This window comes from Theobroma cacao, chromosome 4 (assembly GCF_053813885.1).
Source record: "Theobroma cacao isolate CCN51 chromosome 4, ASM5381388v1, whole genome shotgun sequence".
NCBI lineage: Eukaryota > Viridiplantae > Streptophyta > Magnoliopsida > Malvales > Malvaceae > Theobroma > Theobroma cacao.
Window position 1 is genome coordinate 20,397,041 of NC_142642.1, and position 72,089 is coordinate 20,469,129.

Sequence of the window (72,089 nt, forward strand, 5' to 3'; positions counted from 1 at the left end):
CCATTAAATCCCCAATTCCCTCACCATATTCGGCCTAGGCATCCAGCAACAAGAAAAAAGGAAGAACAAAAGGAAAAACAAGAAAACCTAGGTGGAAATTCAAAGAAAAAGTGAAGAAATCAAGGAAACAAGCTAGGTAAGTTAAAATTTCTTTAATTCTCCTTGATACCTAGCTTACCCATGCTTTTGTTCTTGTTTTCCATGGTTGAATATTGAGTTATCATGATGAATTCAATTCTGAAAAATGGGTATGGAAGAGGAATTGTTGTTGGAATAATTTGATTTTAGACTATGTTAGTGTTTAGGGATAGTTAAGCATGGTTATGAACAAAAACACAAAAGAAATATTCAATTTCTCTAGGGTTCCTTGTTGGCCGAACCATGAGGGCTGAATATCAATGGGGGATTGTTTTTATTTCAAGGAAAATGGCATGAAAAATGATGAATTAAGGTGAAACGGTTATGTAGAAAAAAATCCGATGCTAGTGCATCAAATGACCAAATTTTTCTATAAGGAATTGTGAGGGTTCTAATGCTGAATTTGGCTTTATTTAAATGTATGTGGTAAATTAAGGTATTAGAGGAGAAATGAATTAATTTGGAGGTTATTTGGACACAATCGCCGATTAATCGGGTGATCGGTCCAATTTAATCGATACCGTGATTAAACGGTAATCGGACATATTTTTGCATTTACATATCAAGTATTAGTAATTTAAATTAATTTATATCAATTTAAAGACAATATAGTAGGGTGAATAATCAAAGCTCTAAAGTTCTACCACATCACTTTCGTCGGGCATTCTGTGAGACCCTGTCAAGCTCGATTAAAAAACGGTATTGTACTAAGTGGTACAACTAAATTAAATCGAGCCTTGAACTAGTTCAAATAGAAATTCTAAGAGGAATTTGAAAATTTTAAAACCAACAGAATGACTTAGAATAGTGATTTGGAGTTCAAGGTCCAGTTTGGAGTCCATCAGAAAATTGACCAATTAGGGACAAAACGGTCATTTTACCATTTGATGATAAAATTGAGATTTTTAGCCAAGATTTGATCACATTTGACCAAGAATAATTATATGAAATATAATTATGATTATTGGAGTATAAAATGATGTTTAGCAGTGAAAAATTGTGATTCTCGGTATTTATGGAGCACAAGGGCAAAATGGTAATTTTGCCACTAAAGGACTAAACAAAAATTTTTTTAAACAATTTTTTCCCCATTTGGTTAATATTGATCAATATTAGTGTTATTTTAGGTTGAAAAGTAGAAATAATGAGATTCCAGTACATTTCAGAGTAAAAGGGCAAAATAGTAATCTTTTCATCCCAGGGGCAAATCGGTAAATTTTTCACCCCAGCACTTGTCAAGACCAAGGGATTTTAATTGTGGTAGGATTGGATAAATACCAGAATATTTGTGGTGGAAAATTAAGAAGAAAAAGTTAAAAAGTTAAAAATTGGGCCAATAAGCATGTGACACATGGCATGCTTGATTATTTTATTATTTTCTATAGAAATCAGCCCATTAAATCCCCAATTCCCTCACCATATTCGGCCTAGGCATCCAGCAACAAGAAAAAAGGAAGAACAAAAGGAAAAACAAGAAAACCTAGGTGGAAATTCAAAGAAAAAGTGAAGAAATCAAGGAAACAAGCTAGGTAAGTTAAAATTTCTTTAATTCTCCTTGATACCTAGCTTACCCATGCTTTTGTTCTTGTTTTCCATGGTTGAATATTGAGTTATCATGATGAATTCAATTCTGAAAAATGGGTATGGAAGAGGAATTGTTGTTGGAATAATTTGATTTTAGACTATGTTAGTGTTTAGGGATAGTTAAGCATGGTTATGAACAAAAACACAAAAGAAATATTCAATTTCTCTAGGGTTCCTTGTTGGCCGAACCATGAGGGCTGAATATCAATGGGGGATTGTTTTTATTTCAAGGAAAATGGCATGAAAAATGATGAATTAAGGTGAAACGGTTATGTAGAAAAAAATCCGATGCTAGTGCACCAAATGACCAAATTTTTCTATAAGGAATTGTGAGGGTTCTAATGCTGAATTTGGCTTTATTTAAATGTATGTGGTAAATTAAGGTATTAGAGGAGAAATGAATTAATTTGGAGGTTATTTGGACACAATCGCCGATTAATCGGGTGATCGGTCCAATTTAATCGATACCGTGATTAAACGGTAATCGGACATATTTTTGCATTTACATATCAAGTATTAGTAATTTAAATTAATTTATATCAATTTAGAGACAATATAGTAAATTCCTCGACTTTGTTATTTGTCAAGGTGGTGAGACGTCTGAAAAAGGCAAAGGAATTGCGCTTGAGGACTATTAGTCTGAGTTCACCCGAAATCCGAAATTTCGACACCTGTGAGTGGACTGCCTATCAAAATTGTTTTGGGAATATGACTGTTTTGAACAAAGTGTTTGAATGATTTTATGCAAATTTTCATGAAAATGAATGCCTTGGGAATAAGCTTTTGAGAAAAGGTTTATGTTATGAAATGTGGTTATTATGGATTTCTATGTGGCTGCATTATGTTGATATACATATATGCTTGAATTTAATGTTGTGTAATTATGTTGGCTCGGTTATGTGCGAGTAGGGAGTGCGCATAAGCCGAGGATGACCCGGTTATGTGCGAGTAGGGAGTGCGCATAACCCGATGATGACCCGGTTATGTGCGAGTAGGGAGTGCGCATAACTTGGTGATGACCCAGCCATGTGCGAGTAGGGAGTGCGCATGAGCTGGTGATGATGATGATGAGCAGGTGATGATGATGATGGGTTGGTGAGATGATGATGATGGGTATATACGTATATACATATATACATATGTAAATATGTGTGATATAACAAATTGATGGACAATGATTTATGGTTGTAATGTACATGAAAGTTGACACATTGTACTTTGAGAATTTTCATGAATTTTAGGTTGACTTTATTAGTTTAGCAGGATGGCTTTTTGTTGAGTGAGGAAAAATGTTTCTCTTGTTGCTTTGTTTTCACTACAGCGAAATTCATGCTCGCTATAGCGAAAAACTCTCGGGTTTGGAGGGGTTTTAAATAGGAATGAACTAAATTGCATTATTTTGAAACAAGTGTTTCATGATTTTAAATTCTCCCTAATTGTTGCTTGTTCCCTTCCTTGTTCACTCACTAAGTATTGTACTCACGTTTTATAAAAATTCATGTTTTCAGATTAGGTGACTATTGGACCCTAGATCGAGGAGTCCCCGTAGTGCATCTCCTGGGTATGTGTCTGGCATTCGATAGTATTCCCTTTTATTGTAAATGTCTCCGCTGGAAGTCATGGGTCCTTTTGTATTATGAATACAATCTAACAATGTGAATATGTGTATGCAATGTAAATTGCTAAATACATGACTGGTATAGTGCATGTATATTATTATCGATAATGCCATTGTGTTTTGGCTATGTTCACACCCGAGAAAAGGTGTGTGTGTATGCATGATATGATAAATTTGTTAAGCAAAGGTAAATGGATAGGCTTGTTTGGGCTTAGTGAGCTATGCTCATTGAGCTCATGCGCCGGTCATTGCCCGGGAAATTGGGTCGTGACACATTCTTAACATAGAATCTTGGTTTATGCATCATATTGACTTCCAATCTTATAGAAAACTCGACAATGTCATAGTATATAGTTATGTGTATTACTCTTGTTGGATCAAAAAAATATCATCCTTTATTTTATGAAGAGAATTCAAATAAGCTATTAATTCTGGTCACACCTTAATCAAATCATCCTTAAATCATCAATTATGCATGTTTACTTAACCATCCGCAACTCCTCTACCTTTCTCCTTTATCAAACCTTCCAATATTCAAGCATCTATTCCACCATTGACTATGGGTCTAATTTGTCAACCAATTTCTGTTTCATTTTTCATTCTCCCATGCAAATTCCATTTAAGCATTTCACAATACGTAAAGATCAAATGCTCTTTATTCATTTAATCTATTTTTTTAATATCAAAGATTATTCAAATCTAGTAACCATTAGTCATCATATTCCTAAAAACAAACTCCAATACTTTCATGATCGAGTGCTCACTAGATAAATCTTAACTTATACCATGAAGCTTTTCAATAAGTCATGACATTCACATACCTCCTATGATCTTAGCCAATCCCTTTAATCAATAACTTAACTTCTCAAAGTTAAAATTGCTCAAAATTTTCCTTTAAGGTTCCTTTCCAAGTCTCATCTTGATTACTGATCATTTCTATATTTTCAATGTCGTAGCTAATTTATTCATCATCAATCACATACAACATATCTAACTTGAAATTCTTCAAATTTACTCCAAATGCTAAATCTTGTGACCTTATTAGTTTATCAGTCCGAAGATGAATTTTGACACTTACCTCTCCTTAAGTGTACTTTAAAATCAAGGAATCATTTACTAAGACCTTTCCGAAATCAACTTCTTTAGCCTTTTTACCTTAGAAAATTAAATCTATAATCCTTCATTTTGAATCATGGGCTTTATGCCAATCAAGGCAGATTTTACACCTTTAATTACACGAATTCAAATGCACACCTTTATGCATAAGCTATAAATTTTTACCCAAATCTCCATAAGTCAAAACCTTATATTGAAGCTATACCAGTACTCATACGTTCTATTCCATTAGCCTTTAAAGAATTAAATCTATGGCATACTTCTCTATTTGGGTACTTCATAACAGCCTAACAAATTCTAGTTCACGGTTAAGCTAGTTTATATGCCAAGCCTCTCAAGCTATATCAAAACACCAAGTTTTATCACGATATAATAGAATTTGATGAACTCATACCAAAAGTATAAACACTTACTTTCAAGCTAACAGCATTATAATCCACTTGTTCACTGCCAAAATTAGTGATAAATCATCTTAATCACTGTCTAGCGCTATAACTATTAATAGAATATTATCATCGAATCAAATTATAAAAAACCCCATATGAGTTTTTTTTTTTGTACCAATATGCAACATATATACCCATACATATATATTTTTCCAAAAATTTTAACTTCGGGTAACCTTAGGCATATTAAGCACAATAAACCATCTATAAAACCAAAATAACCAACAATCAAGTTTAGAATCATTTCTTCTCTTGGTTGGTTAGATCATGTTCATCATTTGTGGTGAATACATAAAGCTGATTTCAATATTCCATTCTCATACAAGAGTCAACCACTAATTGGCACCATCTCCAAACACCACGTGTTTTATAAGTCGATTTTCTTAGTCAAAATTCATATTGTAGTATTCCAACTTTAGGTCATGTCTCATTACCAAATCTTTACTCGTATACGAGTACTTGAATTCTCAAATCATCATCTCTTTTCTAAGTAGATCTCTGCCATTCCCGTAGTGTATTTCTATTCCTTCACTAGTAATAGTATCATTTAATCAACCCGTGTCACCCTCGTTCTCTAAACATTTGAAACACAATTCAACCTTTGCTTACCCTTACCAAGCACTTTACGTTAACAATTACTTAAAATAAATTGAAACTTGTGGGGAAACACATTTCACCATTTATGCCTTGCATCTACGAGCGTATCGAGACCACAACTTCATCAGATCTAGATATTGGCAAGGTAATCATTGCCTCAAACCAACATTTTCAGGCACCCTTATATTTGCAACATATATATATATATTTCCTTTTTTTTTTTTTTACTCATGTGACATATCTGTTACAAGTTCCAACTTAATTATACAGCCATTTGCTTTTTAAGCTTTAGTGTTTTCTCATTGTGAAAAATCTCTCGAATTTATCTCACCAGGGCGTTCACAAGGTGGATACATGTTTGTAATTTACAGTTCAATGTCTAAAGTAGTGAACACAGTCTCATCATTAAAGTTCTACCCTTATCTATCAATCATAGCTTCTTTGCACATTTACCTATACATTGTTGGGTTACTCACAAGCCACTCGTGGCCATCCAAATTTTGACCTCTTATAGCAAGTCAAGCTAATATATTCTCTTATGTTTTTCCCTACACTTCCAAAAAACTTAAACACTTCCTTTAATAGGGTTCCATTGAGAACTTAATCAATCAAAGGCTTATCTTCAAAGCCACTCATAACTTTAATCGTTCATTGTATGCCCAAAAACACTTTCGCTCACTGACCCCACTAGACATTATTTTAAAATCTCCCAAGGTGTTTGTGTCCTTAGTTCGGATCATACCATCTAACTTAGTATAATTGCATTAATTATCCTTAAGCTTTTTATGCTCAGCATATCAACATCCATATTTCCCCATCATTCATGTTATTGACCTTGTTAAGGTATATATGTGGCTTTTCAACCTTTCACAATACATTCCACATTTATGCCAGGGCATTCTCAATCTCATGCCAAGCCTATAGTCATGTAACCATAAATCAAGGTAAACTCCCCTATGGGATATCTCCTTCCATATGATGCATGGGGATCACAAGATGTACAACTCCAAGTGTATGCCTACATATTGATAACCTCCATATATTTTATGATCATGGAAACCACAATTTGCAAAACTAGCTTCCTATCACAAGTTTGCGATCGGAACATTAGTCTCCACATATCTCATTTTGGACATACTTCACTACTAACATTCATATACCTTTACCACAACATTCAGTGCAAATTGATTAAGCAATGATTTCCAAATTTACTCTTAGGTACACATATATAAAATTGTACGCCACTTAGTGTTAAGATCTTGACTTTACTCATCAATTCTTAACCAATTACATCCATAAGATAGACAATTCACTAAATTTTTATATCTTGTTTTTGCAGTCATAAGATCAAAATTTCTTAAGCTTAGGATGCAGAAGCTTCCTCTTAAAGCATATCCGAAAATCCACATGTTTTAAGTCCCTTACCTTTGGAGAAGTCACATTCAAGACTAATCATTTACATCATAGGTTGCATATTGAACCAAACATATTTTTAAATTAACCTTTAAAGTAATTCATATATCGATCTTCATATAGAACTCCATATGGCACTTAGACTAAATTTGTCATTTCCATGTCATTTAATTTCAAACTGCTAAATCCACATCTAGTCCTTAAATCCTTTGGCTCCACACTAAGCCTAGCAAAATTCAAGCTCATCCTTAGAGTAGATCATTTACTAGCCTTTTACTTCATGACCATACATCATTTATAATAATCAGTGATTTTCACCCTTGAGCTAATTCATATACCTTTAATTTTAAACCATAATAGTTCAAATTAACCCTTGAGATCTCATAGTCACTTAATTAGAATCAAAACCAGCTCCCTCTAACTTGCTTTACACATAGTCAACACTTATACGCTTACAAAATATTTCAAAAGCCCACACCATTTTTATAGGGGCATGATAAGCTCATTTAACATAGTGCACTTACCTTCTTGCACATAAACATCAGTTTACACCTTCCTTAATACTTAGATCTATAAACTCCAAGTAAATTACAACCATCACTACTCATTCCAGTCAAAGTGCGCCCCTTATTACCATTATCGTATGTGTTCCTTTATATTGACCTCAATAATGATCCAATGTCATCCAATTTCTTCCCATTGACAATTATGGGCTTCAATTATAACTCCATTGATGAATAAATCATTAGGGACCTATTAGTTTAGCTCCAACTTCCTCTATCTTTAATAGAAGGAATTTGTTATTACATTAGCCTTTCATTAGGAGCATTTGCTTAAAATTTTTCCAAGAACAGCTCGTGTCTCGGGTGGCATCTCAAACCCGAACAACGGCACCACTTATGACCTTTACATAATGTTAACAAGAGGGTAAGTTACTAGGAATAGGAGTTCATATAGCCTCTTGTCTATGACTTGTGCTGCAGTCACAAACCCGAGAGTTTCTCGCTGTAGCGAGAATGAATCTCGCTGCAGCGAGAATCAGAACATCAAGAAAAAGGTTCCCTTTTCCCTTAAAACAAAGCCATCATACTAAATAACAAAAACAACATGTAACACATGCAAACTCCCAAATTTCAACAAATCAAATGCTCACATTTTTGCATTTACAACCATATACCATATATGTATATATATATAGATATCAATCACCATATACACCCTCTCATCATCATCATCTCATATGCAACAGCTTATGCGCACTCCCACTTGCACATAGCCGGGTCAGCAATGGCTTATGTGCACTCCCACTCACACATAGTCGGGTCAGCAATGGCTTATGTGCACTCCTACTCGCACATAGCCAGGTCCACATCAACATACAAAGAAGCAACCAATGCATATCATGCATACTATCATATTTTGATAACACATAGCACATTGTATAGCACATTTCCATAATATAAAATCACTTCACCAAAGGCTTGTTCCCAAGGCACATTTTCAAAGTCAAGTTAGATAAAATCATTCACATTTCCCAAAACAAGTTTGAAATACAAGTCCACTCACCTGTATATTGTTGAGCCTTTCGCTAACTCTAATTCCCTTAATTGTCCAAATGGAATGATGAGGCTTCCTTGGAACCTACCATCACATTAATATCACCATTATGTTAATTCACATACTATAAACCCTAAAAGCTGTCTCTTAACTAGCTTTCAATTGTCACTTTAAATGGCTATCTAGGTTCACTATCTTAATCATTATAAAAGGAATAAACATACTCAACAATAAAACAGCTCATAATCTAAATTACTAGCCATTATTCATAGCTAAAAATCAAGTTTAGTTCATCACTCACCCTAGGGTTCCTTTGTAGTCAAATTTTCTTCCAATAGCTTCCACAGAAATGGGGTAATTCTCTCTTTCTCTCTCTAAAACACCCAACTAGTGAGAGATAATATGAAAATAAGATTTTTCAAGGGTTTTAAGGAAAGAGAGTGGAAGAATATAAGGGTTCTAGTCAAAAGGGCTCAAAGGTATGAAAACTATAACTAGAGAGAGAAAATTATGCAAGCTCCATATCAAGCTTCCATGGAGGTTGGAAGCAATGTGAAAGAGAAGAAGGAGGAAGAAGAAGAAGCTGCTGGAAAATGGGAGAAGAAGTTGCTAGAAGAAAGATATTTATAGCCAATCTTATCAATTCCCTTGAAATTACCAAATTGCCTCTCCACAAATTAGCTTATTCTCCTCCAATCTTATATGCAATCTTTTTGCTCTTTTGACATTGGGACAAGGTCCATAATGGTCTAGACATACTCGGGTTCATGAAAACTTAAAATTTTAACCCGATGTGAAAAATGACCATTTTGCCCCAATCGTGAAAATCATCAAAATTTTGGTTTCCTTTCCATTTTACCCTTAATATCATCATCCATTTATGCCTTAGGCCTACTTAGGCCATAATATTGTTTAAAAATCTTACTTTTATGGGCTTACTAAAGAAATGACGAAATTACCCCTAATTAGGGATATCGTTTATTCTACTAACGATGAGTCTATAAAGGTTAAGGTCTCACATATAAGCTATTTCCAAATCAAAATAATAGAAAAATAATTTTTGTCTCACAAGGGCATTTTGGTCATTTTTTCATACTAATCTCAAAACTAGTTAAAAATGTAGTATACGAGTGAAAAACACATATTTCACAATCAAAAATAAATTTAGATGTCTAAAACATTCATTTTAAATGAAACTATATCTATTTGAATATAATAAAAATATTCAATAAAATATTCTATTTTTTTATAAAACAATATTTATAGAGTTACCTGTAAATAATTTTTTTGTAGCGTAAAAGCTAAATAAATTCATACATACTGTAATACAGATAACCAAAATATAAAATTTAATTTACAATGACACGTGAGCCCTCGAATGACCAAAAGTATCAAAAGAAATGAACCTACAATATTTGGATGATGCAAGTCCAACTGTAGTCCTCGATGATACCAGCTATCTACAGTCTATCCTGAGCCTAAAATGGGTGGAAATGAGGGTGATGAGATTATAAAATCTCAATGAGTAAACAAACATCATTTAAATCAACTAAAGCCGAGTAAAAGGAGACAATCAAAATATCCCATCACATCACGTATTTCACAATTTGAAAATTCATCCAAACCCATGCAAACAGTTATTTTTCATTTAATTTCTCATTAAGGCTTATGACTTTCATAAACATTTGGCTCATGCCATCAAATAGTACTCGATGACACCTTGATCAGAGGCGTACACTCGAGCCCACCAAGGCTGTTAAAAATTCACATTTCGCATAAAACACATTTTTATTTCGTTTTGAAAACACAGTCGTTCCTTGGAATTAGCGGAGTTCATCATCATGAGGTGGTTCAGCGTGACGTGATCTCTAACCATACCTCAAGAGATACCCTACGTGCCTCTTCGATCGAGGTACATATATATAACTAGATTTCGTGCCTCTCTAATAAGTTGGTCCACAGAACTCGCCCACTGCAGCAAGCTAAACCCACCATACAATAAAATTTGCAATAGCATGACATGGCAATTATTTTATTTTACAGCCTCTCCAGGCAAATCAATAATTCATGCATTTTCAGTACATTTAGCAATTTAACCATTCATGCCAATATTACCATAAGCCAATCAATTAAAACCATAAATTTACAACATATCAAGTGGTCTCCAATTACTCTATTTTCAAAATCGTCATTTAATTTCAAGACAATTTATAAAATCATTTCGTTTAAACTCATTTTGTTTATAAACATAAAAATTTACCATTAAAGCTCATTTTCATAAATTTCACAAAAATTGAATAAAACATACTTTAGATAATTAAAATGATGGTAAGGTTACTCACTTCACAATAGCGGGATTTTTACATTGCTATTGATTCGTACTCGTATAATTATTCTTAGTTGTCAGTCACCTACGTCGTTCGGCATGCTCCCACAACAAACTTTCCTAGCAATAATTTAAATCTAATATACTTAGTGCATCAATTCCACTACTCTCCCTCATTCTATCATAAATCTGCATTATTTCTCCTCATTTCTTCCAATATTTTACCATTCAACTTAACACTCTCAACCGAATTATGCATTTAAATTCCTCCAACATCATTAATTCTTCACAACGAATCATTTAAAATTTCTTAACTTTATTTGATCATTATTCATAAATTTCACATTTTCTTCTTTACTTTAGTCCTATGGCACCTCCTAATAAAATATTCAAATGTTGTATTAAAGTAATTTAAATTTAATTCATATCACCAAATAACCAATGTATAATTAAATAAAATAAGCTAGCCTTCATATAGTTCAATTTTGCAATAAGCCATGGAGTAGAATAAAGAAATTTATCTAATTAGGCTAGGTTGGCCCAAGTCTCCACCTTCCTTTTCTTTTGGACTTTTCTTCCTTTGTTGTTTTTAGACCCTTTTTCATGAACTCTTCCCATCTCTTTATAATTGGGCCATGCCCATTTTCTTTCTTATTGGGCCATACCCATTTTTCTTTCTTATTGGGTCATGCCCATTTTTTTCTTTCTTGTTACTTTCTTTTCTTCCACCGTCCAGCAGCCCTTGCTTGTCTTTCTTTTTCTTTCTCACATGCACAAATCGTCTCAAATTTCTTCCTCTCTCTCCCTCTCACCATCGGCCACACTTTCTTGCTTTTCAACCTTCAATTTTCAGCAACTAAAGCTGCTCATATTGGCTTCAAAATCAGTAGCCAAGCTGCTTTGTTTCTCCTAAAAAAATCAGCAGCTAAGCTGCACTTTTTCCTTCAAAAATTAGTAGCCAAAACAACAACAATTAACCACCAAGACCACACATTTCAAGCTTCAAAATTAGCTACAAAAATCTGCACTTTTCAACCTCCAAAACCAATAGCAAAGCTGCATTTTCCAGCCCCCAAAATCAGCAAAAAAATAGCTCTTTTTCCTCTCTAAATGGTGGCAAAACTGGCCCCTCAACTTAGCTCTCTCACCTTTCTTTTCTTCCTCACCACTCGGCCTTCTCTTGTTTCTTTTTGTTCTCTTTGCTCACTCCTTCTTCTTGTTTCTTTTTCTTCTCTTAACTAACCGACTTCTCTCTTTCATCTTGTCTTCTTCACTTTACTTATTCACCCATATATATATATATATATATATATATTATTCTTTCCATTTTATTCCAACTTGGCCGGCCCCTCACATTTTTTCTTCCTTTCTTCATTTTGTTCCACATGGCTGGCCTCCCCCATCAAACAAATCAAAGAGTCTTTTGACTCTTTTTATTGACCACATGGGCGGCTGCCCATGTTGGTCTATCTTTATCTATCTATCTATATATATATATATATATATATATATATATATATATATATATATATATATATATATATATACTATTATTATTTTGCTATATGTTCATTTTATTTCTTCCATTAATTCCACTACATAATCCTTCAATCTTTATATTTAAAATTCGATCCTTTTAATACGTCTAAAATTTCAATTTTTATCTATCTTCCTTCCTCTGTACGTGTACTACCAAATTATCAAAATTACACTTCAATGCGGTATCACGATAATATTTAAATATTCACTTATCTGCGTTGGCTCGACTTAGCAAAACACGCGTATTTCACTTTCGTTGTTCATCTTAAAAAAATTTATTTGTATTTTTTCTCTCCCACTTGGATCAATCATATGATCCTTCTTCATGACTGATTTTGATTTCGACATCCGATTAAATATTAATATTTTAATATTATTTTATTAATAAAATATTATTTTATTCTAAAAATTTTATCTTGTCTCCTTAGTTGCCAAAGTTCCTTATTATACCTCAATTGACCTCCGAATCATCCTTTTATCTCACCAATTCTCCTCCGATAAAATATTATTATTTTATTATTATTTTCTCGCGTGCAAAATATTTTATCATAAACTATTCCTTTCATCTTTGATCACTTTTAAACATTTTAATTAACCTCAATTTGCATCCGATCAACTTTATTTATCACCATATCAAAGTATGGGGCATTTCACTTTTGACACTAAGACAAGATCCATAATAGTCTAGAAATACTCGGGTTCACGAAAACATAAAAATTTAGACCCGAGATGCAAAATGACCATTTTGCCCCTACCATGGAAATTATCATTATTTTTATCTTCTTCATTTATTTACCATCATAAACATCATTTATTCATTCCTTAGGCCTATTTAGACCTTAATAGCATAAAATAAAAATCCACTAGTAGAAGCTCACCAAGAGAAATTACGAAATTACCCTTGGTCTGCATTATCACTTCTACTTCTAATTATGTGTGTATGGAGATCGAGATTTCACAGGTTCACTTTTGAATTACCCATTTTAACTCGGTAATTAACCTCAATTGGCATCCGTAAACTTTATTAGCCACCGTATCAAAATATGAGATACTACAACCTTAGCATAGCAAATAAAGCCAAATATTCTTATGTGAGATGTTGAGGGTTTGCAACCAAACCAACATTCATAAGGGCTTTTCTGTACTAAAGTTCTTCTTTGAGTTAGGTTTAGAATGTAGTTAGTTGTGTTAACAGCTTCTACCTAAAAAGGTTTTTGGTAGGTTTTTCTAAAATAGAAGACATTTGGGCATCTTTATGAGAGTCCTATTCTTCCTTTTAGCAACCTCATTCTGTTGAGGGCTATAAGTGACAGTCAGCTAATGAATTATACCTAGCTTAGACAAAAATGCTTTAAATTCAATTGCTGTGAACTCTATCCCATTGTAGCTCTTAAAAGTCTTAATAGTTGATGTAGCTTGATTTTCAATAAGATTTCTAAACTTCACAAAGCTTCTAAGAGCTTCTGTCTTAAGTTTAAGAAAGTAAATCCAATAGAATCTAGTCAAATCATCAATAAAAAGAAGATAATGCTTACTACATCTATTTGAATGAGTCTTTATGAGGCCTCCCAAGTTTGTATGACCCAACTGAAGTTTTTTAGTTGCTCTCCATTTTTTTTCCTTTGAAAAAGGTAATCTGCACTGTTACCATACCGATAGGTACTGCACGCCATATCTGGCTTTGAAATCTTAGGTAAGCCTTCAACTACCTCTTTAGTAGCCATGTTTTGTAGATAGTTGTAATTTATATACCCCAACCTTTTGTGCCACAGTTCAAAATCATGTGCTGCATTGAAAAAAGCCTTCTGTTCTGTATGCTTCTAGTTAATAAGGTAGCACTTATTCCTCATCTCTACTGTCAATACTTCCTTGCCCTTAGGATCAAAGATAGTATAGTATTTATCCTTGAACACAAGGTCATTGTTGTAACACCCCTGATTTTTTTATATGGCTTCTACTTGAGGTTGGCCAAGTGAAGTGACGAGTAAATTTAAAATATGATGTATATGCTTGTGGAATATGAAATTGTGTTAAATATGTGGACTTATGCCTTATGATACTTAGGCAAAATTTATGAACACATTTAAGTAATCCAAAGGTTTGATGCTTGAATTGGAGTTTTGATATTATGTATGAGTATTTATGTAAAGATTTGAGGTATTTTGATTAATGGAAATGAAGTAGGTGCTTACAAGAATAAGTTGGAGACTTAAAACAAGCGAAAAAGTGCTTACTGGGCATGATTTTATCAATACATGTTCTACATCTATTGATAGATACAAAGATAGAAAGCTTGGGAAGATAAGCTGGATGAACATCTATCGGTACATTGCCTTAACTATCGATAGATGACTACCCGAGAATTTTATACAGCAAGGATGCCTTGAAACAATCAATAGATCCCGGAATCTATCAATAGATGGCAAAACGAGGAAAAACAGAAACAGGGCTAGGGCACAATCTATCAATAGATTCCTCGAATATATCAATAGATGAAGGTCAACGATAATGAAACTTAGCGACATCTATCGATAGATGATCAGTGTAAAATTGTAAAAAATAAAAAGGGGTTTTCAGGCCATTTTGCCCCATTTTCTTTCAAAACTCTTTCTCTTTCTTGAAAACCTGAAACTCTAACCTCCTAAACTAATTTTGAAGCCATTGGAGTGGGTTTGAGCTTGGGAAAATGATCTCGAGGTAAGATTAATCATTTTTATCGATTGATTTTCGATTTAATCGGTTAATAACCTTGTATCCAAATATTTTCGATTTGATCAAGCTCTCTCCCCTTGAGTTTATTGAAGATTTGGAGCCTAGATTTGGACAACCCAGCTTATAAGGTAAGCATTTAGCTAATTTGTTGGAAGATTGAGCTTATATATTGAATTTGGTTATTTTCGAAAAAGAACTAGGATATTTAAAATGCTAGGAAATAAACGTTTTTGTGATATTTTGCTGTGTTTATAGGGAGATTGAGCAACTGGGTATAATCGTGAGTTGAGGGACCATCGGAATTCAGCGCTAGGCAATGGCTACAAAGGAAAAACAAAGGACACCTGACTTAACAGCCATATAGAAACATCAAGACGACACACTAAAGTAGTGTTTAAATGGAAATAAAAAAAACGACATAGGTTAAAGTCATATTGCATAAAACAGTAAAATTAACTAAATAAAACGACACTCAAGCTTAGTGTATCATTAGCTGGAGTATGAAACGACACTCAAGCTTAGTGTATCATTAGCTGGAGTATGAAACGACATCATACTGTTCAATTTTCTTCTTCTTCTTCATGCTTCAACCTCTAAATCTTCCCGCCAAGCCTTCTTCTCCAATCTGCAGGTTTGTGATCATCTCTCAACATTCCTTTTTCTAAATATCCAACATAAGTAATTATTATTTAGAATATGGACTTGGAAATTTGAGTTTCCGGAAAGAGAAAATTGATGTTAATGCCAGATTCTGCTCCATCATAGAGGTGAACATTATTCTTACACTTACTGATATGATTCAGAATACAACGGATATCACATTGCGGACAGCATTCAACACAGCTGTAGTTCTTCTGCTTATTTCTTACTATCTAATTATCTATAAAAACTAGTAGTAAATTCTTGTGTTATCAGACAATGAGCTTTTCAGTCTGCTTTTCTCCAGTGGCACTCAATTCAATGGTATCATCAGCAGCTTTATACTTGTACCACTTAGCACAGACTAGGAAGTAAACAAAGTTAATGAACCCCAAAGCAGCAATCAAGTAATAGAAGTAATCCAATTTCCCTTTGTTTAGATCTTCAGGTAACCAGTCCCCAGCCTCAGTTCTTGACGTGATATGGTGCACTATGGAAACAAGAAAGCCACTTAGGTAACTAGACCCTGCAAGGCCAAGGAAGAAGAAAGAACCAGCAATGCTTCTCATATTTTCAGGGAATTGCTTATAGTAAAATTCAATCTGACCAATGCAATTGAAACCCTCACAAATTCCAGTGAGAAAAAGCTGCGGGACTAGCCACCAGCCAGACATAGATGATATAGCACCCCCTTTTGGTGCAATACCAAGTGTTGGCCTTGTAAGAGCCAAATTCCGTCTCTGCTTCTCAACTAAACCAGAGAGAAGCATTGTAATGAGTGAGAAAATAATCCCAATTCCCATTCTTTGAAGCAATGTGATTCCACCTTGTTTTCCAGTGAGTCTTCGAAGAGACGGAACCAACACGCGATCATATAGAGGAATCCATAATGTAAGGCTCAGCATTTGAAAGACTGTATAAGATGCTGCAGGCACCTTGAAGCCGCCACTGCCGAGCCTTCTATCAGATTGAAGTACTTGGAAAACTACATAGGTGTTTTGTTGGACCAATGAAGTTAGGAAGATAATGGATGATGCCCATACGGGGATAACTCTAGCCAAACACTTTACTTCTTCCACTTGCTGGATGCTGCAAAGTTTCCATGCGTTGGCTGCTGACCCATCAGAATTTATTTGGTCCTCGGGAGTTAAGATTGCGGACTTGTCAAGAAATCTGATCTCATCATCGTACAGTTAATATATTAAGTACTATTAGCAGGCTTTCTTGTTGGAACTTATTAATAAATCATATGCAACTCATTTAATTTCTTCATGAAACATAGATGATCGTTGTCTAGAACTAATTTATTAGCATGTCCGTCCAAACAAATTGAGTAGTTATTCACCTGAATTGATCTGTGTGGGGCAGCTTGGAGTTGATAGAATCGTCTGGCATATAGTTAAAAAGAGAGAGCTGTCTGGGCTCATCGTCAGGCAGCTGCAAATGACGCTTCTTTGTGGCAGCAACTAGAACTTGTGCCACTCTAGCAAGAGGGCTACCCTCAGGTTTCACTTTGACATAGATTCTTGAACCCATGAAAAATAATATACATGATAACACCATTAAGCCTGCAGGGATTCCTAGCCCAATGGCCCAACTCACACTTGATTGAACGTAGACAACTACAGTCACAGATACCAGCACACCAAATGTGAAGGTGAAGTAGTACCAATTGAAAAAACTGTTGATACCCTTTTGCCCGGATTCGGTCGCAGGATCAAACTGGTCTGCTCCAAAGGCCAAGTTACAAGGCCTGATGCCTCCAGCTCCAATAACTAGGAAGCCGAAACCGCTGACTAGGAAGGCTAACTGCCCGGTTGTCGGTCCAACACATGTGCCAATATCAGAAGTTGAACATTTTGGAGGGTGTAATTTGTAGATTGCTGCGGTCAGTGTTAAAACAGCCATTCCCTTGAAAGGAAAACCACAAAATGAGTCAAAACAAAGGCAATCTTAATTACTTTGATAATGATCTTACAGAGAAGGAAAATTATTTGAAGACTCCATTTTAATAGAAACCTTTCAAGGAAAACAGCGTAGTTAATGATAAAAAAGAAGCTCCATTGATAGTAGTCCGAAGAGAACCTGTCCAACACTTGATTCTTAACATTTGTTAAAGTTTTGTTTCTAAAAAACATTTGAAACGAAAGCAAAATCAAAGAAAAACCAAAGACTACATCACTTTTTCCATTATTTTAGCTGAATTTTTAGCTTGAAAACGAGCTGGTCCCTGGGGATGGAGAGATTGATCATGAGAGATGGTTTCCTGGCACTGCAAACTTTAACTGATCATGTATATATAAGTTTCTTGACCTGGTAATTAGGGCAAGTGTAATGAAAGTACCAAGAAAGAGGCTATGGAAGCAAAGGCCAACGTCTTGTAACGTCCAAAGTAAGTGTCAGAGAGGAAAGCACCAAGCAAAGGAGCCATGTTTGAGGTGCCCTGGAAGATATTAACAGTCGTTGCAGCCGTGATGCTCTTCATGTTGAACACAGTCGTGAGATACACCAGCAAGTTTGATATGGTGCCCAAGGTGCCAATCTTCTCGAAGGTCTCATTGCCTGCATGTTTCACAATATGTATTGAAGAGGGAAAAGAACGTTAGCTTGAATGAAACACGTATAATTTAATTTCATTTGGAATCTTACGTACCAATGATGAAGGGCATGGCTCTAATTCCTCTATATTTGATGGCCTCTGTCTTATGATCATCACATAATTTACTAGCTTTGTCCTCCTTGTTCTCCATCTGGATATTCAAAGGAAAGACAATATTGCTCAACTTTCTTTAACTTGCAGCTCCTATCCTTGGAGAAAATGTTCCAAAGAGCTCTAAATATATATAAGCAACGCATGCAAATTGATCTGTTTAAAAGGAAGTATCCCTGAATTATAATTAGCCCCCCATGCCAGTCCCCACTTAAGCAGAGACGCGCCTTCCTCTCATGCATGTGTAATTATTGCTTGCAAATGACTAAACTTTAATTGACAGTTCTTTTGAGAGCGAAAGTATGGTCCACTTTCTATGTGACATAAATGGAAGACTACCTCAATTCAAAGTCTAGAGCGTAGAGCGGCTAGGATTTCCAATTTGCCATAGCCGTAGTCTTTGCTAAAATTCTTTGCTCGCTTGCATGTGCATATGTGGTTGTACTTGGACAGGAGGAGTGGTTGCTATTTCTATTCTTTTCTGTTTGATGACTGGCATGTTTGTTAATTTGGTGCGTCAAGACAATACTGGGCTGAAACGCTAGAGGAGACTAAGCAATCACTTAGGCACACATGACTTGAGAAGCAGTACTCATGCCCAAATGTCATGGCTTGGGGAAGTTGCATGTAATTTATAAGAGCCACTCAATTTCGAAATTTCAAACTTCAAGCGAGACTTTGAGAGTAATCAAAATCAAATTTGTTCTTGCATTGCATGTTATGCATGTAAAGCATCGATCGTGCATGCTGTGCTTTTTTACTCTCTTTTTTTGTTTGTTTATTTTTTTTGTTTTTAATTATATATGAACTGAATTGACGTTTATGTGGTTGGTCCGTCATATTACAACTCAAATGAGACTTCTTTTGGTCAAAGAATTAATGCTGCTGATCTGTTACTTTTGGTTTTGCTTGGTAGAGAGAGAGGGCCAAAAAACAAAAGGCAGAAGAATTAGAAATGATCTTAGCCAATAATACTAGCTATGCCATATCGGAAAAAAGTTTCCTATAAGTTGTGTATCCTAAGCATTGAATCAAAATTTGCTTCCAAAAATAATGTCAAGAGTCCTTATATATGGTAGGGGCCTTCCAAAAAACAAAAGGAAGAGTTCTATAAAAGTATGGGGCGCCCTTCAATCTTTATGCAAGAAGCAATAATAGTCGGCACCCGATCTGATCTACTCTTTTTTCCTCATTGTAAATTGCAGGTTCTGGATTTAGTTTTGGGTCTACATGCAGATGAGTCATCTGTTGATACATGACTATTAAGTCCATAATTAAAGATTGGTTGGAAACTTGGGATTTCTGACATTCATGACATAATGCTGAGCTCTAATGAAAGATATAAAGCCTCTGAAATGACAACAAGACAATAAAATAAAGAAGAGATATGTAGTCACAAGATAGCCAAGCATGCATGTGGCTCTGACCTCTGTGAGCTTATGTTTAATCATAGAACTGAATTCTTGAAATTATCTTTTGTTGTAAAATAGAATCAGTTCTGGGGCTTTCCGTAATTACCTCTTTTCATATTGTGCAATTCTTTTCTCCTTCAGTTTGGGAATCATGTCTCAGACCAAAGTTTTCTTTGTTTTTTTGTCTTTATTAGAATCTATTATTTCATGTTCGTGTGGAGTAATAGGAATATCCAATCAAATGATACAAAATATATAGAGTTCCAATCAATTTAAGTTAAATAGGCAACTAAAACTCTTGTCTGCATCTCTCGATTAATAACAAGTATTGATCATTCATTTTGGCGTTCTTCAAGAAAACCAATCACTAGAGAAAGAAACGCGCAGAACTAACCCAGGCTGCTGGTATCATTTAATGCGAAGGAGGATATATATATGTTTCAAAGAATATCCAGGATGAAGGATGTCCATATTTTTACCAAAGGTTTTTAATTTAGTTCCTTTTGGATCACGACATTACAGGGTGCAAGAGTAGACCAAATTGGAGAAAGTATGTGGCTCATATTTGAAATGCGTTACCTCTTTTATGTATCATCACATCAAGTCACATTTTTGTATTAGATTCTTGAATTTAGCTATCACATCTTATTTTCGGGACATGATCGGTGCATGGACTTACACAACAAGAAAATTGGTTTTTTGCAACTAAAAAAATTCTGTTGAAAATTTTCAACTGATTTCCAATAGATATGAATCAGAAATTTAAATTATTTTTTTCGACGGATTTTCAACCGAAATTTTCCAACGGAATATTTTCGTTGAAAAATGTTTTAGCGCCAACAAAAATTTCCTCCCACCAAATTTTTCAACGGATTTTCAACAGAAAATTTTCCAATGAAACTTAATTGGAAAGTTGAGGAATCCAAAAAATTTGAAAGTTTGCCAAAGTTTCCAACGGAAATTTGTGTTAAAAAAATCTATTACCAACGGAAATTTTCCAATGAAATATTCCGTTGGAAAATTCCATTGGTAATAGATTTTTTAAATTTTTATTCTTCAAATATGTTAAACTTTTTATAAATTTTATTAATCCTTTATAAAAAATAGATATTAATAAGAGGAAATATATTAATATGTGAAGTTTATAATATTTAAAAGTTTAATTATGTTTTCTTATGCTAATTTTATACATTTTTGAAAACTTTATTGAATCATAAATTATAAATTAATAATTCCAAATTCATTAATTCTATAACATTAAAAATTGATAAAAAGAACATAATAAATTTTAAAATTAAAAAAAAACACATGATAAGATATAATAAGAAATTTTTAAAAAATACTAATACTTTATGTTTGTTTTAATATTAATTAATTAATATATATAAATTCAGAAGATAGATATATAATGAACTTATTAAATTAATATATTTAAAATATATTAATTTATTATATCTAAGTATACTCATTAGAATCATAACTATATTAGACTATATATATAAACCTGCATTATTAACAAAAAAAAACTTTTTCTATTAATATGAAATTAGAAGTTATATTCTTTAATTGATATAACTTTATAAGTTAATATATATGTATGTATATGAGATATTTAAATATCCTACATACATATATATTAATATGTTTTATATGTAAGCATATAGTAATTTTATTTATATGATTACAGTTATTAGTTTTATTAGTTATTATCATACTTTTTATAAAATTATATTGATAAGCAATTATACAAATTTTGTAATATATATCAAATTATATTACATAATATTTGTGTCATGAATAAATATATAATAAATTTAGTAATATACCATTATGTTTTGTACTGAGTAATTTTTAAACATTAATTTATTAATAAAATTGAAAATATTTAAATTTATGTTATTAGGGTGACTTGAAACTTTGCCCAAATGAAAAATAAGCAAAACTTCAACCAAGTCCACCACCCATCTAAACAGATTTGTTAACGCCTCAACTTAATTTCAAACAAATTTAACTGGCCATATAACTAAAATGGGAATCCCTAGCCATCGCGTCATTCACTTTCCCCAATTCTCTCAACCTCCCTTCCCCTGCTACTGCCGACAGTAAAGTTTCCTTGCTGTAGATCTCTGTGCGTTGCTCATTAACCCAAATCTCCTTTCTTGTGAGGAGACCAAAGGCTTGTTGCGCCTCTTCAAGCTACCTGGGTTCCCCTTGTTTTGCCGAGCGTAGAGTCCTGTTGCTGTCGATCTACGTGCGTTGCTCACTTTCCCTAAATCTCCCTTGTTGGGTCGAGAGCAGAGGGTTGTTGCTGCCAATCTCCATGCGTTGCTCAGTTTCTCAAAATCTTTGTACTTTGCATCCACCTCTTGTGCTGAGAGCTGAGCCTATTTGCTGCTAATCTTGGACCGGATCTTTGGTGAGTTCTTGCTGCACTTTTTCTGGGATTTTTTGTAGCACTTGAAACTTGGTAAATGCAATGGCTTGAGTGCTTAAGGCTGGTTCTGGAATTTTTGATTTGTACTGTTTTGGAAAATTTTTACACTGCAACATGTTTTCCAACGTATGATTCACACTTGGTTAACTATTGTTTCTTATGATTTTTTTCCTCAATTAACACCTCATAAATCTTTTTTTCTTTCAATTAAGTACCTTATGAATAACTTTTACTTTCAAAAGAATTAAACTGTTAATTTCACTAGCATTATCGAAATAGCCTCAATTCATAGGAACCTAAAAAAGCATGTGTAGGTTACTTTATGCAAGCCTTATCGAAACATCTGATTTTGTACCAGACTTACCTGCACTATACTACCAACTGGATAGTTTTTGTATACTTTTAACATGAAATAAATTTTGGCTTTGCTTTTTAAATAAAATTAAAACATCAATTCAAAATTAATTTAGATGTTTATATATAAAGTTATTTTTTTGTTATTTTATTAAATAAATTAAACAACTTATCCCTTTATTGAAACTTAGATAATCAATTTTTTCATTGGAGAATTCAAGTTGCAAGATGCTGACAGGAACCAATGCTAGAACATGTCTCTGATGAACTCGATCAAAACAGTGATTGGCATTTGTCTTGCATGCTTCAAGCATGAGTTAACACATTCCGCAATGTTGGATGTCATTGTTGGCTCTATTAGTTTTTGATGATAATAAAACATTTTCATTTATGTGTGTCTAATACCTTTACTTGAGTGTGCAGGAAAGTAATTTGTGAAATTAATTTATCGACTCTTCAAAGAGTATTTTGGAAAAAAAAAAGGGATAAAATCAACAAGATGTAACTAAATAATAAAGAGGAAGCTTATTGGTGAAACAACGAAGAACATTGGTTGACTAAATTTTAAATTGGAGAAATGACGAGCTCAAGAGTTAGAGAAACAGAATCAATTTAGTTAACCAAGTTAGTCGACTAAGTGCTCTCTATCAGAATCTGCAAACCAGAAACAGAATCAACTTAGTCAACCAAGTTAGTCGACTAAGAGCTATCTGTTTGCCATTTGAATCAGAGCACTACAAGACAAATTAACGGTTAGAACTCATCCTCAACTGTTTCCAACATATATAAACTGTCAAACTGCCATCAGAGTTGCATCTCCAAGTATAAAAGGGTCTTCCAACAATAAGAAAGAAGTTTTTTGAAGCCTTGAATGAGTTTTGAGCTATAAAAAGAAGAAAAATCAGAAAAGCTTCACTGCACTTGTCTGCACTTAAACGCTTACTCTTTGCATTTGTATTTAGCACTCAATCTTGTACCAATCTAATCAAGAAGTGATCATAGATACTTTCTTTTACTACTTCTCTTGTATTCTTAGAGTGAAGGAGTTATTCTAAGGGGTTGTTCAAGCTTGGGATAGCTTGATTGTTAAAGGTTGTGGTTGAGTTTTGGAAAATCACATTGGGTTTTAGTTGAGCTCATGAAAAACTACTATAAAAGGTTTTTGGCTGAGCCTGGTAAAAGTCATTATAAAGCTTGGTGAAAGCTTGTGAATTTCACCGGTCCATAATGGATTTATGGGAAAATCCTTAGTTGGATAATCAAGGTAGTGGATGTAGGTCTTGGATCGAACCATTATAAATTGTTGTGCATTGTATACTTTGTTTTTATTTTCTTATTTTGGAAATTTGTTTCCAATCTTGTCAAGAGCCGATTTGTGCTATTCACCCCCCCTTTGGCACATATTATAGAGACCAACAATTGGTATCAAAGTTAGTTCCTTGTTTTTAAGGCTTAACAACCTTTGGGAGGATCCAAATGGCTCAACAAAAAATCATAGTTGTTGAGGGACAATCAACAAACAGACCACCTTTGTTTGATGGCTCTAATTACCTCTATTGGAGCACTAGAATGTCAATTTATATTAGGGCTATAAATTATGAAATGTGGGATGTCATAACTGATGGACCCTTTATGCCCTCAACCGTGAATGTAGTTATAAATGAGTTGATGCCCAAGCTAAGGTTTGAATGGACTGAGGCTGAAACTAAGAAAGTTCAAATAAATTTTAAGGCCATCAACACATTACATTGTGCCTTAACCCCCACTGAATTTAACAAAGTTTCAAGTTGTACAATAGCTAAACAAGTGTGGGAGAAACTTAGGATAATCCATGAAGGGACTTCCCAAGTCAAAGAGTCCCAAATTGCTTTCTTAACACATAGTTATGAAATGTTCAAAATGAAGCATGGTGAAGACATCACCAGCATGTTTTTCTTACTCATGAGCTGGAGCTTAAGGAAGAAGAAAAAGAAGACTGAATGGAAGCAAAGGAAAAGAAAAAGAGTATTGCATTTAAAGCCAGCATTCTTGAAGAAGAGCTAGAAGAGCTTTCCTATGATGATGATGAAGAATTAGCTCTAGTTGCAAGGAAATTCAGAAAGCTAATGAGCAGAAGAAATCAAAGGGTAACTAGAAGAGGTTTCAAGAAAGACCAAGATGCTTCATGGAAAATAAGGAACAAAAATGACTCTAACAAAAAGGAAGAGATGATCTACTACGAATGCAAGAAACCTGGTCACTTCAAGTCCGAGTGTCCATTGTTAAAAGATGAAACCCCTTAGAAAAATAAGAAATCCAAGAAAGCAATGGTGGTTGCTGCATGGTCGGACAATGACACATCAAGCTCTGAAACTGATGATGAAAAATCTGAGGAAAGAGCAAACATCTGTTTAATGGCACAAGAGGATGAAACAGAGGTACCCTCATCCCCCTACATTAATTCTTATGATGATTTACAAGATGAGTATGAGTGTTTTTATGATGAATTTGAAAAGCTTTTTTCAAAATATAAATCATTAAAGAAAAAGGCTACATTTTTTGAAAATGATTTGGAGCAAATCAAACAAGAGTTTACTTCTGTTCTTGAGCAAAGAAATATTTTACAAATTGAGTTAGAACACTCAAAAACAGACTTTGAGGTTTTAAAACTAGAGCTGGAAAACAAGTCTAAAGCTTTGCAAATAACTCTTGATGAAAATACAGCTTTTAAATATTTAAAAAATGAATCCTCAAAAAGAGATGTATATCGGGATAAAAATTTAGCTAAAGCATTACCTAGATGTTATATGTAAAACCCGACTCTATAAACACATGTCATGACATACATGCACTGAGTAGCATGTTATTACGCTAGGAAAGTTCCTAAGAATAAATGAAATTCGGTATTGTACCTAACGATACACTTGAGTTGATTTAACCTCGAACTAGTTCAAATAGGAATCGTAGGATGAAATTTAATATTTTATAGTCAAGGAATGACTAAAAATGATTGTTCGGAGTTCGAGGGTTCATTAGGGGTAAAATTGAAAATTTTGATGTTTAGGGGTAAAATCATTTTGCCACTTAAGATAATAATTTGATAATGGAGTGAAATTTTTGACCAAGATTAACTATTTGGAGTATAATTTAATGATAGGAAGTAAAAAAGTTTAATTCTGGTGATTTTTGGAGTGTAGGGGTAAAATTGTAATTTTACCACTTGCGGACAAAATTTGAGATTTTGAGAGAATTTAGATCAAATTTGACAATTGGAGAATGGTATGAGTATAAAAGATGAAAAATATGTCTGGGTAATTTTTCAGTTTTTTGAGTAAAAATATAATTTTTCACTTTTACGAGGGCAAAAGTGTAAATTTCAAAAATTACTCCACCGAGACTTTGGATAAGTCTGAGAATTTTATCTAAGCTATGGATATATGAGACAAGTGTATGGTGAAAATTTGAAAACAAATGGATGAAATTTTAAAAATGGGCCAATGAGAAAGTGACACGTGGTATTTTTTTAATAATATAATATTATTTTAATGAAAAATTAGCCCATTTAAACCCCATTTTAAGTGTTGGCTGGCCATAAGGGAGAACAAGAGAGAAAATAGAGGAAAGGAAGAAAAAAAGAAAAACCAAAGAGAAACAAGAAAATTCAAAGGGAAATTCGTATTTTTTGCCAGTTTACGCGTTTAACGGTAAGATTTGTCGACTTTAGCTTGATTCCTACCTTTTTTATGCTTTTGTTTCCATTTAGCATGCTTGAGGAGAGAGATCTAAAGGTGACATCAAGGGCTGTACGAAATTCTAAGGATGAGATTTTGAAATTTTTAAGTTTTGATTTTTAGTTAAATTGGTAGTTTCAGTTAGTTAAATGTGTTTAAAAATTAAATTGGGCAAGAAAGCATTAAATTTTCACAATACCCACCCTTGGCCGAATCTGCAATGAGGTACAATAATGATGATCTGATTTTTATTCTAAGAAAAATGAAGAGAAAATGATGAAAAATGGTTAAATGTGATAGAAAAATAAAGTAAAAAATTTATCGAGTTAATGTCCCATTTTTGGCTGAATTTTTCAAGGAGGACAGTGAACTGATTTTGGTGATTTTAGAAGGTTATTGGCTGATATTTAATGGTTAGAAATGTTGGAGAGAGAATGGAATGATTTAGAGGTAAAATGTAACGCGTTAGCAATTTATTGGGTAAAGTGCCAAAAATAGGTTAATATCACGTTTAAGCAATTTTTGGCTATTGCATTTCATACCATGCATTAGTATAGGATTTAAGTCAAATATATAGTGTTTTAGCATTAATGTGATGAATTGAGTAAATTTTTGCAATGTGTCTAGGAGGAGAGCCTTCCGGTAAAGGCAAGAAAATCATACCCGAATAGTTATCGGGCACCTAAAAAGTAATTAGTTTGTACAAACGGTGAGTAAATCTATTATTATTGTGAATTATCTAGAGTTATTTTAAAAATGCTCTTTATGTATTTTATGAAACGAAAATGAGATTAAAACAAGATTTTTGATATTTTAGAAATAAATGTGACAAAAAAAAAATATTGTGTTGATTATGAAATTAAGTAATTGGAGGTTGTTAACTGTCTTGAAAATTATATATTTTTCTATGAATGGCTTATGAGATATAAATATATGTGGCTATATTTTGTAAGTGCATTGAAAAATTTATGTAAGCTATTTTTACTATGCAGGCTGGATAAATAAATAAAAGTCACGTTATATTGTCAAAATTTTATTAAAATTGGTGGGTTAGACACTGCAGTGACGGGTTTTCATGGATTGTCTATTAGAGGGGTACGGTAAACTCTGTTATATAGTTACTCCAGTTGTAGAGGCAAGGAGGGTAACTCCCGAGGTAGTATTAGAGCTCACTTCACGTCGAATCCCCACGTGAATGTGTAACTCGGCCAACGTCAGGGAATGACTTGTTTTAAAAATAAAAATGTGTTTAACATGTAAATGTTATAACAACCTTGGCTGATTCAGTTAGATGCCTCGGTCAAGGTATTTCCGAAGATTAGTTTTGGCTTGAGCCTTGTTTTCTTTTATAAAAGACATAAGCCTTAATAACTGTTTTTGTAAATTACAAATATTTTATGATTTAAGAAATAAATTGAAAACATTATGAAATGGTTTGTGATTTGTTGTTTAAACTTGCTTCCCTGTTACTCGCCTTTAAATATTTATGATAATGTCTGTTTACTCATTGGGATTGCAAAATCTCACCCACCTCCTTTCCAAATATTTCAGGCCTGTGGTAGCTTGTAGATACCCGATTTTGTCGAGGATTTCAGTTGATCCCTCTATCACACAGACAGTAGGTTACTATCGCCAACACTTACTGTATTTATGGGTCACTTGTCATTGTAATTATTATTGTACATTATAACTTTGTAAATTATTGTATGTATGAATTTATTTTACTTCTAAGTTACAAAAGATTACTTACACGTGTTTCTATAAATATTGTTTTATATAAAAATGCTATATTTTTTTCTTTGATTTACTTGAGTCGGAAACGATTGAAAATTGTTTAAAACTGATATGTAAGCCTTGCGGGGTTCCGATTGGTATTTCGAGTATTGAGTATCAATCAGGACGTCGTGGCGGTTGTCATGGGCCCGAGGGAGGTTTCGGGTCATGACATTATAATTATGGTAAACATGGTCATTTATCATATGAGTATTTTAAGAAAAGAACAGAGCAGAAAGTTAAGAAATGTGGGTTGCTAAGGGATCCTTTATTGCTACTAACACTCAAGGACCCATCAAAGTATGAGTACCTACAAAGAAAAATTGAAATTCTGTTTTGTAGGTTGAGTTGAACTTAAAAGAGACATGTTCAAAAGCTCAACTAAAAAAAAAACAGTCTTGGTACTTGGAGAGTGGCTGTTCACGGCACATGACAGGACATAAAATGCTGTTTGCTCAACTAGATAAGAGAAAGGGAGGAACCGTATCCTTTAGAGATGATTCAAAAGGAAGAATTCATGGTATAGGTACGATTGGTAAGAATTTCCAAACTCAAATTAGTCATGTGTTGCTGGTTAAAGGCTTAAAGCATAATTTACTAAGTATTAGTCAATTATGTGATAAAGGATTTAGAGTGTGCTTTAATTCAACTAAGTGTGAAGTGATAGACATGGGTACAAATAAAATCTCATTTATAGGAAATAGATTGAAGAATATGAATGTAATTTTTCTTGAAGATCTTGAAGTAAATAGTGAAGTATGTCTTATTGCAAATGTTGAAAATGATAGTTGGCTATGGCATAACAGATTACATGTGAGCATGAATACTATGTCAAAATTAATTAAGAAAAATCTTGTTATTGGACTGCCTGAGTTAAAATTTGAAAATGATAAGATATGTGATGCTTGCCAACTAGGAAAACAAGTTAGGACATCCTTCAAGTCTAAGAAAATTGTGTCAACATCTAGACTTCTTGAATTGCTTCATATTGATCTATTTGGTCCAATAAGCACAACTAGCTTAGGAGAAAAATCTTATAGCTTTGTTATAATTGATGACTATTCTAAATATGCTTGGGTGTATTTTCTTGCTTATAAGAATGATGCTCTACAAGCATTCTTAAGTCATTGTAAGAAAGTAGAAAATGAAAAAAGACTTGCCATAGTTAGCATAAGAAGTGATCATGGAGGAGAATTTGAAAATGATGAGTTTGAAAAGTTTTGCAATGAAAAGGGGTTGGATCACAATTTTTTTGCACCTAGAATACCCCAGCAAAATGGAGTTGTAGAGAGGAAAAATCGAACCTTGAAAGAAATGGCTAGGATCATGCTATGTGAAAACAACCTACCTAAATATCTTTGGGTTGAGGCAGTAAATACAACAGCTTATATATCAAGCCCAACTTTATAATATATTTTCCATATTGTATAGGTACTTGATAAAATGTCTGCATACTTGAATGCCTCAAAAATCGTTAAAAGACGATATTGTACCTAATGGTACAATTAAGCTGAATTAAGCCTCAAACTAGTCCAAATAGAGATTTTAAGATGAAATTGAGAATTTTAAAACCCCAAAATGACTTAATATGGTGATTCGGAGTTCGAGGATTAATTTGGAGTCAAATTGGAATTTTCATGACGTAGGGGTAAAATGATCATTTTACCACCCAAAGGTAAAATTGGAATTTTGCACCACCCAACACTTGTCTTGCCTAAGGATTTCATCCATTAACATTTTATATTATGGATAATTGAGATATTTGATGTGGTAGAGAAAGAAAGCTTAGTTGTTAAGTATTAATTATGGACCGATGGAATGGTGACAAGTGGCAAACTTTCATTTCTTTATAATTTACATTAAAAATCAGCACATGATTTACCCATTTCACTCCCATATGTTTGGCCTCACCAAGGAAAAGAGGAAAGAAAGAAAGAACAAACCCTAGTGAGTAAAAATTTAAGGAAAATTAGTGGATTTCAAAGAATTAAGCAAGTAAAGGTAAAATTTATTGATTTTAGCTTGTGATCTACCTTTCCTATGCATTCTTTTTCATTTTCCATGATTGAGAAACAAGTTTGCATGAAGATACCTTTGCTGGCCGGACATGGGGGGAGGGGTTTTGATCTTGGATTTAGCTAGATTTCATGTTATTCTAGTGTTTTTAGTTGGTAGGTGATGTGTAGCATAAAAAGCAAACAAGAAAATTCATGTTCTTCCATCACCCTCATTGGCTGAATCTTCCTCATGGTATGTTGATGGTGGATTTGATTTTATTTTAAGTGATTTGGTTAGGAATTAATGATTTATAGTGTAAAAATCAAGCATGAAAAATCATAGTGTTTATGCACCCACCATGGCCGAATTTTCCAAGAGAAAATGTTGAGGATGATTTTGCGATAATTTGTTATCTAGCTTATATTTGATGATTTGGAGTATTGGAAGTGAAATGAATTTATTTGGAGTTGAATTGGATATTTTGGCCAATTAACTTGTGTATAGTGTGAATTAGGTTAATACCATTTCAGCCCCACACACAATTGAACCTACGTAGAACACCGTATTTAGATAATAATCCAAGCATTTCACATCCCATTTCATGCATGCATATAGAGCCTGAAATAGATTTATAATGACATGACACAATATATTGAATTATTTGTCATGTATTGTGTATAGGTGGTGAGTCTTCTAACAAGGATAAAGACATTGTGCCAGAGGACCAAGAATAGGAGTATTTCGAACTCCCGATATTGTGAGCAATCTTATTATCGTCTTAATTATCTAAAGTAGTTTTTATTTGTTTTTGTGATTTTATAGAAAAATGAGTTTAAATGATTAAATGAAATGAGTTTTATAAATCATTTTGAAATTGAATGATGATTTTAGAAATTGAGTAATTGGAGACTGTTTGATTGTGTTGTAAATTTATTGTTTGAATTGAATGGCTTATGGTGATATTGGCATGAATGGCTGAATTGAAAATTGTATTAAAATTGTATGAACTGTTTGTTTTGCCTTAACAGGCTGGGTAGTAATATAATTGCCATGTTATGTTGTCGAACTTTTATTGATTTGGTGGGATATTGATTAGTCATTGCAGTGGTGGGTTTTCGTGGACTAGCCTATTAGAGAGGGGCACGGTAAACTCGATTATATTTGACCTTGGTACGAGAGGCGCGGAGGGTATCTCCTGAGGTAAAACTTTAGAGTTCACTACACGCTAAACCACCACGTAAGGGTGAACTCAGCCAACGCCAAGGAACGATTGTGCTTTTAAACGTAAAAATGTGTTTTATGCGTATATGAACTTTTCTTTAACAGCCTTAGCATACTCGGTTGGATGCCCCTGCGCAAGGTGTCATCGAGCACAAGTTTTGGCACGAGTCAAAGTTTTAAGAGAGTCATAAGCCATGTTGATTATTTGAGTGAAATGAATTTATTTTGTTTAGTTGAAATGAGTTTGAAACGTTATGAATCATAGTACGGTGAACTATTTTATGTTGTCTCAATTTACTCGACTTTGGATATTTTAGATGATATTTGTTTATTCACTGAGTTTATATAAACTCACCACCCTCTTTTTCACCCATTTCAAGCTCAGGATAGTCTGTAGATAGCTGATTTCGTTGAGGGCTACAGTTGGATTTGCATCCTTAAAAATCATAAGTTCGCAACCTTCGTTACTTTTGATCATTTGGGAGCCCACATGTCATTATAAATTAAATTATACACTCTAACTCACTGTGTTACTGTATGTATGAATTTATTTTATTTTTACGCTATAAAAATTATTTGCGGATACCTGTATAAATATTGTTTTATAAGAAAATGAAATATTTTATTTAATATTTTTATTTTATTCTAATAGCTATCATTTCACTTTAAATAAATGTTTTAGACATCTAAACTTATTTTTGGCTATTAAATATGTATCTTTCACTCATATACTACATTTTTAGATGGTTTTGAAATTTTTGGAGTAAAATGACCAAAATACCCTTGTGAGACGAAAATTATTTTTTTATTGTTTTAGTTTGGAAATAGCTTATAATCTTTTAAAATATGATATTAGCAACTGTTGCTCGCAGGGGAGGTGAGAAAACTGATATTAAACCTTGTGGGGTTTCGGTGGGTATTCGGGTAATGAATGTCTATCAGGACATCGCGGTGGTTGTCACGGGCTCGAGGAGAGTACTGGGTCATGACATTATATTCTTAATAGAGTCTCAATAAGACCCTTGATTTCGAAGACTCCATATGAACTTTATAAAGGTAGGAAACCAAATATTTCTCACTTTAGGAGCTTTGGTTGTAAAAGCTTTGTATTGAACAATGGAAAACAGCCCCTAGGGAGTTTGATGCAAAGAGTGATGAAGCAATATTTTTAGGATATGCTTTAAACTCAAAGGCCTATAGAGTTTTTAACAAAAAGACCTTGACTGTTGAAGAATCAATTCATGTAGTTTTTGATGAGTCAAATGCATTGCAAAAAGAAGTTCATGATGATGATGATGATGTAGAAGTCCTAGAAAAACAAATGGAGGAAATGAGCTTAGAAAACAACAAAAATAATGAAGAAAGCTCACCTAGAAGAGAAGATGAAACTCCACTTTTGAAAAATCTGTAAAGAGCAGAAAATCAGCATGATGATCTACCAAGGAGTTGGAGATTTGTGAGAGATCACCCACAAGACCAAATAATTGGTGAGATTTCTCAAGGAGTTAAAATTAGGAAATCAACTAGATAAACTTGTGAGTTTTCAGCTTTTATATCTTAAATTGAACCTAAAAACTTTGAAGAAGCTAAAAAAGAGGAAAGTTGGATAATGGCCATGTAAGAAGAATTTGATCAATTCACAAGGAGTCATGTATGGTCATTGGTACCTAGACCTTCAAATCACCCTATTGTTGGTACAAAATGGGTGTTTAGAAATAAGGTAGATGAGCAAGAAAATGTAGTTAGAAATAAAGCTAGGTTGGTAACAAATGGATGCAACCAAGAAGAAGGAATAGATTATGATGAAACTTTTGCTCCGGTTGCTAGGATTGAAGCTATAAGGTTGTTGCTAGCTTTTACATGTTTCATGAATTTTAAATTGTTCCAAATGGATGTAAAAAGTGCATTCTTAAATGGATTAATTCAAGAGGAAGTATATGTAGAACAACCACCTGGTTTTGAAAACTTTGAAAAATCTAATCATATTTTCAAACTTCATAAAGCCTTGTATGAATTGAAACAAGCTCCTAGAGCTTGGTATGAAAGGCTTTCAAAATTTCTAGTTGAGAAAGGGTATGATAGAGGCAGCATCGATACTACATTGTTCATTAAGAGATATCTAAATAATTTAATTGTTGTGCAAATATATGTGGATGATATTGTATTTGGTGCAACTAATGAAGCTTTATGGAAGAAGTTTGCAAAGGAAATGCAGGGTGAATTTGAAATGAGCATGATAGGAGAGTTGAAGTACTTCCTTGGTCTTCAAATCAAACAAAGTGAGGAAGAAATCTTCATCAACCAAGAAAGATACACTCATGATATGCTTAAGAAATTTGATATGCTGAAGCTGAAATCAATTTCTACACCAATGAGTCCATCCACCAAACTCGACTTAGATGAAAAAGGTAAGGATGTAGATCAAAGCTCTATAAAAGGTATGATCGACTCTCTTCTCTACTTAACAACAAGTAGACCAGATATTCAGTTTAGTGTGTGCTTGTGTGCTAGATTTCAGTCACAACCTAAAGAATCACACCTAACTGCCATTAAGAGAATTTTTAGATACCTCATAGACACTCAAGAACTAGAAATATGGTACTCTAGAGACTCAACTCTTAACTTAGTTGGATATTCAGATGCTGACTTTGCTGGTAGTAGAACTGATAGGAAGAGCACTAGTGGAACATGCCAATTTTTAAGAAGGATGCTTGTGTCTTGGTCCAGCAAAAAGCAAAACTTAGTGGCACTGTCTACAGCAGAGGCTGAATATGTATCATTAGGAAGCTGCTGTGCACAAATCCTTTGGATCAAGCAACAATTAAAATACTATGGAATAACAATGCATAATGTACCAATTTACTGTGATAACACAAGTGCAATCAATATATCAAAAAATCCTATGCAGCACTCTAGGACAAAACACATTGAGATTAGACACCATTTTATTAGAGACCATGTGATGAAAAATGATATTAAGATAGAATTTGTGAATACTTTACATCAATTAGCAGACATTTTTACCAAACCTTTGAGTGAAGATAAATTTTGTGAGATTAGAAGAAATTTAGGGATGATTAGTGTGAAGGAATTATAAGAAAACCTTAAGCTCTCACATAGAAAACAAACTGTTTTCAATCAACTAAGGATTTCTCAATCAACTAAGAGTAGTCTAACAGCCTTAAATAATAAGACTTAGTGAGTTTTAGAGAAAGAAGAGTAAAATATGGGTTGACCGGGTCCAAAAGGAATAAAGGAAAAACTGTCAAAGGTAAATAACCAAATTTTTAGAGGGAAGTTTGAAATTATAAAGAAATGAAATAGGGCAGCACTTAAAAGGAAGGTGAAGAGTTTTTTTTATAATAACTGTTGACTGCCTCTCTTTCTCTCTCCCTTGAAACCCGTTGCTCTAAAAACAAAAACTAAATCTCCCTGTTTGCCTCTGAAACTGACTCAAACCCTCAGAAATTTTTGCAACTAACATGGTTAGAACATCTCAGAGCAAAGAGATATCAGAAAAGAAGAAAGGGAAAAGGCTAATGGAGGAAGAATCAGAAACTAAAAATGTGAAAAAGAAACTGAAAATCATGGCTAGTTCAATAAAAGATATATCCGAGAAACTTAGAGAAAAGAAGAAAAAACTGGCAAGAAAAAGGAAATAAAGCCCTCACTCCACAAAGGTACCAGATATTCCTCTTCAAAATTTAGGAATAAGTTGCATGAGTATAGATTCAAGAATATCAAGAATGCACCAATCTCTTGTGAAAAATTCATTGACTGGAATAGTTTTAACAAAAATGTAGAAATCCAAACTAATCTATTTGAGTACTTTGATGAACTAAAACTAAAAGGCTACAGCATATTTAAGAATAGGTTTTCAGTCCAGGTTTGGTCAAAGAGTTTTATTTTGGAATTGCTTTGAAAGGAAAGGAATTAATAGATTCTGATGATTATGTAGAAGATGGTTTGAATGTTTATCTAAATGGAAAAGAGTTTGTTATGATTACTGAGGATTTAAGGAACCTGTTGAAAATGGAAGATAAAATCACTGAGTTGGAAAACAAGTTGAAGGAGAAGGAAAACATGCCATCTGAACCTGTGGCTGCAGATAGCTCTGCCACATTCAGCACTGCACCTACATAATAAGGTGCTGAAAATTCAACTAAGTCAGTAGAAAAATCTGCTCCTCATGTTGGAAGTTCTAGCATTTAGGCTGAAAGTTCCATTTATAAATCTGTCTGTCCTACTCTACAAACTAAAGACTCTCCCAAAGGGGTTGATCAACCAGCCAAGACAACTTCCCCTGAACCTCAAAGCAAAAATGATACAGAGACAAAGAAACACCAGGCCTCTCCTCCAAACTCAAAGGAAGTTTCCATCATGGATATCTTCCACCAAATGGTTAAAGAGGGAGAAGCTGAGAAGGACACTGCTAGGACAAAAACTCAAAAAGATGGTGAAGGTGTAGGAAAAGGAAAGAAATCTGCATCAGTTGCCAGAGTAAAGACAAAAGTAGGGAAAGCCAAAGCCACTGCAGCACCACCAACTAAGGCAAAACGACCAACCAAAGGCAAGAAGACTATGGCAACCAAGACAGTTTTTCTCAAAAGAAGAAAGTCTTCTAAGTTGGCAGAGAAATCCAGACCAATTTCAGCCTCCTCTCCAATCCCTGTCTCAGATAAGTCCTTACTAGAACCTTCTCCAAAACATTCATTACCTCTCCGAGAGCTCTCTCATTTTCCTATTAACCCTTTCTACAACACTAAGTCCTCACCCTCTAACTCATCAGATGAATAAAAGCCCATCCCTTTTATGCTGACAAAAAGGGGAGTAGAATAGAATGGGTACAGCAACTAGGAACCAAAGAATAAAAAAAAAATGTTAGGGTAGAGGAACCAGGAAGGAACCTAGGAAAGAAAAAAAAAAAAGACAGAATCAAAGATGTATGAACTTAGAAAAATAGGAGATATGAAGCAAAAATAGTCCAAGGGCAGTTTCGAAACACTTGTTGGTTAACTATTATTTGTGCCATGGTGGCACTTAAACACTCAGTTTTAATTCTATTATTTATATGGTTGTATGTGAAAAATGAATGCTGATATAACTATGTTGCTTAATTGCTAAAAATTGAAGTCTGCTGATATTTTGGTATTTTGATTGTCATGAACAAAATTTGCTAGTGCCATGTTGATATTGATGCACATGTTGATAAATGATTTTTGTTATGGCATTGTGGATAATTTCTGTTTGAAAATAGATATAAATGGTATGGATAATATATCAATTGAGACATGAATGATGTGAACAAAATCTGAAATCAATAAAATGTTGACAGCTGTTGGAACATTGATGAAAATCTGTCAACACTTAAAGCTGAAAGTTTAATGATAATATGCCAATACTTACTTGCTACAAATCACTCTATGTTGTTGAACATATGTATACTCTAAATATACAATATCATTTTCTATATGATGAGAATAAAATTGGCTAAAATAAAATAAGCAAAATATGCACATTAAGGGGGAGCTTATACTTAGGGGGAGCAATCCTCAGTTTTGCAAAAAACTAAATTAAAATGACACTATGCTATTAATCAAGGAGTGTTTTGTCATCATCAAAAAAGGGGAGATTGTTGGCTCCATTAGTTTTTGATGATAATAAAACATTCCCATTTTTGTGTGTCTAATACCTTTACTTGAGTGTGCAGGAAAGTAATTTGTGAAATTAATTTATTGACTCTTCAAAGAGTATTTTTGAAAGAAAAAGAGGGATAAAATAAACAAGATGTAACTAAATAACAAGGAGGAAGCTTATTGGTGAAACAAGGAAGAACATTGGTTGACCAAATTTCAAATTGGAGAAATGGTGAGCTAAAGAGTTTGAGAAACAAAATCAATTTAGTCAACCAAGTCAGTCGACTAAGTGCTCTCTGCCAAAATCTACAAACCAGAAACAGAACCAACTTAGTTAACCAAGTTATTTGACTAAGAGCTCTCTGTCTGCAAGTTGAACCAGAGCACTATAAGAGAGATTAATGGCTAAAACTCATCCTCAATTGTTTCCAACGGATATAAACTGCTAAACTGCCATCAGAGTTGCATCTCCAAGTATAAAAGGGTCTTCCAACAATAAAAAAGAAGTTTTTTGAAGCCTTGAATGAGTTTTGAGCTATAGAAAGAAGAAAACTCAGAAAAGCTTCACTGCACTTAAACGCCTACTCTTTGCATTTGTATTTAGCACTTAATCTTGTACCAATCAGATCAACAAGTGAACATAGGTACTTTTTTTTACTACTTCTCTTGTATTCTTAGAGTGAGGGAGTTATTCTAAGGGGTTGTTCAAGCTTGGGATAGCTTGATTGTTAAAGGTTGTGGTTGAGCCTTGAAAAACCACATAGGGTTTTAGTTGAGCCCGTGAAAAACTAGTGTAAAAGGTTTTTGGCTAAGCTTGGTAAAAGCCATTGTAAAGCTTGGTGAAAGCTTGTAAATTTCACCGGTCCATAGTGGATTTGTGGGAAAATCCTTGGTTGGATAATCTAGGTAGTGGATGTAGGTCTTGGACCGAACCACTATAAATTGTTGTGCATTGTATACTCTGTTTTTATGTTCTTTGTTCTGGAAATTTGTTTCCAATCTTGTCAAGAGTCGATTTGTGCTATTCACCCCCCTCTAGCACATATTATAGGGACCAACAATCATCATTTGGTATCGCATTGCCGGTGAACATGCACATGCCCATCTGTCAGGCTCTATTCTCATAAGGTCAGCATGAGCTCCCGCGTGAATCTGGTTTAGCTAGTTCATATGTCTGTTGAAATCGAAAACCTTATAGCAATCTCGAGCAAGGGTGAAAATCATACAAACGTCGTTACACTTGAACTTGTTTTTTAAATTTTTGAAGTGGTAACCGCATAAACCTTGGTGCACTTCTGGGTATACATTTTGGATTACTTTCTTAATGCCGAGATGCTGATCAGAAATGAACATAGTGTTTTCAGGACAACCAACCGCATCACGCAGCTTACTAAGAAACCACGTCCATGAGTCTTCGTCCTCAACATGGCCGACGCCAAATGCAACTGGATATACGCACTCGTTCGCATCTTTGCATATAGTGACAAACAAAACACTCTTGAACCTGCCTTTCAGATGTATCGCATCAATTGCAACCGTAGGACGCATTACATCCCTAAACCCCTAAATACAAGCCCTATATGACCAGAAATAATATTTGAATCTTTTTGCCTCATCAGTAGCCACTGCAGTCACTGTGCCAAGATTTTCTTGTTCCAACATATAAAAATACGAGGGTAGTAGTTGAAATGACTCTTTCGGTGGGTCGAAAACAAGCCTCTTTGAATACTCCTTCACTTGCCAAGCCTTACCATACAAGCATTCCAATCCCCACTGAACCCTCATCTCACAAATTATGTCCTTAGGTCTTAATGCTGCTCCATTAGCCCGAAGCTTCTGTGACATAAGTTCACCAATTATCTTCGCACTCGTAGTACAGGTGTGTACTTTATGGAACGTCCGAACTTATCAATATTCTCCTCTGTCAGGTAACTTCGTTGCACGCACACTGAACTTGCATGCCTTGTCCTTGCAACCAACTTCGTAACTACCTTTACATGACCTTTTTATTTTTATTGCAAACTTCTCTTTTATAACCAACATGTTCAAAGCTCGTTTCAACTCGGCCTTCGACGAAAGCATTTTTCCTTTGTATAAGTGATCATCGACATATGTCGGCTCCTTAGTGGAAATTGTTTGGAAGGAGAACCTTTCTGCACTTGAAATTAGCCACGTACGAGATATCCTTGCATTTCCCCTTTCCTGATAACTGTCATCGAGCAATGTATCAAGAGAACGAAATCTCGTTCTCACTAGTGATGGGGTTATTGTATATGGGGTCATCACACTGAACATTTCCTACATCAACACCTCCAACAGGTTCTGTTTCACCTTCAACATGTCACAACCCAAAGTCCGGGCTATGACCGACGTATGGGCCTAATGGGCATAGCCCACTAAGCCCAAGCAAGCCTATTTATGCAATCCCGATCATCATTCCAAACCATCATTTCTCAAACCCATATTGTAATTCTCAACTAAAAATATTTCAATAACACTTTATAGTAACCTAATACTCACAATTGTAGTATGCTAACATAGTATCACTCATTTGCCACCTTTCAGTGGCTTCAGTAATCAAATATACATATTTGATTTTTAACATGAATCTTAGTGGTCTTCATTACTTATACATGTATACAAGCATAAAACTCTTGACCATCAGCGGAGTGACTCTAGGTGAAGATACAACTACTGAGATGCTATAGTACCTACCAAGAAGGCGAGCATACATGGACAACTCAATCTAGGTCCCAACTGCCTCTAAATCTGAAAACATGAAGTTTAAAAACGCGAGTATAAAACTCAATGAGTGAACATAAGAAGGGAACAAACAATCGATAGGAAGAATTTGAAAATCATGATGCACTTGTTTCAAAAACAATGCAATCGATTTAATTTTATCACTAAAAACACCTCTTTTCAAACTTTGATTAATAACCTCATAGTATTGCAAAAACCCATGATCAATCCATGAAGTTAAATGGGTGAAAAATATGTCCAAAATCAAGCAAGGTAGCAAGCATGGCAGCAAGTTTCTCGCTGCAACGAGAAACAATGTCAGTTTGCATGTGTTTCAGTTTTTCTAGAGTATCTCCCATTATAGAAGTCCAATTGACCTGATTTTTAAACCATTAGAAACCTAAGATGCAGGGATACAACTTTTATGTTTACCACTTTTCCCATTTCAGATAGGAAGATGGTCAAAATCTTTATCGAAGTGAAAGCATTATACTAGAACCTGAGAGTTTCTCGCTGCAGTAAAAATGAATCTCACTGCAGCGAGAAACACAACATTTTTATTGAAATGAGTCTTATTACATCAAAAGCCATTTTCTTGTCGACATGAAAAGCAATTTAGGAGCAATTAACAATGCCAACACATAAGACAATCACAATTATTTTCATAAACTTTCTATAACATATATATATATATATATTTGCATATACATACTTCATCATGCATACCATCTCGCCACACTTAGCTCATGTGCATCCCCCCACATCGTGCACATAGCTAGAGTCATCATGTGCATCCCCCACATCGTGCACAAGCAATATCATCGTGTGCGTCCCCCCACATCGGGCACAAGTAATATCATCATCCACACTCCCATACCCCGTCATCACTGACATGTGCATCCCCCCACATCGTGCACACGCACGGTTATAATTATCACACAATATCAACTATCAATGCACAACATATATATATACCAACATAATGTAGTGGTACATGAATCCATAACAACCACATGTCACAACATAGAGACAATTTATTAAGGGTTTGTTCCCATGCATAATTTAATGAAAAGCCAAGTAAAATCATTTAAATGCTTCATCCCAAAACATATGTATTTCCCAAAAACACTTTGATGCAAGTTCACTCATCAATATTTGTTGAATCTTTAATTGACTCTAACTTTGATTATTGCTTCAAATGGACATGTGAGGCCTCATTGGAACCTATTGTCACACACAACATCACAACCAACCCAAATTGGCATTAATATAATTCCAAAAGCTCTTTCGTAAATCAAGTTCCACTAGTTATTCCTAACTAGCTTCCAATTGCCATTAAATGGCTATCTATTCTTTCTACTCTAGTAACTCTAGAAATAAATAAACAAACCTCAATAATAAAACAACTCACAACTTCAATTACTAGCCATTATCAATAACCTAAAATCAATCCTCATTTATTACTCACCTTGGTGGATTTGTAGTTGAATTCCTTCTTAAGAATACTCAAGCTATCATAAAGAGTCTCTCTTTTTCTCTCTCTTTAAAATTTTTAACTAGTGAGAGAAAGTGTTGAACAAAGACTTTTTAAAGGTTTTAAGGTGAGAAAGTGAAAGAGAACAAAAGGTTCCATGAAAAAGTGCTTAAATGCATGAAAATTGAAGCTAGAGAGAGAAAGTTATGGAAGCTTTATGGGAGGCTCCCATGGAGATGAAGAAACGTGAGATGGGAAGGAAGAAGAAATGGCTGGAAACTACTGGAAATTGCTGGAGCTTTAGATATTTATATCTAAAGTTTATCCATTTCTCACTTAAATTACCAAAATGCCCTTAACGTGGTGACTTTGTCTTCCTCTCATCCTTTGTGCAACCTTTTACTCTTTTGACACTAGGGCAAGGTCCATAATAGTCTATAAATACTCGAGTTCACGAAAACATAAAAATTTAGACTCGAGATGCAAAATGACCATTTTGCCTTTACACAAAAATTATCATTATTTTTATCTTTTTCATTTATTGACCATCATAAACATCATTTATTCATTCCTTAGGCTTATTTAGACCTTAATAGCATCAAAAAAAAAACACCTACTCGTAGGAGCTCATCAAGAAAAATTACAAAATTACCCCTAGTCCGTATTATCGCGTCTACTTCTAGTTATGTGTTTATGGAGGTGAGATTTCACAGGTTCACTTTTGAATTACCCTTTTTAACTCGGTAATTAACCTCAATTGTCATCCATAAACTTTATTAGCCACCGTATCAAAATACGGGATACTACACAACGTTATTGTAAATTAGAATATCACTGTCATAAAGCCAGTCATTGTCTGAACTGTCATCATGCCATTGTTCAAGCCCATCATCTGAATTGTCATCAAATCTATCTTCACTGGCAACGAACAAATCCTCATTTCCCTCATCAAATGTAGAATTATCTTCCAACGTCGCAGTGTCACCCTCCAACCTCACATTGTTGTCCTTAGGTGTCGTATTCTCATTTGACAATGGCATTACACACTCTATAGTTTCACCCGATCGTTGCATTTGTTAGACAGAAGCAAGTGATTGGTTCGATGCACATCTTGATCGAAATTGTACAGCCAACTGTTCTGTGAATGTCGTCTGTCTACCAGGCTGCACAAACTCTTGTGCATACCTCAATTGCCATTGTTATGGGTTACGGACCGAATGTTGTGGTATATGTGAAGCATTGAAAATCTCATTTTGATTGAGCTGATTACCATGTTCTTCAACTTCTTCATGTGACATAACATTTGTTTGGCGTCCCTTAATGCTGACATACACAGTCGGAACATTCCTCTGTTCTAGCAGAATTAATGCAACATCCTCATCGTCCTTGATAATTGGCCGTGATAGCTTTCCGAGTATACTGATCAATGCATGTAACTCAATCTCATCAATTTTTTTGTTTACCCCAACAACATCTTCAACCAGCTTCATCAAGCCCGCAAATGACAAATCACTCATAATCCCCCGCATTCGTGACTCACCACCCATGTAGATGCCATCCACCCACTGACCATCGTGTCTTATCACAAGTTGCCCAATTGGAACCCCACTAAAATTTTGAAAGAATAAAAAATTTGTCAATCATTTTACACAATGCATGCTGTGTTCAAAATTTGTTGTAAAATGAGGTAACATGCAATGCATATAATGTAAAATGTGGTAACACGCCATGCATATAACGTAAAATATGGTAACACGCCATGCATATAACCAATGTCGTGACACACTAAAATAACGTTAACACATGTTATAGATGCATGGCGTGTAACAACTCTGGGCAATGTTTCTAATCCATGTTCTAATTTACACCAAATGTTTCAAAAATTTAAGTGCGTTGCAGCAATAAACCCAATAACAGGTACCTTGATGTCATCTCTGCTATAGGGTCTGTTAATCTACGACAATTTAGCCAGATGTCGAGAGATAGACTACAGCCTGATGATGATGGTGCTCAACAAAGAGTTGATAGAGCTCATACAGTCCAAAGATCTGAGAGAGCTTACGACAATGGTGCTCAACACAAAGTTGGCAGAGTTGAGATAGTTTAGAGAGTTGAGAGAAAAAGATGACCAAGCTCAAACAGTTGAGCATTTATTTGAAACGATATTTTTAAGGGCATTTTGGTCTACTCATGCTTCTTTTTGGCTAGAAACAGATAACTTTATATGGGTGATTTCTGAAATCACTTTATCACGAAGTCCTTTTTTCACAATTTCCTTTTAATATACTTATTATATATTAATTAATATTATCAAATGTATAATACTATTTTGTTGTTTATATAATATATGTTGTTTATTAGTTATTAAATAAGTATATTATTTGTTAAATGTAAATTACTTCAATATCAATATATAGAAGTTATATATTTATATTACCTAGTATATTATTTAATTTAAATTTATTGTCAATTCTTTTTAATTTATATTAACTAATATTAGTATACATCAAGTATTATTATTTTTGTATACCTTATATGGTTTTATATTATATCATACTTATCAATTCAATTATTAAAATTATAATATGAAACTAATCGTCAAGAATGACGCACTTACTCCAATTTAGAATTATCTTACATAAATATAATCAATGTGAAGCATAATGTTATATTATTTTATTATATACATATTAATGACACAAATTATATGTTATAATATTATATGTATATATTTCAAAGTTTGTATAACTAATAACTAATTGCAAACAATATGTTATAATAATTACTAATAAAGTTATTAAATGTATTCATATGAATAAAATTTATTATAAGCTAACATATAAAATATAGGTGTAATAATTATAACATAGTAATATATATGTAAGATACTTAATATCTCATATATATATATATATAAACTTATAAAGTTATATAACTTAAAATAGATAATAGTTAATTTCATATTAATACAGGTTTATATGTAGTTAGATATATATATATATATAATTTGTATACATATAATAAACTAATATATTTTAAATATATTATACTAATTATAAGTTTATTATAAATATCAGTTTGCTTATAATTTATATTAACTAATATTAGTATGTTTCTAAACTATTATTAGTTTTTGTTTAATTGATTATTATATCTTATCATGTATTTTTATAAAATTAACAAATTAATTTTGTTCTTTTTATAAATTTTTTAATGTTATAAAATTAATGAATTTTGAATCATTAATTTATAATGTATGATTCAATAAAGTTTTAAAAAATCTATAAAAATAATCAAAGGAAAACATACTTAAACGTTTAAATATTATAAACTTCAATATGTATATATTTGCTTTTATTAATATCTTTTTTTATAAAAGATTAATAAAATTTATAAAAGGTATAAAATATTTTTGGGAAAAAATTAAAAAAAAATCTGTTTCCAACAAAATTTTCCAACGGAATCTTCCGTTGGAAAATTTCAGTTGGTAATCACTTTTTCCAACAGAAAATTTTGTTGGAAAATTTAGCGGGCTTTAAAATATTTTGAGTCCTTTAACTTTCTGATAGATTTCCAACAGATAGTTTTTTGTTGAAAAATTCCAACGAAAATCCGTTGGAAAATCCGTCGGAATAGGTGGTGGGTGGAATTTTTTTGCGAGCCAAAAAATTCTCCAACGGATTTCCAACAAAAAAATTTCGTTGAAAAATTTCCATTGGAAATCCGTTAGAAATTCGTCGGAAAAATTATAACAACTTTTTGTTCAAATTTCGTTGGAAATCCGTTGGAAATTTCCAACAAAATTTTTTCCGTTGGAAAAAAGCTGTTTTCTTGTGGTGGGTCATCCACTACATTTCTACATCAACACAATTATATAAACAGCATCACTCCATTATAGAACTTCTCAACATACTGTGTGGATCGTTATACATACATTCATCACATACACACTGTCACACAATCATGGAACTTCTTAACATGAAGTGTGATTTCTATCTCATATCATAGCAATATTCCCATTTATACATCTCATTTGTGGTTCAGCACACTTTCCGTGCCTATAACTCTTTTGGTCCGTGCACCATATTATCAACATTATTTCACACCCATTTCTAGGGCTTAACATAATATTCACAGTGATCAAACATGAATATATCAATACTTATTACATAAATAAATACCATTTAAATAGTGCACCCAAGCATTTAGCTTATTGGTTGATGCATGACCCCTTGCCTAAAAAGTATGGTTCGAATCTCCCTTCTCCTAATTATAAAAAAAAAATAATAATAAAAAAAGGTACTATGTAAGTAGTAACATTAAAAGACTTGACTCAATACACTACGAAGTATAGTGATGTTGAAGGGCTAGAAGGAAAGCACTGTTACACCTACCAAGTATGAGATAAGGTACTTTTTCACAAGACACCTAACCAAGTGAGCTATTGATCTGTAAAACAAAAATAAAGGAAAATAGTTGGTGAGTCACAAAGACTCCATGAGTGGATACGAGGAAAGGGATAAGCCAAGGGAAAGAGTTTTTTCAATAAACCATACTTTGTAAAAAAAACATGATATTCACAAATATCCATATAAATCTTTTCAAATGTCAATAATCTAATTTCAACATTTTTCCATAAACACATTGAAATTCATTATGCATAAAAGAATTAATAAGCATTTGACCTCTACTTACAAAACATTTTCAAGGAGAAAAACAAGAGAGTTCATATCAATGATGTCACGACCCAAATTCTGGGCCATGACCTACGCATGGGCCCAGTGGACATAGCCCACTAAGCCCAAGCAAGCCTATTTACATAATCCCGTTCACTATCCCATCAATTTTTCATCACCATTACTAGACCACCATTTGTAATTTGCAACTAGACGTATTTTCATAATACAACATAGATATCAAAATTTACTTTTGTATGATCTCAAATAAGGTTATTCATAGCCATCTCATAATGGCACCATCATTCCAAACTATACAAGCATCGTTAGCAAAGTGATTCCTAGCAATTTACATTTAATGTATATGTACTCATATAAAAGACTTCTGACGACCAGCAGAGTGACTTTGGTGAAGGTACGGCTATCGAATGCCATGATACCTACCAATAGTGAATGTAAGTGGACGCCTTAGTCTCGGTCCCAACTATCTACAAATCTGAAAACATGAAATTTAAAAGAGTGAGTATAAACTCAGTGAGTGAACATAAGAAGGGAACAAGCAATGACAAGGAATGTTTTAGAAAACATGATGCACTTACAATAAACCATGCAATTTAGTCTAATTTTTTAGTTAAAACCCCTCATTTCAAACTTTGAATGTTTAATCCCTTAATGTTACAAGATCCATGATGAACCATAAAGTTGAATAGAATGAAAATTTCAGTAATGACCAAGCAAGACAAACAAATAGAGGGTTTTCTCGCTGTAGCAAAAAGGCATTCTTTGTTTGCATATGCTTCGGTTTTTCAAGTATATCTCCCACTACAGAAGTCAAATTGACATGATTTTATGGTCATTAGAAAGCTAAGAGGCTAGGCTACAACTTTGATGTTAACCATTTTGCCTAGTTCTGAACGAAAGGTGGTCAAAATCATTTTCAAAGTGAAAGCTCTGTACCAAAATTTCGGAACCACTCGAGAGTTTCTCGCTGCAACGAGAAGCTTCAGGAAATTTCTCGCTGCAGTGAGAACCAGGCCAATGTAACCCCCCCCAACCCGAGAGTTTCTCGCTGCAGTGAGAAACAGAGCAATTTAGTTAAAAGGGGTATTGTTACATCAAAAAGTCATTTTCTTGCGAAAATGAAAAGCAATTTGGGAGCAATTAACAATGCCAACATACAACACAATCACAATTATTTTCATGAACTTTCTATAACATATATACATATATATATGTATATACATACATCATCATGCATACCATTTCACCACACTTAGCTCATGTGCACTCCCTACACACACAATGCAATATCATCATCATGTGCACTCCCTACTCGCAAATAGTCGGGTCATCATCAGCTCAAGTGCACTCCCACACAGCACATAGCTGGGTCATCATTATCACACAAAAGAAGCATCCAAAGCATAATATACATATCAATATAATGTGATAACGCATGAACTATTCATATTGCACATTTCACAAGATAGAAACATTTCATCAAGGGCTTGTTCCCCAAGTATATTTTTTAAAGCAAAAACAAATTAAACTTTCAAATGACTTATTTAAACATGTAGGCACTTCCCAAAACATTTTGAAATGCATGTTTACTCACCGGTATTTTTTAAATCTTAGATCGACTCTAACTTCTACTAATGCTCCGAATGGAGATGTGGGGTCTCGTTGGAATCTATCACACACAATGGCATCACAAATCAACTTAATTAACATAACCATAATTCTGAAAGCTATCTCTTAAATCATGTTCTACCAGTTATTCCTAACTAGCTTCCAATTGCCATTAAGCAGCTATTTACTTTCACTATTCTACTCACACTAAAGATGAATACATAATCCTCAACTACAAAACATTTACAAATCTATCCACTAGCCATTTTCAACAACTTAAAAATCAACTATAATTCACTAACCTTGTTAGCTTTGCAATTGAATTCCTTTTCAAAAATTTTCAAGCATGAAAATTTGGAGTTAACTTAAGAAAAGTTATGGAGGTTTCAAAACAAGCTTCCATAGAAGATGAAAGAAATGTGAGATCGGAGGAAGAAGAAGAAAAAGAAGCTACTGGAAAATGATATTTATAGCTAAAGCTTATCCAAACTCCACTTAAATTACGAAAATGCCCTTAACAAGTTGGATTTGTCTTCCTCCAATCCTTTGTGCAATCTTTTTACTCTTTTGACACTCAGACAAAGTCCATAATAGTCTAGAAATACTCGGGTTCATGAAAACTTAAAAATTTTGACTCGAGATGAAAAATGACCATTTTGCCCCTACATAAGAAATCATCAGTATTTCTATTTTCTTTGTCATTTTATCCTTATTTTCATCATTCATTTATGCCTTAGGCCTTAATAATGTTTGAAAGCATACTTCTAGGTGCTCACTAAAGAAATGACGAAATTATCCCTAGTCCGTGATATCGTGTCTACTTCTAGCTACGAGTCTATAAAGATCAAGGTCTCACAAATGATACCAATACTTTTGTTGTTGGTAGTTGAATCAATCCTTATATAACCCATACTTTGGGCATTACCTCCCACTTAGGGATTAGGAAAGCACAACACGAGTTTTTCCACTTAATAGTTCTATATCAACCTTTTGACACACGAACACATATTCAACAACTCAATACATCATCAATATTAAGTGAACATCTTAAAAAACTCAATATAGGCATGAATATCACCACAAAGGAATTGGCATGTTCACCTTAATATCATAATTACAAAGTGTGTGGTATGATGCCCCACATTTAGCCCTTGATCACGTGTGGTATGAAGCCCCACATCTAGCTCAAGTATTCGTGTGGTATAACGCCCCACATCTAGCCCTCTTACAGGTGTGGTATTGATATCTTTATCTTGATTTTGAAATGACAAAATTGATTTACTTGAAAGAGATGAAAGAGTTTTCAAAGATGAAGAAAATCCCTAAAGAGTTTTGAAGTTGTTTTTAAATTGAAAGATATTTTTAAATCTTCAAACTCTAAATTTTCAACTGCAAGAATTGACCTTTAGAAAATGAAGAATCGATTCTCAATTATATAGAAAGCAAAATCTCTTTTTCTATTATAAGAAAAATCAATTCTCAAACAAGTACCTGTCAGTTTTGGAGAAACAGAATCCACCAGACAAAGCAAGAATTGACACTAAGAAGTTAACATGTCGATTCTGGAAGCTTGAGAGAGAAAAAGTCAAAAACTTGGAGAAGAAGCAAGAGTTGAAAAATAAATAAGATTGGAACGTAAAATTTGAAGTTTGAATTTTTGAATTAGCACTAAACACACATAAAGAATCAACACTAATAGCACAACATGTTGATTATGGGAAAAGATAAAAAAGTGTAAACTTGGAATATGTCATGAAGAATCAACACCAGATGAAGAACATGTCGATTCCCAAGAAAAATAAAAAAATGTAAATTTTCCAAAATTATGAAAAATTGACACCAAAGGTACAACATGTCGACTTTACAAGCACAAAAGACAAAAGTCCAATTAGCACGAAATGGAAAGAAAAGTTTTGAATCCTACTCCAACGGTAAAAAAGGTCCAGGTTTATAAATACACAACCAAAGGACATCAAAAGAGAAAGGAAGATCGAGAAAGAAAATTAGAAAAGAAGGAAAAAATAGGGAAAACAAGAAAAGAATATTTTTTTAAATGGCTAAAAAAGAAAAATCCTTCCTTTATTTTGATAGTGAGTTGACCATATTCAAAAAGCATACCTTTCCTCACTGTAGAAAGTTTTTGAGCTTAAATACTCCTATTTCCAACCCTTATTCTTAAAAAGCTTTCACCTTTAGTGCTCCCATTGCTTACCAGCCTTCTTTAGAGGCATAAAGTTCATACCATTGTAATCCATTATTGTTTTTGGTTATACCTCTTAGAAAAAAGTAAAGGGGTTGTGCTTTAACCTTAAAAAGGTAGAGACTTTGTGAAAGGTTGTGCTTTAACCTTGAAAGGCATTGACGTTGTGAGGTTGTGCTTGCTCCTCTTGAAAAGGTAGTGATGTTGAGAGGTTGTGCTTGCTCTTTTTCAAAAGGCAGTGACATTATGAGGTTGTGCTTGCTCCTCTCGAAAAGGTAGTGCTTGTGAAAGGTTATGCCTACTCATTGAAAACAAGTTTATAATAGATTCAAACTCCATGTGGTATCAAAGAAGAGGATGTAGGCATTGAAGGTCGAACCTCTATAAAAATCATGGCTTTGTTGTTTTTACTTTTCTACACTTTCATATTTTCTTAGGCTCTATTTTTTTATTCTACTGCATTGAAGTTTATTTATCTCTTTAATTTGAGAAAAAGAGAAGGTTTTCTCTTGGTAACCAATTCACCCCTCCTTTTGGTTAATTTACTTTAAGCTTATCTCAACTAACAATTGGTATTAGAGCAGGTTCTCAAGTTTTGCAAGTCTAACAACCTTTGAGAGATCTTGAACAAAAGCTTAAAGTAACAACAACGGCATCCTCGAGCTTCATTAATGAAAGATAATCTATGATGCGACCTCCATTCAAACGCGAGAACTACCCATTTTGGAGAAAGAGGTTTGAAAAGTTTATACAATCTATTGATTTGGATCTTTAAGATATTATTGTTGATGGAACTCATGTTTCTAGCAAAACTATTGATGGTGTCAAACGCGTTAAAACAAGAGCTGAATGGGATTACAAGGATAAAAAGCTGATTTTGTTGAATCGCAAAGCTATGACAACTAGCTTGTGTGTGCTCTTAGTGAGAATCAATTTAATAGGGTATCTACGTGCACTTCAACAAAAGAAATTTGAGACACATTAGAAAATTGCTATAAAGGCACAAGTCAAGTTAAAGAGTCAAAAATTAGTATTCTGATTCTTGATTATGAACTCTTTAAAATGAAAGATGAGGAATCCATTAAAATGAAGTTAGCGAGATTCACCAAAATTATAAGATGATTGAAAGCTTTATGGAGAGAATTTCCTAATGCTCCATTAGTGAAGAAAATTCTCCACTACCTACTAAAGTCTTGGAAACCGAAGGTCACTACCATAAAAGAAGCAAAGATCTTAATGTGTTTAAGCTAGATGAGCTTCTAAGTTCTTTACTCACTTATGAGATGACCTTTAGACATAAGAAAGAAAGAGATGAAGCAATTAGAGAAGAATAAAACAGAAAAGACTTTGCTCTCAAAGCTGTAAAACATAGTGATGAAAAGTTACTTGAAAGTGATGTTAAAGAAGATGATTATGATATGATGTAGCTTTGTTGACAAGAAACTTTAACAGATTCTTGAGAAATAAGTAAAGAGATAAAAAAAAACCTCTATTAGAGGGATAAACAAAGAAAGAACATGAGAAAAGACATACCAAAGGATGGCCATGGAAAAGAGCATATAATTTGCTATAAGAATAAAAAATCTAGTCATATCATATATAAATGTCCAAATCTTGAAAAAAGCCATCCAAATAACTGCAAAAAGAAAGCCATGGTAGCTACTTTGAGTGATAATGATGAGTCATAAAATGAAGAAAGAAAAAAGATAGACAATTCCTACTATATGGCAGTTAATGATCTCATGGATGAAGATCTTTTGGAATCTAATATGCAAATAGATAACTCACAATGTCTTGATGTTGGATGTTTAAGTCATTCAATAATTATTAAGGAAAAAGTTATGGATGTTAAAGGAAAATGTAGTAATTCTATTTCTGAAAATGGCCACCATGGCAAAGTTCAAGTACTAGAAGAAGTCACGTCGATAGACATAACTCTACTCCCAACAAAGGAAAATCAACAATAGATTTTCCAAAATTTAACGGTGAAGATTACCTTCATTGGAAGAATTAAATAAAACTGTTTATTTAAGGAAATGATCATGAAGTCTAGAGGATAATTAAAGATGGATCATGCAAGTTGATCAGAGAATTAAATGAATGGGATGGAAGTCACTTAAACAAGCTGGAACTTGATGCCAAAGCTGTCCATATTCTCTTTTTTACACCTGAAGGCAGTGAATACGGCAAAGTCTCTTCATGTAACAGTGTCAAAGAAATATGGGAAAGACTAGAAGAATTATATGAATAAAAAGAGCTAGACGAAAATAATAGTTCAACAAGAAATAATAAGTTAAGAAAGTTTTAACCCTCACAACAAGATGATGAAGCAAGCTTTTCATTCTTAAATTAGGAAGGGAAGGTAAGATTCTTATCCAATGGAATGTTTAAATATGCTTATGAAGAATTTGGGGAGGCTTTTAAAATATTAACTCATAGTTATGAGAAAATGAAGTTAGAAAATGAAGAAAATACTTTAAATCATAATGTTAAAAATGATTTTTTAAGAAATGCAAAATTTAAATTAGAAAAGGAAAATAAGAGATTGAAAATGGATTTTAAAATATGTGAAAAGAATCTTAATGATGTAAGAAATGAGAATGAAAAGTAAAGAAATGCCTTTGAAAATTACAAAAAGAAAATTGATTGGATAAGTTTCAAAAGTAAAGCCTTGATTATTGATCATCTTTTATTGTTGTAACTAACAAAAGGATCCAAAGAAAATTGGATACCAAAAATCAAGTGAAAACATGTTTTGCAGGCAAATCAAAGCTAGAAAGAATAAATTTCTGAAAGTTCAAGCTCTTATTGCGATCTAGTGAACTCTGAATCAAAAACTACTAGTTTATAAAACATGAGTCTTATTTGATTGATTTTATGTTGCTTCAAATAAATTAGTTTTTTTATTATTCTTTTATGTGAAAACTTGATTGAATGCTCGGAGATGATATTAGTCACATTTTCATTTCATGCATAAACATCACCTAAAGCTAGAGAAAATTGCAAGTGGAATTTAATTTCTTTCTTGGAAAGCATCATATATCAGATTGAAGTTAAAATCCTCTATTTTCTAAAAGGTTGTCAAAACTTCAGAGTTCAAAAGACGTCTCTTCAAATTCTAGAGACACAACCGTTGCAATCTTAATCAAAAGTGACAGTTTTGGAAATGGAAAGGTTGAAACTTTTCAACTCAATACGTCCTTTTACAGATTTATGTAAGGATTTCACTCAAACCCTTCAAAGCACAAAACACATAGAATCAATCACTCATCTTCAAAACCTTAGAGTTAAATCATATTTTCTCACAATGGCACCAAAAATGCTACAAGAAAATATAGAAAAAAACCCTGGTTCATTATCCAAGATGTTGAAAAGTAAAAAAAATAACTCTCTAGACTGACACTTCTCATCAGTAATCAAAATAAAAGCATTTGATGAAGTTTATGTTTCGAAAAAGGTACGTCATGGTCGAATGTTTATTTTGATTCATTTGAAGAAGAATTTAAATTGCCATAAATTGAGAACTTAAGAGAAATGGGTTGGTAATACTTTCTAAGTTTAAAGAAAGGAGTTTATGAAAACCTTGTCAGAAATTTCTACTCAAATGGAATAACAATTTTTGTGAGAGAAAAAGACAAGAGTCCAATTGATCATGATGATTCCTTTGTCATTTCTCTTGTTGATGGTAGTTACAACATAACTCCTACACTGCTTCAAAGACATTTAAAATTGGAACTCATAAATGAGAATTCACTAGTAATTTTAGGAGAAGGAAATGACATTTTTGAAGAAAAGTTAACTGTTGAATTTCTAGTTGGACCAATCACCATTGAGTCTTCCAACAACACTTTTAAATTGAGTATTCATGATATAATTCTACACTTTATTGTTGTTCACAACATCAGAACTCCAGGAGCTAAACATGGAATTGTGACAACTGAAGAGATGTGGTTATGCACCACATTAAAAAAAGAACACCAATTAATCTTGCCCAAATCATATTCAAAGACATGAAAACATTGATTAGAGTAGCAAAAAATAACCTAGGTTATGGAATGGCAATCTCAAAGCTCATTATCAAGTTGACAATTGACACTTATGATGATATAACCAAAAGGTAGAAGAAAAGTAAAATTTTGAGCAAGAATACTCTTGGGAAAATGGAATATGAGTACAACATTGATTTAAACAGTTGGGTTCAAAAGAAAACAGAATAAAGCTCTAACTCTAACCAACCAATCGAACCATAATCGTGTTAACTTACATTGCATTTACATCACATTGCATGTGAAACATTTTGTTAACAAACTTGGTTAAGTACATATGTTTATTATTTGTTTTAATGCTTTATACTCATTTTAGAATTTACTAAAATAACTCTTTTGATTATTCACTTCTGCAACAATATTTTTTTATATGCATACTTGTGCTACTAATGCTTCATTTTTCCTTATGGCTTTTATTGTGATACTTTATTTCCAATTCATTTTTCATATAACAAAAAGGGAGAGAATATTTTGAGTAAATTTGCTATGCTTATTGGTTTTTCACTACTAGATTTTCTTTATAATGTTTACAATTCTTTTTATGTAATCACAATTTCAGATGGAGAGTTCTTCAAACTTTTAATGCACAAATTTAGAGGGAGTTTTTCAAATGAGCAAATTTAATTCTTAATTCTGTCAAATCAAAAAGAGGGAGATTGTTATCTTTATTCTAATTTTGAAATGACAAAATTGATTTACTTGAAGGAGATCAAAAAAGTTTTCAAAGGTGAAGAAAATCCTCAAAGAGTTTTGAAGTTGTTTTTAAATTGAAAGATTTAAATCTTCAAACTCTAAATTTCGACTTGTAAGAATTGACCTTTAAAAAGTGAAGAATCGATTCTCAGCTGTATAGAAAACAAAATCTCTTTTTCTATTATAGGAAAAATCGATTCTCAAAAAAGTACATGTCGATTTTGAAGAAATAGAAGCCACTAGCCAAAGTGAGAATCAACACCAAGAGTTATTTGTAGTTTGTATTTCTGTATTGGCACCAAACACACTATTAACTCTAGTATATGGACTTATTTTGACACATTTTGAGGACTTAAGTAGCTAGGTGTTTGAGATTTTAAATTCGAATTTTAATATTTTAAGTGTTTTTCTTAGTTAAGTTTGATTATATGTTGATTAGTTTAAATGAAGTTATTTTAGTTTAATTTTATGTTATTTTGTGTTAAATTACTTTAAAAATTTTTATTTCTGATTTCTTTTTTTGTTTTTGTAGGAAATTTGATGAGAAAGGTTCATTTGATGAAAAACCGCACACATGTGGTGAAGGCTTTATTTGTACATGCTACAGTATTTTGAGGGTAAATTGAGCTATAGAAGTCCAATTGATGTGATTCTTGATCCATTGAAAATCTAAGAGACAGGGGTACAACTTTCATTTCAATCACTTTGCCTAGTTTGGATCAGATTGATGCAAAAAATTGCATTGAAATATGCTAGACTATTGTAGTTCAGCACAAGGCAGTACATGGAATGAAGGCCGCGACCTTGAGTTGCTCAAGGGTGCAATGCCAAGGAGGACAAGGCTGCAGTGCTGAGGAGAGTGTGGCTGCAGTGCTAGTTGAATATGCATCCTCGTAGTGCCACTTGAGAGCACACAGGCGCAGCACTACAAGAAAGGCTACGGCACCAATAAAGGTAGCACTGTGGCACCACACAGCTTTCCAAAAATAAACTATTTTGTTAGATTTTGATAATTAAGGCTTTTGGAGGCTATTTAGAGAATTTTTTTTAAAGAGTTTCAAGAGAATACAGCAAGAAATAAGAAAACAAGAGAATTTGAGAGAGATTTGAGATCACAAAGTTTCAATAATTAGTTTCTTTCTCTATTTTTGTGTTTCTCTTATTTTCTTTGACTTGAATTAATGCCTAATTTTCTTTGGATGATGTCTTATTTAAATATTACGAACTAATTTACTTTTCTAAGATTACGGTGGATTTTAACATGAAATCTGAATATTTGCTTTTTTTATATTTACTATGAATAAGTATAGTTTTGTTTATTCAAATTTATTCTTAATGCTTTTGATTGTTTGGCCAATAATTAACTGATTTGTTAATTTAATTGAGACTCGACAAAATGATTTTAAATTGGACTAAGGTTTGAATAGTGTATATTCACATCACTTAGGTGATCTAATTCACAATTAGGGTAGACATGTGCCTAAATGCCATACATAGCGAAATTAGAATACTAGCTTAACGAATCTTATTTAATTGATTACTATTGATATATAGTTACCCAATTAAGTTAGGTATTTGTACAAGTAACGCAACAAAAACTGGTGCATAATTTTGGAATCTAGGTTAGCAAAACCATCCATGAACGTAAACAGTAAGAGAAACATATCTCAGATGAAGTGTTGACTGAACCCATAGTCCTAGGTTTTAATCTAATGCTTTTCTCTAGTGAATTTTTAGTTTCTATTAATTCATTTAATGTTCAATTAAATTTAGTTGCAATTACTTTTCTACAAAATTGAGTTACTTGAAAAAGTTTAATTTGGCATAATTTTAGTGCTTAGTGAAAAATTAGGAGCAAATCCCTATGGGATACAATTCTAGACTTACTGGCTATATTACTTGTTCGATACGTATACTTGCGTGTGCAAAATCGATAACAAGTTTTTGGCATTGTTGTCAAGGATTTGTTTTCCTATTTGTTTTGCGAATATTAAAATTCAGATTAGTCTTAATTTGAGTTTTTCTTTCTTTTTTTTATCAGGTTTAATCTATCATTGTATGAGAAAAGCAAAAAGCTTGGAGATTGAATCTTGTGATCCGGAGATCAAGAAAACATTACTAAGACTTCGACAAAAAAATCAACAAGTTTTTGCTTAAACTGATATAATGGCTAATCAACAGGGTGTGTAGCAAATCCAAAAGCAAGTAATGGAAGACAACCATTGTTTAAGAAATTATGTTGTACCTTTGGTATAAGGGATTCCATCGAGCATGCTAAGGTCGGCAATTCAAGCCAACAATTTCAAGATTAAGTCGATCATCATCACCATATCCAAACTTTAGTCTAGGTTAGGGTTCTTCTAAATAACGATCCAAATGCCCATATTTCGAACTTCTTAGAGATCTGTGACACCTTTAAACACAATGGAATCATAGATGATGCAATCCATTTAAGACTTTTCTCTTTTTCATTGAGGGATAAAGTGAAAGTGTCATAGCCCAATTTTTGGGCCATGACTGGCTCATGGGTCCAATGGGCATAGCCATCTAAGCCCAATCAAGCCTTCATGTATGAACCTATACGTCATCCCTTTTATCATCCATATTCCCTTTTAAGTTCCATAAATCATAATGTTCAAATAATAAATTCATTGAAATCGATTCATAAAATCCAAGTATATACTCATAATGGTATTCATCAATCTTAATATACATAAAAAGTTTGCCAAACGATTCTTAGCAAATCACATCCAATTTACATGTACACATTCAAAGACTCTGAACATCAGAGGAGTGACTTTGGGCGTGGGTGGTAACACTTAGTATCATGGCAAACCTACCGACAATGGATAGGGAGGATCACCTCATCTTAGGATCCAGTCACCTTTTACTCAAAAACCTAAAACATGAAGTTTAAAAACGTGAGTATAAACCCAGTGAGTGAACATAGGAAGGGAACAAGCGACGATAAGGAAAGTCTAAGAATCATGATGCACTTAGATTAAAAAATAATGCAATTTAGTTTAATTCTTATTAAAACCCCTCATTTCAAACTTGATTAACTAATCCCTTGATGTTGAAAATCCATGATCAACCGTGAGGTTAAAGAAGTAGAAAATATGGCAGAAACCAAACAAGGCAGTAAACATGACAGAAGGTTTCTCGCTGCAATACAATTCAATTTGAAGAAAATTAGCAAGATTTCAAGGTCCAACATGCAAGATTTCACATACATTACATCCACCTACTATATTTATAACTTTCTCTTACACATGCATATATACATATATAAACACGAATACCACCACCTCACTTAGCCAATGTGCACTCCCTACATGCACAAGGCAATATCATCGTGTGCACTCCCTACTCGCACACTTCAACATCATCGTGTGCACTCCCTACTCGCACACATCAACATCATCGACCACACTTCCGCACCTCGTCATCACCGGCATGTGCATCCCCACATTGCGCACATGCACGATTATATTTGTTACACAATATTAACTATCAATATGCAACATATATATTTATATCAACATCATACAAGGCACAAGGATTCATCATATTGCACACTCAAAACGTAAAACGTTTTAATAAAGGCTTGTTCCCATGCATAATCTTTAAGGAACAATCAAATAAAAATCATTCACACGCTTCGTCCAAATACCAATACATTTCCCAAAATATTTTTAGTGCAAGTTCACTCACAGTGTCTTTGTTGATTCTTAAATCGACTCAAACTCCCACTAATGGTCTGAATGGAGATGTGGGGTCTCGTTGGGACCTATCACACACAATAGCATCACAAATCAACTCAATTCACATAATCATATTTCTAAAAGCTATCTCCTAAATCATGCTCTACTAGTTATTCTTAGCTAGCTTCCAACTACCATTAAGTGGCTATCTATTTTCACCATTCTAGTCACACTAAAATGAATAGACCACCTCAACTACAAAGCACTCACAATTCTAGCCACTAGCCATTCTCAACAACTAAAAAAAAATCAACTTTGTTTCATTACTCACCTTGGTAGCTTTGTAATCGAATTCCTTTTCAAAAACTTTCGAATTCTTGTGAAAAATCTCTCTTTCTCTCTCTAGAATGTCCAACTAGTGAGAGAAAGTATTAAGGAAAGGCTTTTGAGGGTTTTAAGGTGAAAGAGTAAGAGAGCACAAAGGACTTTGCGAAAAAGTGCACAAAAGCATGAAAATTGGGGTTAACTTGAAAAAATCTATGGAGGTTTCAAAGCAAACTCCCATGGAAGGTAAGAAAACGTGAGAAAGGAAGAAGAAGAAGAAGAAGTTCCTAGAAATTTGAAGAACTTGCTAGAAACTTAGATATTTATGCCTTAAGTTTATCCATTTTCTCACGTAATTATCAAAATGCCCTTAACAAGGTCATTTTGTCTTTCCATTGCCTTTATACAATCTTTTTACTTCTTTGACACTGAGACAAGGTCCATAAGAGTCTAGAAATACTCAAGTTCATGAAAACTTAAAAATTTTGACTCGAGATGCAAAATGACAGTTTTGCCCCTATCATGAAAATTATCAATATTTGTATCTGCTTCATTCATTTTTACCATCATTCATTTATTCCTTAGGTCTATTTAGACCTTAATAACATTTCAGAGCTACTTCCAAGAGCTCACCATGAGAAATGATGAAATTGTCCCTGGTCTGTGTTATTGCATCTACTGCTAGTTACGGGTCTATAGAGGTCGAGGTTTCACAAGTTCACTTCTGAATCACCTTTTTAACTCGATAATTAACCTCAATTGGCATTCGTAAGCTTTATTAGCCATCATATCATAGTACGGGGTACTACAGAAAGTGTGGCTGAACTCATTTTCTATTAGATCCATCACGACATGGGATAACCTTGGTCAGAAGTTCCTTGTCAAATTTTTTCCCCAGGCTAAAACAGCAAAAATAAGGAATGATATTACATCATTCATGTCACTAGATTTTGAATTATTGTACGAGGCTTAGGAAAGATATAAGGCTCTACTTTGGCGTTGCCCTCATCATGGTCTTTTGAAGTGGCTTCAAGTGCAGACGTTCTATAATTGATTGAGTGGTAACGTTTGAACCACCATTGATGCCACTGTAAGAGAAACTCTCATGGTAAAGTCTATTGATAAGGTGTACGACCTGTTAGAGGACATGTCATTAAATAATTACTAATAGCTAGTAGAGCAATCAATGCATAAGAGAGTAGCTGGAGTTCATGACATTGTCACCATTTCAACATTAGCTTTAATTAAAAAACTTGATTCTTTCGGTGCTAACTCAATTCAAAGTCTTTTGGTAGTTTGTGAGTATTATGGAAATAGGCATGCTAATAATCAGTGTCCAAGTAGTACAACAACAGTTCAATTTGTAGGGAACAGACAGCTCTAACACTTATAACTCTAAGTGGAGAAATCATCCAAACTTCTCTTGGGATAATAATTAGGGATCATGTTCAGCTCCAAGGCAGAACATGCCTTTTAGGTTCCAATAGCAAGCAAAAGTGCCTATTTTAGAAAAGAAACCATCTACGAAGGAATTTCTAATGCAATTCATTACAAAAAATGATGCCTACATAGCAAAGAACAACGCCATCATTCAAAATCAAGTAGCTATCATTCAAAGTCAAGCAGCATCGATTCGAGATCTTAAGACACAAATTGGTTAATTTGCCAATGCCATCAATAATAGGACTTAAGGGACCTTACCTAGTGATATTGAACCTAATCCTAGAAAAAAAGGAAATAAGCATTGCAATGTAATTACCTTTAGAAGCAGAAAAGAGCTAGGAAGTAGTAACAAGTAAACTGACCATCAAGATAAGCCTATTGAGAATGAGATAGTGATTGATAATGCTGACAAGTAGTTTCAAGTGAAGGATACAAAAGCAAGCCCACTACCACTTTTTCCTCAGTGCTTCTAGAAACAAAAGTTGGATAGTCAATTTCAAAAAAATTTAAAGGTGTTTAATAAGCTTTACATCAACATACTTTTATAAAAGCTTTAATGCAAATGCCTTCTTACTTGAAGTTTCTAAGAGACATCCTAACTAATAAGAGGAAATTGAAAGAATCTAAAATAATTGCACTTACTGAAGAGTGTAATGCTATAATCTAAAATAAGCTTCAACCAATGCTTAAAGATTTAGGGAGCTTTTTTTATCCCTTGTACTATTGGTAAATTTAAATTATCTAAAGCTTTATGTGATTTTGGTGCTTGTGTTTCAATCATGCCTTTATCAATTGCTAGGAAACTTGGACTTAATGAGATACAACCTACTATAGTTTCTGTCACAACCTGGTACTCCCTTCGAGGCCGTGACAACCACTGCGATGTCTCTATAGACATTCATTACCCAGAACGTCAACCGAAACCTCAACAGAAACCTCGTAAGGCTCTTGCATCAATTTTACATCTCCCCTGTGAACAACAGTTACTAAATATCATGTTTTAAGAGAATATAAACTATTTTTAAATAAAAAACAAACAAAAAGTAATTTCTACCACACAGGGGTATTTTGGTCATTTTTACTCAAAAATTTTGAAACCTGGTGAAAATACAGCATACGATCAAAAAATATACATTTCTTATCTAAAAATAATTTTAGTAATCTAAATCATCCATTTAAAATGAAATTATGGCTAATCAAACTAAATAAAAATATTAAATAAAATATTCCAGTTTTTTATAAAACAATATTTATAAAATCCTGCATAAACAATTTGTAGTAGTAAGAGTAAAATAAATTCATATATATAATAGCACACTAAACCAGGTATACAAATATATTCTACAATGACATGTGAGCCCCAAAATAACAAAAATAAACTAGACTGTAGACCTACGATTTCTAAGACTGCAAATCCAAAAGCAAACCCTCTAGAAAATCGACCGTCTATAGACTGCTCTAAACTTGAAATGGGTGAAAAGAAGGGGGTGAGTTTTTATAAACCCAGTGAGTAAGCAAAGTTCATCTATAACATCTAAAGCCGAGTAAATAGAGACAGTTAAATCATCCTATCATAATATGATTCATAACATTTAAAACTAATTTCAATTCATATAAACCTATTACATTTCATCAAAATAATCAACAAGGCTTATGATTTTCTTAAAAACTTGGCTTGTGCCAAAACTTGTACTCGGTGACACCTTGGCCCAGGCATCCAACTGAGTCCGCCAAGGATGTTAAAACGACATATAGCCATAAAACATGTTTTTTTTTTTTTACTTTTAAAACATAGCCATTCCTTGGCGTTGACTAAGTTTCATCCTCACGTGATGGTTCGGCGTGAAGTGAGCTCTAAACTTACCTTAGGAGATACTCTCCGCGCCTCTCGTACTAAGGTAAAATATAACGGGGTTACCGTGCCCTCTAATAGGCTAGTCCACGAAAACTCGCCCATTGCAGTAAGCTAATCAAATAACCCAACAAATCAATAAAAATTTTGACAGCATGACATGGCTAATATGGTATTACCTAGTCTGTCAAGGTAAAACAAAATAGTTCATATAATCCACAAACCACAAATCCAGCCATTCATGCCATCACATTGTCATAAGACATCAATTCAAACCATATATATATATAAATAACACAAGTATATAGTCTCCACTTACTCAATTTCCAAAATCATCATTGAATTGCAAAACAATTTATAAATCTCATTCATTTAACCAACACTTAACTTATAAAACATAAAAATCTACGGTTTAAGTTCATTATTCTTTAAAATCATAAAAACGAATATAAACTACTTTAGATAGTTAAGGTGAACATTTGAGTACTCACAATAGCGAGAGTTTAGAGTACTCCTATTCTTGGTCCTCGGGTACAATATCTTTACCCTTATCAAAGGGCTCACCACCTATACATAATACACGACACGTAATTCAATATATTTGTGCCAAACAGTTATAAAACTATTTCAGTCTCTATATGAATGCATGAAATTGAATGAGAATTGTTCGAATGATCACTTAAAGACGGTGTTCTACGTGGGTTCAATTATGATCGGAATGAATTTGTATTTGACCTAACTCGAACTATACACTGTTGAATTAACCAAAACATCCAATTCAACTTCAAATATATTCATTACACTTCCAATATTCCAAATACACCAAAGTACCTCAATGAGCTTGATTATGACTTAATTCATCGTAATCGAAATTCATTCCGATTTTGAGCTAACATGTTAATCAGTGTTAACACAGTCCAATAAATCCATCTACATCATTAGGAATCAAATCCAAGTCCATTTACTATGATTTTCTCATTATTGTTCAAGTCATTTACTAAAAGAACTATACTTTTCGATAGTCGATTTTGATATACGATACCATAAATCATCAATTACAAGCTAAATAACATGAAATACAACAAAATCCATTATCAACACGTCATCTATAAAATTCGACCAAAGAGGGTTGTTGAAGAGCATGTGATTTTCTTGCTTGTTTTTCATGCCAAACATCATCAAACAACTTAAGAACACTAAGAAATCATGAAATCTAGCAAAATCCATCATCAAAACCTCTCTCCCTATGTTCGGCCAGCAAGTATTCCCTCATAGAAACTTGTGTTTCATCCATAGAAAATGAAAAAAAAAAACATGGGAAAGGTAGATCTTAAGCTAAAATTGAAAAATCTTACCTTTGATTGTTTTGTTCTTTGAAATTCAACAAATTTCTCTTGAATTTTCCTCTTTAAGGTTTGTTTCTATCTTTTTTCTTTGTTCTTTGCTTTGGCAAGCCAAAGAGTTTATGTTGAGTTTATAAAGGAAATTTTAAAAATATTAAAACTTGACAAGTGTCACCATGTGATTGGTCCATGGTTAAAACTTAACAATTAAGCATTTTCTCACCACCACATGTAATCTCTTAATTATCCAAAGTATAAAATAATAATAGGTGAAATTCATGGGCTTGACAAGTGTTATGGTGGTGTAAAATTCTAAAAATTCCAATTACGTCCTCGTGAACACGTAAAATGACTGTTTTGCCCTTATGTTCGAAAAAATGTCGAAATTAAAATTTTTCATTTCTCAAATTCAAATCATGCTCCAATTAGTCAAACTTGGTAAAAAATTTCGTTCAACATTCCAATTTTACCCTCGGGTGGCAAAATGACCATTTTGCCCCTACGTTATGAAAATTCCTAATTTGACTCCAAATTAATCCTCGAACCTTGAATCACCATATTAAGAGAATCTAAGCTTCAATAACTCTCAAATACATCCTAAAATCTCTATTCAAACTAGTTTGAGGTTTTAATCGACTTAATTGTACCACAAGGTACGATACCAACTTTTAACGATTCTCCGAGGCATCCCAGTATGTAGATATACTATCAAGTACATGAATGACATGGCAAGTATATTGTAGAGCTGGGCTTGATAGTTTCTTTATAGTTAGCAGACAAAACAATCAAGTACTTGGTTAGGTTATAGAGGATGTGTTGTTGAAAGTTAAGCATCTTTACATTCCGGTGCATTTTCTTGTGCTTAAGATGGAAAAGGATGTGGAAATTCCTCTAATCCTGGAACAACCGTTCTTGGCGACTGCAAGTGTGATCATTGATGTAAAGAAAGGCAAAATATCATTCATAGTTAAAGAGGAAGTAGCTGAAGTAAAGCTTTTTCCATGGAAACAAAAATCAAAGTGGTTAAGTCCTTACAAGGTGATTAAGGTCTATCTGTGTGGTGTAATAGATATTTATAGTGAGACTACTAGAACATTTGGAGTGAACGAGCAACATCTTCAGCACTATTTGGGAGGTGAATTGGATTGCTAAAGATCCTCAATCACTCTAATAGACAATAATAAAAGGGTGCCATAGTCAAGCTATTGACTATAAAGAAACGCTTTTTGAGAGGCAACCCAAGCTATAGCATTTTAGATTTAGTTGTTATTTTAGTTAGTTTTTATTTTTCTATTTAAATAAGTAGTCATAACCTCTCTTTAGCTTGTTTTGTTAAGTATGTAGGCTTGGAAAGCATGAAGATGAAGAGAAAGAAAATTAGAACTTTCAATGCACTGCCACCATTGATAAGGGTGTTTATTTTCCTTATTATTTTTAGCTTTTCACATTAAGGATAATGTGCAATTTAATTTTGGGGAAGGGTTTTATTGTTATTAGTTTTTGTGATATTTTTAAGTTAGTATGTTTTTGTTAAATATTTTTTTAATTTTATGAATGTTTTAAAAACATGAGCTAAATTTAATTATGCCAATTTCTTTTAATTTACCTATCCAATGATGAGAATTAGTTATATTCTTATCTTAATTCTTTGTAAATGTGAATATTGTTTGAGTATTAGATTAAATTCTTATCTTAATCTTTATTATTAGAATGCGATTTCCATTAATTTGAGCATATTATCTTTTGCTTAGATTCATTATGCATATCTAGAGAAGGTTTATGCGAATGTGACATTTTGAATTATGTCTAGAATTCTAGAATTTGTTTGAATCTTTCTTAAGGCGAAATCCTAGGCTATACGTAGTTAAGAAGATGATTTATGCTATCTTTGGACCATTTGAGCCTTTCGAGCCAACCATGCTATATATTAATCCCTAGAATTCCCCTTTCAGCCTAATGTAACCTTTTTCTTTGTTTAAACATTTAATTAGTAACCTAAACCTTTACATAAATAGTTCCAATTTTTGCATCCCTCACTCCTGAGTGCATAAATCAAACTAGGAAATATAATGAGCAATATAGTGAAAAAGCTAGTAAAGATTAAAAATATGATTGTATTCATTTTACTACCTAATAAAAGAAATAAGTTTGGGAGTGTAATATTAAGAAAAAGAAAACAGAAGAAAAATGAAGTGTTGAACAAAAGAAAATTTTAATGAAAAAGATGTGCATTTGGTGAAGGAAAATAAAGCTCAAAATAGGTCCTAGAATGACTATGTGCTTAGGGTGATTTGAGTTACATAATATTCCATATCATACCTTGACCCTAGCCATAGATTACAAGCTAATTAAAGTCTTATTGATCCTTAACTTAGTATTAGTCTCATTAGTTGAGAGAAAAATGAAAAGCAAACTTATGAAATTCTATTACTAATTTGAATTTTTGCATGAGCATAAACTTATCTAGATTGTATAATGTTCTAGGTGAAAAAATTACACACACACACACGAAAATGCACTTGATGATAAGCTTGCAATTGGATTGAAACATTAACTTGAATAATATTTGTGTGTTGCTTAGAATTGAGAATATGGATTAAGTTTTGAGGATATTAAAGGTGATTATTGAATTGATGCAATTCATTTCTAGTTAAGTTATTTTCTTTGTTTATGTTTTTTCATTTTAGTTTATGTTTTGCTCGATGATTAGCAAAATCTTAAGTTTCGGGGTGTGATAACTCTAATATATAGAGCTATTTTGACACATTTTGGAGACTTAAATAATTAGGTCTTTGAGATTTGAGATTCAAATTTTAATATTTTAGGTGTTTTTCTTAGTTAAATTTGATTACATGTTGATTAGTTTAATTTTATGTTTTTTTGTATTATATTACTTTAAGAATAGTTATTTCCAATTTCTTTTTTTTTGGTAAGAAATTTGATGAGAAAGGTTCATTTGATGAAAAACCACACAAGTATGGTGAAGGCTTTATTCATACATGCTGCAGTATTTCAACCTTAGATACAAAAGTCCAATGGATACAATTCTTAATCCGTTAGAAAGCTAAGAGACAAGGCTACAACTTTCATGTTTACACTTTGCCTAGTTTGGATTAAATTGAGGTGAAAATTACCTTAGAAAATGCTAGACTGCTATAGTTATGCACAAAGCAGCACATGGAATGAAGGCTGCAACCTTGAGTTGCTCAAGGCTGGGGCACCGAGGAGGCCAAGGCTGCAGCGCTAAGAAGAGTGTGGCCACAATGCTGGTTGAATGTGCATTCCCATAGTTGTTGACTCCATTAGTTTTTGATGATAGTAAAACATTCCCATTCATTTGTGTCTAATACCTTTACTTAAGTGTGCAAGAAAATTAATGTATGAAATTAACCCTTTAAAGTATATATTAAAAGAAAAAAGGGAGATAAAAATAATGGGACATGATTGATTAATAAGGAAGAAGCTCATTAGTTGAATAAGGAAGAATGTTGGTTGGCCAAGATTCAAATTGGAGAAATGGCGGGCTGAAGAGTTTGAGAAACAGAGACAACTTAGTCAACCAAGAATTAGTCAATCGACTAAGTGGTTACTGCCAGAGATAAAGAGCTGAAAACAAAGACAAAATTAGCCAACTAAGATATCGGGTAGTCGACTAAGAGCATTCTGCCTGCAAGTTTGAAAGCTGCACTAAAGGACAAAGTAACGGCTAGAACCAACTTCCAACTGTCTTCAACAGCTAGAAAACTGTCAACTGCCATCAGAGATGTTTCTCCAAGTATAAAAGGGTATTCGAACAATTAGAAAGAAGTTTTTTTAAACTTTGAATGAAATTTGAGCTATAGAGAGTTGAAAAACCAGAAAATCTTCACTGCACTTGTCTTCACTTAAATGCCTATCATTTGTACTTGTACTCAGCACTCAACCATGTACCATTTAGATCAACTTGTGATCATAGGTATTTTCTTTCACTTCTTTTCTTGTATTCTTAGAGTGAGGGAGTCACTCTAAGTGGTTGTTTCAAGCTAGGATTGCTTGAAAGTGTTAAGGTTCTAACTTAGCCTTTAAAAGTTAGGTGTTGGGTTTTAGTTTAGCCCGTGAAAAACTAGTGTAAAAGGTTTTGGCTAAGCCTTGTAAAAGCCATTGTAAAGCTTGGTGAAAGCTTGTAAATTTCACCAGTTATTAGTGGATTTGTTGGGAATATCCTTGGTTGGATAATCAAGGTAGTGGATGTAGGTCTTGGACCGAACCACTCTAAATTGTGTTGTCCTGTTTACTCTGTTTTTGTTGTATTTTCATTCCTTCATTTGTCTCACCCTTATCTAGACTTTGAGACAATTTTTGAAAAAGCCAAATTGTGCTATTCACCCCCCTTCTAGCACATGTTATTGGGACCAACAAGTGGTATCAGAGCAAGTTCCCTATTATTAAGGTCTAACACCCTTTGGGAGGATCCAAATGGCTCAACTAAAATCAATAGTGACTAAGGGACAATCAACAAACAGACCACTTCTGTTTGATGGCTCTAATTACCCTTATTGGAGCACTAGGATGTCAATCTATATTAGAGCTATAGACTTGAAATGTGGGACATCATAACTGATGGACCCTTTATGCCTTCAACTGTGAATGTGGTGACAAATGAGTTAATGCCCAAGCCAAGGTCTGAATGGACCGAGGTTGAAACTAAGCAAGTTCAAATAAATTTTAAGGCCATCAACACATTACATTGTGCCTTGACCGCCACTGAAGTTAATAAAGTCTCAAGCTATACAATAGCTAAAAAAGTGTGGGAGAAACTTAGAATAATCTATGAAGGGACTTTTCAAGTAAAGGAGTCCAAAATTGCCCTCTTAACACATAACTATGAAATGTTCAAAATTGAGCTTGATGAAGACATCACCAGCATGTTTGATAGGTTTACAAACATCACAAATAAATTGAGTTAGCTAGGCAAGCCTATTCCTGAACATGAATTAGTAAAAAGATTGCTTAGGAGTTTATCAAAAAATTGGAAGCCTAAAGTGACTGCAATTCGAAAGGTAAAAGATCTAAATGTCATCACCTTAGATGAGATTTGAGGCTCTCTCCTAACTCATGAGTTGGAGCTTAAAGAGGAGGAAGAAGAAGATAGGACGGAAGCAAAGGAAAAGAAAAAGAGCATCGCACTTAAAGCCAGCATCCTTGAAAAAGAGTTGGAAGAGCTGTCATGCGATGATGATGAAGAATTAGCTCTGGTTGCAAGAAAATTCAGAAAGCTTATGGGCAGAAGAAATCGAAGATTAGCTAGAAGAGGGTTTAGAAAAGATCAAGGTGCTTCATGAAAATTCAAAAACAAAAATGACTCCATAAAAAAGGAGGAGTTAATCTGCTACGAATGCAAGAAACCTAGCCACTTCAAATTAGAATGTCCATTGCTGAAAGATGAGACACCAAAGAACATTAAGAAATCCAAGAAAGCAATGGTAGCAGCTGCATGGTGGGATAGTGGCACTTCAAGCTCTGAAGCTGAAGATGAAAAATCTGAGGAAAGAGCAAACCTCTACTTGATGGCACAAGATGATGAAATCGAGGTATCCTCATCCCCCTGTGACATTTCTATTGATGATTTACAAGATGAATATGATAGCCTTTATGATGAATTTGAAAAACTTTTCTCAAAATACAAAACATTAAAGAAAAAGGTTACATTTCTTGAAAATGATTTGGATAAGTTAAGACAAGAATTCAATTATGTTTTTGAGAATAGAAATATTTGCAAATTAAGTTAGAACACTCAAAAACAGATTTTGAAGTTTTAAAATTGGAGTTGGATAATAAGTCTGATGTTGTGCAAAAATTACTTGATGAAAACACAGCTCTCAAATGTTTGGAAAATGAATCTTCAAAAGGATATGCATACCACAATAAAAATTCTACTAATGCATTACCTAAATGCTATAATTGTGGTAAATATGGTCATTTATCATATGATTGTTTTAAGAAAAGAAATGTGCAGAAGGTTAGAAAAATTTTAGTCCTTAAAGGATCTTATGTTGCAACTAACTCTCAAGGACCCATCAAAGCAAGGGTACTTATAAAGAAAAACTAAAATTTTGTTTTGTAGGTTGAGCTACACTTAAAGGAGACATGTCCAAGAGCTCAACTAAAGAAGAAGCAGCCTTGGTACATGGATAGTGGTTGCTCACGACAGATGATAGGAGATGAAATGTTGTTTGCTCAATTGGACAAAAGAAAGGGAGGTACCATTTCCTTTGGTGATGATTCAAAAGGTAGAATTCATGGGATAGGTACGGTTGGTAAGAACTCCTAAACTCAAATTAGTCATGTGTTGCTAGTAAAGGGTCTAAAGCATAACTTATTGAGTATTAGTCAATTGTGTGACAAAGGATTTAAAGTATGTTTTGATTCAAACAAGTGTGAAGTAATAGATATAGGTACAAACAAAGTCTCATTTATAGGAAATAGATTGAAAAATATGTATGTGATATTTCTTGAGGATCTTGAAATAAATGATGAAATATGTTTAGCTGCAAATGCTGATAGTGATAGTTGGTTATGGCATAGAAGACTAAGACATGTAAGCTTGCATACCATGTCAAAATTAATTAAGAAAAATCTAGTTGTTGGACTGCCAAATATAAAATTTGAAAGTAATAAAATATGTGATGCTTGCCAACTAGGAAAACAAGTTAGAACATCTTTCAAGTCCAAGAAGATTGTGTCAACATCTAGACCTCTTGAAATGTTCCATATTGATCTATTTGGTCTAATAAGCATAACTAGCTTAGGAGGAAAATCTTATGGCTTTGTAATAATTGATGACTATTCTAGATATACTTGGGTTTATTTTCTTGCTCACAAGAATGATGCTTTATCAGCCTTCATAAGTCATTGTAGGAAAGTAGAAAATGAAAAAGGACTAGCCATAGTTAGCATAAGGAGTGATCATGAAGGAGAATTTGAAAGTGAGGAATTTGAGAAATTTAGTAATGAAAAGGGGTTGGATCACAACTTCTCTGCACCTAGAACACCCCAGCAAAATGGAGTTGTAGAAAAGAAAAACTGAACCTTAAAAGAAATGGCTAGGACTATGCTATGTGAGAATAACCTACCAAAGTATTTTTCGGCTGAGGCAGTGAACACAACAGCATATATACTTAATAAAGTCTCAATAAGACCCATGTTATCTAAGACACCTTATGAACTCTACAACGGTAGGAAACCAAACATTTCTCACCTAAAGAGCTTTGGTTGTAAGTGCTTTGTATTGAACAATGGAAAGCAGCCCCTAGGAAAGTTTGATGCAAAAAGTGATGAAGCAATATTTTTGGGATATGCATTAAACCCAAAGGCCTATAGGATTTTTAACAAAAGGACTCTAACGGTAGAAGAATCAATCCATGTAGTTTTTGATGAGTCAAATGCTTTACAAAAAGAAATTCATGATGATGATGATGATGTAGAAATCCTAGAAAGAAAAATGGAAGAAATGAACTTAGAAAATAATAAAAATATCAAAGAAAGCTCACCTAGAAGAGAAAATGAAACTCCACCTTTAGAAAATCTGCAAAAAGCAGAAAATCAGCATGATGATCTTCCAAGGAGTTGGAGATTTGTAAGAGACCACCCACAAGACCAAATAATAGGTGACATTTCACAAGGAGTTAGAACTAGGAAAGCAACAAGAGAAACTTGTGAGTTTTCAACCTTTATATCTCAAATTGAGCCTAAAAACTTTGAAGAAACTAAAAAAGAGGAAATATGGATAATGGCCATGCAAGAAGAACTTGATCAATTCAAAGAAATCATGTATGGTCATTGGTACCTCGACCTTCAAATCACCCTATTGTTGGCACCAAATGGGTGTTTAGAAATAAGGTAGATGAGTAAGGAAATGTAGTTAGAAATAAAGCTAGATTAGTAGCACAAGGCTACAATCAAGAGGAAGGAATAGATTATGATGAAACCTTTGCACCGGTAGCTAGAATTGAAGCCATAAGGTTGTTATTAGCTTTTGCATGCTTTATGAACTTCATATTGTACCAATTGGATGTCAAAAGTGCATTTTTAAATGGAATCATTCAAGAGGAATGTGTGTTGAACAACCTCCAGGTTTTGAAGATGTTGAAAAATCAGATTATGTTTTCAAACTTCATAAAGCCTTGTATGGATTGAAACAAGCGCCTACAGCTTGGTATGAAAGGCTTTCAAAATTTCTAGTTGAAAAAGGTTATATTAGAGGTAGCATCGATACTACATTATTCATTAAAAGATATTTAAATGATTTAATTATTGTACAAATATATATGGATGATATTGTATTTGGTGTAACTAATGAGGCGTTATGCAAGGACTTTGCTAAAGAAATGCAGGGTGAATTTGATATGAGCATGATGGGAGAGTTGAAGTACTTTCTTGATCTTCAAATTAAGCAAAATGAGGAAGGGATCTTCATCAACCAAGAAAGGTACACTCAAGATATGCTGAAACTAAAACCAATCTCAACACCAATGAGTTCATCCACAAGACTTGATCTTGATGAAAAAGGAAAAAATGTAGATCAAAAGCTATATAGAGATATGATCGGTTCATTACTTTACTTAACAGCAAGCAGACCAGATATTCAATTTAGTGTGTGTTTGTGTGTCACGACCCAATTTCTAGGGCCATGACTGGCGCATGAGCTCAATGAGCATAGCTCACTAAGCCCAAGCAAGCCTACCCATTTACCTTTGCTTAAAAAATTTATCATATCATGCATTCACACACCTTTTTCCGGGTGTGAACATAACCAAAACACAATGGCATTATCGATAATAATATACATGCACTATACCAGTCATGTATTTAGCAATTTACATTGCATACACATATTCACATTGTTAGATTGTATTCACAATACAAAAGAACCCATGACTTCCAGCGGAGACATTTACAATAAGAGGGATTACTATCGAATGCCAGATACATACCCAAGAGATGCACTACGGGGACTCCTCGATCTAGGGTCCAACAGTCACCTGATCTGAA

The 72,089-nt window shown here is 33.4% G+C and overlaps 1 protein-coding gene and 1 long non-coding RNA gene across 2 annotated transcripts; one reads left to right on the plus strand and one right to left on the minus strand.

Moving 5' to 3' along the window:
* Positions 1-15,367: 15,367 nt before the first annotated feature.
* Positions 15,368-18,541, minus strand: LOC18601434 (protein NRT1/ PTR FAMILY 2.11-like). Its single transcript, XM_018118923.2, has 4 exons — positions 18,339-18,541; positions 18,030-18,247; positions 17,031-17,596; positions 15,368-16,858 (listed from the first exon to the last, which is right to left on the minus strand). The coding sequence occupies exons 1-4, from the start codon at positions 18,433-18,435 to the stop codon at positions 15,958-15,960; spliced, it is 1,782 nt and encodes a 593-aa protein (XP_017974412.1). The 5' UTR covers positions 18,436-18,541; the 3' UTR covers positions 15,368-15,957.
* Positions 18,542-21,844: 3,303 nt separating this feature from the next.
* Positions 21,845-28,106, plus strand: LOC148763159 (uncharacterized). Its single transcript, XR_016025925.1, has 2 exons — positions 21,845-22,223; positions 27,857-28,106. It is a non-coding gene; the product is annotated as an uncharacterized LOC148763159 (long non-coding RNA).
* Positions 28,107-72,089: the final 43,983 nt, after the last annotated feature.

Excerpts from the sequence above, each read along its gene's own strand:
- LOC18601434 (XM_018118923.2), bottom strand. The coding sequence starts at position 18,435 with ATGGAGAACAAGGAGGACAAAGCTAGTAAATTATGTGATGATCATAAG. Across the intron at positions 18,248-18,338 it reads AGCCATGCCCTTCATCATTG|GCAATGAGACCTTCGAGAAG; the intron begins GTACGTAAGATT and ends TGAAACATGCAG. Across the intron at positions 16,859-17,030 it reads CCCCACACAGATCAATTCAG|ATTTCTTGACAAGTCCGCAA; the intron begins GTGAATAACTAC and ends TGATGAGATCAG.